The 71,864-nt window shown below is 50.4% G+C and overlaps 1 protein-coding gene across 1 annotated transcript; it reads left to right on the top strand.

Annotated features, from left to right (window-relative positions):
* Window positions 1–39,110: 39,110 nt before the first annotated feature.
* Window positions 39,111–55,394, top strand: LOC116989891 (zinc-binding protein A33-like). The gene is made up of 7 exons (XM_033047446.1): window positions 39,111–39,608; window positions 39,698–39,793; window positions 40,036–40,269; window positions 41,506–41,528; window positions 41,627–41,742; window positions 54,536–54,664; window positions 55,369–55,394. The coding sequence occupies exons 1-7, from the start codon at window positions 39,111–39,113 to the stop codon at window positions 55,392–55,394; spliced, it is 1,122 nt and encodes a 373-aa protein (XP_032903337.1).
* Window positions 55,395–71,864: the final 16,470 nt, after the last annotated feature.

Below are 71,864 nucleotides of genomic sequence, written 5' to 3'. Positions count from 1 at the left end.
TGCAGGCGGGACAGGGAAGATTGGCTGATGCCAGTGTAAAGGGAGTTGCAGTAATCTAGGCGGGAGGAGATGAATGTGTTCAGCTTAGTTCTGCTTCCCACGGAGTCGATAGATGGTGGGGCAGCGGGAGAATACGGAGGAGGTCGGTCTGTTGGAGGGGCACTAGGGGCAACTGTCTTCCCTGTGGTCCCCCCTGAATGGGACCGTCTTCTTCTGGGGTTCAGCGAGGGTACGGGAGATTTGGAAACTGGTATCTGTGAAGGGCGAGGTTTAACCTTGGATCGGGTAGCGGGAATTGGAGGAGCGGACACGGGACTGGCAACGGGGTCAGGCTGGTTCAGCGGGGGCGCTTCACGGACTCCCCAATGATAATCCTCTACCTCCTCCTCGTTGTCACCTCCCAAATCTATACCAGCCACCGATTTACGTAAGTCTTTATCCAGCTCGGCCTTATTTTGTCTCTCTCGCTCCTGGTAATCCTTACTTTCCGTAGCATGCCTACATTCCTGTTTTAATACGGTCCCCGACTTCTCCTGACCCCCCTCGGTATTCCTAGTTTCAAGGCATAACTCTGCCAACTGGCCGTTAAAGACCGTGCCTTTTCTCCGTTACAATGATCGATCCACAACTGAATGGCCTTTTTGTAAAAACATTTTTTAAAAATCCTTTTCCCATATTACACTCTGGGCCCTTGATAACACACCCATATCCTTGGAACCCCCTTCAGGCCATTCATCCTTCCCCAGTTTATGGATGAGTCCTCCCGACATACGCCTGAAAGTCTCCTCCATTTCTGGATGCAAGAAACATAGCTGATGTAATGGCCGGTCCGGGTGACAACTGGTGTCCATACCATTACCCATTTTTATACTTATACTATTACACACTAATATTTCAGGGTTAACCGTGAGTCCTTGGTTCCGCCATATCTCACTCTGTCACTTCAACTCCTGACCTTCGCGTGGAGGATTTCCTCTCTTAACAACCAGTGTAAGGCGGACTTTCTGTGAGATACGGGGGTACCTTGGTCTCGGTTACCGTCTCAATACTTGTTAATCCGATGATTCAATAACAATTACATTCCCATCCTACCCCCCAGTGCACTCCTCTTATATACCGTCTACGGTCCCCCTCGACGAGGTGTTTTATCCGCTCAATCAGACTAGGACAATCTTCGAGACGGCCCTATCCCCGTGCCCACAACCGGAACGTTCGGATGTCGTCCCATCGACTGACGCAAGCCAGCGAGTTACCCTCCTACGCCGGGATACTAGGAAGGACCAAGAGGTGATTTAAATAAATCTACTCACTTGGCGGTACCCCCTTCACATCGATCCCGTCGCCCAGTGGATTCACTCGCCGGCTCGATCAGTCGCTGGTTGACATCCCACTCCTGACACCAAATGTGAGTCTTGTTTTTCTCTTACATCGGTTGTTTCGACAATAATCGACTGGACACTGTTTTATTTTATTAGAAGTAAGTACAATCATATGGCACCAAAGTGCCTAATATATATTTGCATAATACATTTTATGTACAGCTTCTTCTTTTTTTTGTTATATTAAAGAAAGATTAGAATAAGAAAAATAAATGAGATAGTAAAGGATAGAAAAGCGTGAGATATATAGTGTGTGAAGAAAAAGAAGAAAGACGAATGAGTGAAGAAAGTTGAGAAAAAGAAAATAGAAAAAAGAGAATAAAACATTAAAAAACAAAAGTAAGGAGATCATTGTTTATAATCTTACCCAACCCTCGTCCAGTCCTGAAACAGTTAGTGTTTACAATTGTGCTGCACCATATGTTTCCAAAAAGACGACAAATGGAGACCAACTCGTTATGAATTGGGGTTGGTTTAAACGTACGTTTATTCAGCAGGAGTCTTCACACAGGTTAACAACCTAGCAAAGAGTCAAGCTCTCTGCCCTCATACGTAATGCCATATACTTTAATGCTACGGTTTATCACCTTCCACATTCCCCAATCAAGCAACAGACACGTACGCAATGGTCAGGATAACAGGTACGTACATATAAGGAGATGTTATTTAGTGGAACAATACTGGAGCTCAGACAGGTACATTCCTCAGTCTTCCCGGTGAGATGTGCTCATTTTCCAAGGGTTCTTCATAGATGAGGCTCTCACCAGGGTCTCTTCTATACCCCGTAGTCTCTGCTCTCACTCCCCATCCCCTCCACTCGTAACTCCTAGACTCAAATCCTTTTGCTATGAATGCTAACATACCATTCGCCTTCTTCACTGCCTGCTGCACCTGCATTCCTACTTTTAATGACTGGTGTACCATGACACCCAGGTCTCGTTGCATCTCCCCTTTTGCTAATCGGCCACCATTCAGTCTACTTTCCTGTTTTTGCCACAGAAGTGGATAACCTCACATTTATCCACATTATACTGCATCTGCCACGCGTTTGCCTACTCACCCAACATGGGTGAGGTTTCGTTCCAATGGACCATTCCCCGATGATCGATGCCGTCCGTCGCATCAGGGATGGTGCTGCTGGTGGCTGGGAACCACGTGCTACAGCCAGGCTGGGACTGTCCCGCTAACTGCGGCTCCCCGCGGGCGGGGGTGGGGGCGAGCGGTCGGTGTCAACCTCCGGACCGGAGCCCGAATCCTCCCCCTCCTAGGAATTCGCTTCCGTGCCCAATTCTTCTTCCTTGGCCGGGTGAGGTTTTGGTTAAATGGAACAGGCTTCCAGGTCTATATCCTCAGAAGCATCGGGGATGCTGCTGCTGCTGGTGGCCGAGAGCCACGTGCTGCAGCCGGGCTGGGGCGAGGGCGAGCGGTCAGTGGCATCACTGGAGTCCGAATCATCCCCCTCCTTGCGCTTCTTCCTCCACGGCGGGGAAGTTAATACCAAGTGTGGCTCATCCCGGGCACTCGCTCCAGTGTCCTCGTCCGACCTGCAAGATTTAGTATTTTATTTTATTTTATTCTTTATTTCGAACAGAATAAAAGAACAAAAAGCAAGCGTGAGACAGCGTAGAAAAAACAAAACAAGAATCATTATAAATAAATGAAATCGTATATATGTGTCCGACAAGGAGCTGGAAGTAGCCAAATTACATCCCACCCCTTAAGGGCCCGTCCCACGAGCATGCGACTGCGTGCGGCGAGCACGACCTAACCTGAAGCAGGGGGGGCGACCTCCACCCCACCACCCCACCCCACCCCACCACACCCCCCCCCACCCCCCCCCCCACCACACCACCCCACCCCACCACACCCCCCCCCACCACACCCCCCCCCACCACATCACCCCCCCCACCACACCCCACCACACACACCCACCACACCCCCCCACCACACCCCCCCACCACACCCCCCCCCCACCACACCCCCCCCCCACCACACCCCCCCCCCACCACACCACTCCCCACCACAGCCCCCCACCACACCCCCCGTCCACCACACACTCCCCCACCACACCCCCACCCCCCAACCACCCCCCCCACCACACCGCCCCCCCACCACCACCCCCCCACCCACCACAGCACTCCCCCACCACACCCCCACCACACCCCCCACTCCACCACACACACCCCCACCACAACCCCCCCCCCAGCCACCACACCCCCCCCCCCACCACCACACACCCCCCCACCACACACTCCCCCATCACACCCCCCACCCCACCACACACACCCCCACCACCACCCCCCCCACATTCACCCCCACCACACACACCCACCACACCCCCCACATCACCCCCACCACACACACCCACCACACCCCCCCACATCACCCCCACCACACCCCCCCGCCACCACCACAACCCCCCCCCACCACACACACCCCACCACACCCCCCCCCACATCACCCCCCCCCACACACACCCACCCACACCCCCCCCATCACCCCCACCACACCCCCCCACCACACACTCCCCCACCACACCCCCCCACCCCACCACACACACCCCCACCACACCCCCCCACCCACCCCCCCCACCCCCCCCACACCACCCCCCCACCACATCACCCCCCACACCCCCCCCCCCCCCCACCACTCCCCACCCCACCACATCACCCCCACACCCCCCCCACCCACCCCCCCCCACTAAACCCCCCCCCACCACACGCACCCCCCCACCAACATCACCCCCCACCTCCCCACCGACATCACTCCACCCCCACAACCCCCCCACCACGACCCCCACCCGACACCGCCCCCCACCACACCCCCTCCCACCACATCACCCCCACCACACCCCCCCACCACATCACCCCCGACCACACCCCCCCCACCACACACCCCACCCCACCACATCTCCCCCACCACACACCCCCACCACACACCCCCCCCACCACACACCCCCCCCACCACATCTCCCCTACCACCCCCCCACCACACACCCCCCCCCCACCACATCACCCCCACCACATCACCCCCACCACACCCCCCCCCCCCCACACACCCCCCCCACCACATCTCCCCTACCACACACCCCCACCACACACCCCCCCCCCACCACATCACCCCCACCACATCACCCCCACCACACCCCCCCCCCCCACCACATCACCCCCACCACATCACCCCACCACCCCCCCCCCCCCCTCCATCAACGGCGGGGGCGGTAATATCTGGAATGTCTCCTCCTGGGAACTCGCTCCCGTGCCCAATTCTTCTTCTCGGCCGACCTGCAAGTTTCTAGATTCAATTCTCACAAGTACCCGCTAAAGTACAGTGACATCTCAGTTTCAATTTGAGCAGAGGGGAGAGGGCGGGTGGGGTGGAGGGAGAGGGGAGGGGGGAGAGAGAGCGGGGAGAGAGACACAGTAACATAGAAACAGTCTTCAGGCTCCTGTAAAAGGCGGCTCATGTTGCATGGGGCCGGCTCTCGGGGAGGGACCCGGGCCGTGGGACCCTTGAACAATTCCGACTGAGCGGAGGTAAGCTCGTCCGGAATCACTCCACGCACCCGCCTCTCCTCGGCACCCACCGTCACAGCCACGACACCCCCTTCCCCCTGAGGAGCAGGGTCCTGGCTGAAGGTAACCAAATTCCTGGCTTTCAGGAGGTCACGGTAAAAGCCAGGCAACTCCCGCCTAGCGCGTCGACTCGTGCCCGCTACCGGGAGCTGTGAGCCCTCCTGAAGGTGGACAGTTCCCGGGGCACAGGGGTGGGAGGTGGGGAGGATGGAGATTCTGACACTCCTCTGAGTAGGGGGTGGAAGGGAGGGAGAGGGCTGTCCCGTATGTTTTGTTCACCTTCCCCGCCAGTCCGCAGAATGTGAACGCATTGTGCAGTATCAGTCGGTTCCACTTTGTGTTCGGCTGCTTGTCCCGCTTTAGGCCTGGGCGGTGGGAGGGGGAGGGGGGGGGGGGGGAGTGCGGGGACCACAAGGGGTCAAACAACAGCCAACCAGGGAGGTAAACTGCGCCTCCGTCGGGCCACAGACTGAAGCCCGCGCTGTGCAAGTTCCTGTCGTTGATGAAGGCATTTGATCCTCTTTGGCCTCACGCCCCGACACTCCCTGGAGTGGGGGGGGGGGGGGGGAGGTGCAGAGAGTCGGGGGGGGGGGGGGTAGAGAGTCCCCGGGGCACAGGGGTGCGGGGGGGGGGGGGATTATTGCTGACACTCCCCTGAGTAGTGGCTGGAAGGGAGGGAGAGGGCTGTGTTGGGGTGGGTGGGTGGGTGGGACCCGCCTCAGACAGGCCCCAGGCTCCAGTGGGTTTGATGCCCCCCAGTCAGTGATCGAGACCCCGGCCTCTCCGCTCACTTTAGCTTCAGTGTCAGTGTACGATTCGGCGCTGGGCCAGGGCCGTCTCTTGCCCGACCAGAGCTGCCCGTGAATAGTTATCGCGTCTACATTGGGTGACAGGATCTTGGAGGGGATGGGATGGAACTGCTTGTGGACAGAGTCGTATTTAAACAGCCCCCTGATCATCTGCTCCCTGATCAGCTTGGGCCCGTTCCCCCACAGCCTCTGTATGTATCCCGTGTCGGCGCTCAGTGAATACAGTGCGCGGAACTGGCAGCGATGGTCACGGAATAGGATCAAGCACTGGGCGTGGGCGCAGCGCACCAGTTCCTGTGGGGAGGAGAGGAGAGGGGAGCGGTCACTGGGAGAGAGAGAGTTGGTCAAGCGGTCAGTAACCCCAAACCCAACCCGGCCCAGCACCCAGTGGGGGGGCGATTGTTGCTGACACTCCCTTGAGTAGGGGGTGGAAGGGAGGGAGAGGGCTGTCCCGTATGTTTTGTTCACCTTCCCCGCCAGTCCGCAGAATGTGAACGCATTGTGCAGTATTAGTCGGTTCCACTTTGTGTTCGGCTGCTTGTCCTGCTTTAGGCCTGGGCGGTGGGAGGGGGAGGGGAGGGGGGGGGGGGGGGACCACAAGGGGTCAAACAACAGCCAACCAGGGGGGTAAACTGCGCCTCCGTCGGGCCACAGACTGAAGCCCGCGTTGTGCAAGTTCCTACCGTTGATGAAGGCAATTGATCCTCTTTGGCCTCACGCCCCGACACTCCCTGGAGGCACCACCGGGGGGGATAGAGAGTCCCCGGGGCACAGGGGTGGGGGGGGGGGGGGGGATTGTTGCTGACACTCCCCTGAGTAGGGGGTGGAAGGGAGGGAGAGGGCTGTGTTGGGGGTGTGGGGTGGGTGGGTGGGACCCGCCTCAGACAGGGCCCATTCCCCAGTGGGTTTGATGCCCCCCAGCCAGTGATCGAGACCCCGGCCTCTCCGCTCACTTTAGCTTCAGTGTCAGTGTACGATTCGGCGCTGGGCCAGGGCCGTCTCTTGCCCGACCAGAGCTGCCCGTGAATAGTTATCGCGTCTACATTGGGTGACAGGATCTTGGAGGGGATGGGATGGAACTTCTTTTTGACAGAGATGTATTTATAAAGCCCCTTTATCATATCCTGGCTGATCAGCTTCGGACCGTTCCCCGACAGCCTCTGGATGTCTCCCGTGTCTTGAGGAGCAGCCCCTTCAGATACTCGACAGTATGCCCATTATTGATCGTTGAAGATCCGCAAAATGTCCAATGTAAGGGCAATTGTGAGATCCGCCAAATTTTTTGCAAAGGATTTGTACTTTTCTATCTTCAGGTATTCCATCAGGGTGTCGTTCCAATCGTGCCATTTTCCTCGAGCACCCATTACGAATCCAAAGAATTTGATCGTCGTCCCTTTAGTCACTTCGGCAATCTGTCCCCTCAGATGCTCATATTTCTCGGTCTTCTCCTTCCACGCACGCTCCAGTTCCATATTGTTGCTCTCGTACCTCACTATCACATCGACCACTGCCACTTCCTGCCCTTTGACAAAGATCAAGTCGGGCTTCTATAGTCTTCCATCCTCCGTTCTGAACCTCGGTTCGATGTGTACAGCCCATCCGTGCTTAGCAACCTGCGCCTTCAGTTTGTCCATGATCTTATTATGGCACTTAATCCGTGCGTTTTTGACTGCGAGACATTGTCCGGAGATGTGTGCCAATGTTTAGTTGGCCATTGCACACCTTCTGCACAGTTTGGCCATGTTGGGGCGGCCGTATGAAATGGTGCATCTTGTGGGGTATAAGTTGCACCTCAGTAGCAATCTCTTAATGAATAGAGACTGTTTCATTTTATGATGTCCGTACAGCCATGTGTTGGATGTCGGGTCGTTCTTGTAGTAGTGGATGCCGGGGCCCTGGGCCAAAAGCTTGGTCCATTTTTCGAACCCCCATTTGCGCCATTCCGCATATTTGTTTACGGGTTTGGCGTTTCCTTCAGTTCCGGGTATACTTTCTTCCATTTCCCCAATGGTTGAGAGGCCCGCCTCTTCGTTGTCATTCGATTGAGCGGGTTCGAGAAATTCTTCTATTTCTCTTAGCACTTTGAGGTTTCTCAGTTTGTTTATATGCTCCACATTGTAATTACATCGGAACTGGAACGATGCCGAGATGACTGCATCTTCTGATGTTTCTAGGGACTCGAGCTTCCGGATAATTGCAGATGGAATTTGCACTTCGAGTTTTGGTAGTCCGAGGCCCCCGTCCTTGTTTTTGGAATATAGTATTCCATCTGTTGTGTCAGCAGGAAGATGTAGTATTTCTTTCACTGCCTTCTTAATGATATTGTCCAGTTTTATTACAGTGTTTTGTGATGCTTCCGTGAGGATAAGGTGGTAGTAAATCCTCGGAATCATATGCGTTTTTAGGATTTCGAGTTGCTGTGTCGGCTTGAGTTCTGCCTCTTTCAGACTCGTAATCCACGTGTTCAGTTTTACCGACCAGTTGTCCTCAGTTACTCCTGCCCATGGGTCTATTCGCGCTCCCAGATATTTCTCGAGCCCGCCCGGTTCGATGTGGTTCACCGGTTCACCATTGATTTTCCACTTTTCCCGGGAGTTGTAGGGGAACGTTTTCTTGTATGGTCTACAGTGGAAACCGGCCGTTTTTTTGATATTTATTTGTAGACCTGTGTTCTGGCAGAAATTCTGCAGGATTTTCATATTGGCCGTCATTCCTGCGTAGGAGTCGCTGAGGATTGCTATGTCGTCGGCAAATGCCAGCGAAGAACAGCTGATTCTCCTGTTCTTATGTGTTAGCATGACACCCATCCGTGCCTGTTCCAATGTGCATATCAGGGGGTCCATAGTAATGTTGAATAACAGTGGTGAGAGTGGGTCGCCTTGTTTGACTCCCCTTTTAATGGGTATGGGTTCTGTTGCGGTCTTGTCACCCTCTATCACCGTTGTGTTGCCGGTATAGAGACTCTGCACTAGGTGAATGAACCTGTTCGGTATACCCATCCTCTTGAGTCCAACTGTGAGCATTTTGTGACCGATGGAGTCGAATGCCTTTGCCAGGTCTACAAAGACTACCGCCAATTCCTTCCTGTTGCTCTTTGCCCCCTTCATGATATTTTCTAGGATCGCAATGTTTTCATTGCATCCTGGGGTGGCGCTATAAATCCCTTCTGGCGAGGGTTAAGCGTTACTGCTTCCGACAGTCTCTTCGCGATGATTTTTGTGAAGTGCCGGAGCAACATCGGCCCGATTGTGATGGGCCTCCAGTTGTCGATGTTCTTGAGGAGTTCTGCATCCTCCGTTTTAGGAATTAGCATAGTCCGACTCCTTTTCAGGGCTGTTGGTACGAATGCCAATTTCTGCCATAGAGAGAAGAGGCGAGGTATTAGTGTCACATCCTGACCCATGATGTTTTCAAGGTGTTCCACCTTCATCCCGTCCAGTCCCGCTGCACTTTTCGTATTCATCTCGCTTATCGTCTTTTCGACCTCTTCTAGCTCAATGGCTTCCATTAGCCGGTTTATGTCTGTGGTGCCATTATACGGTGCCATTTTGCTGATATTGGCTTTGTTATTTGGTTGTGATAGTTTTGCATGAAAGCAATTCTCCAGTTCCTTCCTCCTGAGATGGCAGCTTGATGTAGCTGGCGCGCCCATGATTAGACGTGCCAGTCTCCTTCTGTCTTTTTGATACAGGGTCTGAGTGATTTTGTATTTGTGTTTTTTTGCGGCTCATCGTTTTCTTGCACCAGAGTTTGGGTGGTTTGCAACTCTGTGCACTTTTTTTATTGCTGCCCGCCTTTTGACCCTTGTTTTTATGAGGCTTTGGAGAAAACATGTCGATCAAACCTTCCGTGATTTGTTAGACCATCTCGATGCACCGATCTTTGTTGTGTGCATCTCGAAGTAGTTCCTCTGCCTTTGTGATCTGTTCAGCTAGATCTCGATGTTTTGGGGGTCCATGCGTCTTTCTCCTTGGTCGGGCAGTGGTTTTGGTGTGTCCCCGGTCGGACGCGGCCAACTCTTCAGTATCAAAGGTCAAAGGTCAAAGGTCAAAGGTCAAAGGTCAAAAACTTTATTTGTCATATGTGTTTACACACATAGGAACTCTTGTGCGGTTGTTCAGAGAGTCAAGTCAAGTCAAGTTAAAAAGGCACACATAAAGACACATAATCTATATAAACATATACTTCTCTAGAACTAAAAAAAGAAAGTAAGTGCCTAAATACAATACAATACAATACAATACAATACAATTCAATTTATTGTCATTTGGACCCCTTGAGGTCCAAACGAAATGCCGTTTCTGCAGCCATACATTACAAACAAATAGACCCAAGACACAACATATTTTACATAAACATCCATCACATTGCTGTGATGGAAGGCCAAAAAAACTTTTCTCTCCACTGCACTCTCCCCCCCCCCCCCCGATGTCAGAGTCAAAGTCAAAGCCCCCGGCGGGCGATGGCGAATTGTCCCGTGGCCATTAACGCCACGCCGGGTGATGCAAGGTCGCACACCGGGTCTTGGTGTTAGAGCCCCCGGCGCGCGCTCGCAGAGACCCGCGGCCATTCCAAGCCGCGCGGGGCGGTGATGTAGGCCCCGCTCCAGGAGCTCTTCAACCCCGCAACTCGGGCGGGAGAAGTCGCCGTTGCGGGAGCCCTGAAAAGCGGACTCCCTCCAGGGACCCGCGGGCTCCCGGTGCCGCCCGCCAAACCCGCAGTTGCAGCCACCGAATCTCCGGGGGTCGGGCCGCAGCAGCGTCCACCACAGCTCCACCCGCTCTGGACTCGGCCAGCTCCGCGACGGTGAGGTGAGTAGTTGGCACCAGAGTCCCCGGCCTTCCTGTTGGAGGCCGCTCCTCGTTGCAGCCCCAACGACAACGGAGACCCGACAAAGAAAAGGTCGGGTCTCCCGTGCAGGGAGAGATTCAAAAGTTACCCCCAACCCCCCCACACCACCCCACCCCCCCCACACACATACCCCAACAAAAAATAACAAAAAATACATTAAAACATAGACATAAAATAATAAAAACCCAGACGGACTGCAGAGGCCGCTGCAGACGAGAGTCGCGCCGCCTATAGGTAACCCTATATAAAGGGGAAAGTGAGAGCATTGTAACTTGCACAAACCCTATATAAAAAGTGTCCATTGCATTGTAAATTGCACAGGCCCAGGAGACAATATAATATGATATAATATGATATGCTATGAGGTAGGTCAGGACATCAGTTCATTTTGTTTTGGCCAAGAGTCTCACTGTTGCAGGGAAGAAGCTCTTAAAAAAGCGTGTTCTATTTGTGGCGATGCTGTCCGCTCGTCTGTGCCTGAGGTTGTATGTGCCGTTTTTGTGTTTGAGCAGGGAGTGAGCTGGATGTAGTGTGTCTCTGATGATTCTCTCTGCTCTTTTTTGACAGCGCTGTGTATAGATTGTGTCCATGGAGGGGAGTTCCGTTCTGATAATCCTCTCTGCAGTCTTTATGACTCTTTGCAGAGCCTTCCTCTCTGTCTGTGTGGTGTTTCCATACCACACCGTGATGCCTGTGGTGAGGATGCTCTCTACCAGTCCTTTGTAGACCTGGGTGAGAGGGCGACAGTGCAGACCAGCTTTTCTGAGCAGCCTGATGAAGTACAGTCTCTGCTGGGCTTTTTTCACTGTGGCAGCAGTGTTCAAAGTCCAGCTCAGATCTGATGTTACTTGTAATCCCAGGTATCTGTAACTGTCAGCCCTCTCCACCACAGTCCCCTTGATGATAAGGGGCTGCAGGGGGGGGGGGGGGGGGTGGATTTTTCCTGAAGTCCATTATTATTTCTCTTGTCTTGTCTGTGTTGAGGCTTAGGTCGTTCACCTCACCATAGGCAAGAATGTCGTTCACCAGACTCCTGTAGCCCGACTCGTGTCCCCCCCCCCCCCCCCTTGATGAGGCCCAGGATGGTGGTATCATCCGCGTACTTAATAATGATGGTATTTTCTTGGGTGGAAAATCAGCTTCAGGTTCAGGTTCCGTTTCATTACCCGTTTCTTCGGGGATGTTCCTGCTCTGGGCCTCGATTTCAGCCGCCAACCTGATATTCGGATCTCTTCGCTTGTCTGAGATCTGATTGTTGGTCTTTGATGTCATAACTTCACTTATCGCGACGTTGATGTATCGGGCCCCTTGGAATCGTTTTTCCAGGTCTATAAGAGTTTTTATTTCATCATCCGACCAGACGGAGCTTTGCCGGGTTTTTTTCCGGAGGATTAGCTGCTGCTATCCTTTTCTTGTTTCTCATTGCTGGATGTTCGTGCCTCTCATGGTGGGTAATAGCGTGGAATTCTCCTTTTTTGTTACACTTCCCACATACAGTGAGGAAGCTTTTGATTTGGTGCTTCTTATTCAGGTGTGTGCTGAATAATCCGACGGTGTGGTAAATTTCATTGCATTTTGAGCAAAATAGTCCATCCACTGGGCAGTGAATAATTACTGGTTGTGGATTGTTATTGTCCTTCGGTTTCAGTATGGTTACATTTTCGTAATAGGTGCTTTCATCGGTGGTTCGTGTTTCTGTGGGCTTACTGACGGTTGTTGTCTCATTTTCCTTCTCTGTGCCAGAGGTCTTGATTAGCCGGCTGTAGAAGGTTTGAGTTTGGATGGTTTCACTGTGATCCTGGCCTTCCGGGGATGACGTGTTCGCATCCTCTTGGTCTTCCTTTGCTGATTTCCCGATCCTCTTGGCTCTGGCTCGCCGGACCGGGTATCTGCAAGGCACGATTTCAGGTGGTAATCTCGCTTGTCTCAACTCCTCTTCGCTGGTTTGGGTGGAAGAGGATGTTAGCTCAGGTCCCGCAGACGATGACCTGACTCGAGTGCAGCTTTTGCACTTTGCGCAGTGGGCCGCTGGACAGTTCCCGGGGCACAGGTGTGGGGGGGGGGGGGGGGATTGTTGCTGACACTCCCCTGAGTAGAGGGTGGAAGGGAGGGAGAGGGCTGTGTTGGGGGTGTGGGGTGGGTGGGACCCGCCGCAGACAGGCCCCATTCCCCAGTGGGGTTGATGCCCCCCAGCCAGTGATCGAGACCCCGGCCTCTCCGCTCATTTTAGCTTCAGTGTCAGTGTACGATTCGGCGCTGGGCCCAGGACGTCTCTTGCCCGGCCAGAGCTGCCCGTGAATAGTTATCGCGTCTACATTGGGTGACAGGATCTTGGAGGGGATGAAGTGGAACTGCTTGTGGACAGAGTCGTATTTAAACAGCCCCTTGATCATCTGCTGGCTGATCAGCTTGGGCCCGTTCCCCCACAGCCTCTGTATGTATCCCGTGTCGGCGCTCAGTGAATACAGTGCGCGGAACTGGCAGCGATGGTCACAGAACAGGATCAAGCACTGGGCGTGTGCGCAGCGCACCAGCTCCTGTGGGGAGGAGAGGAGAGGGGAGCGGTCACTGGGAGAGAGAAAGTTGGTCAAGCGGTCAGTAACCGCAAACCCAAACAGGCCCAGCACCCAGTGGGGGGGGGGGGCGATTGTTGCTGACACTCCCCTGAGTAGGGGGTGGAAGGGAGGGAGAGGGCTGTCCCGTATGTTTTGTTCACCTTCCCCGCCAGACCGCAGAATGTGAGCGCGTTGTGCAGGCTCATTCGGTTCCACTTTGTGTTCGGCTGCTTGTCCCGCTTTAGGCCTGGGCGGTGGGAGGGGGAGGGGGGGGGGGGTGGGGGGACCACAAGGGGTCAAACAACTGCCAACCAAGGGGGTAAACTGCGCACAGAGTCCCCGGGGCACAGGGGTGGGGGGGGGGGGGGGGCATTGTTGCTGACACTCCCCTGAGTAGGGGGAGGAAGGGAGGGAGAGGGCTGTGTTGAGGATGGGTGTGTGGGGTGGGTGGGACCCGCCTCAGACAGGCCCCAGGCCCCAGGCCCCAGTGGGTTTGATGCCCCCCAGCCAGTGATCGAGACACCGGCCTCTCCGCGCACTTTAGCCTCAGTGTCAGTGTCCGATTCGGCGCTGGGCCCGGGCCGTCTCTTGCCCGACCAGAGCTGCCCGTGAATAGTTATCGCGTCTACATTGGGTGACAGGATCTTGGAGGGGATGGGGTGGAATATCTTCTTTGCAGTAATATTTTAATAGCCCTCTGATCATCTGCTGGCTGATCAGCTTCGGCCCGTTCCCCCACAGCCTCTGGATGTCTCCCGTGTCTTGAGGAGCAGCCCCTTCAGATACTCGAACAGGGGCTGCAAACTCTCACACTCCATGTACACGTGGAACATGGTCTCTTCCTCACTGGAGAAGTGACAAGCAGGGGAAGAGTCCGTGAACCGGCTCAAGTGCCTGTTACAGGCCACGGCTTTGTGCAACACTCTCCACCCCAGGTCCCCGGTGTAAAGGGGGAGGACTCCCTTGTAGAGAGACCTCCACTGGGGACCGCTCCCCTCGTCAGGTGGTAACACGGACCGCCAGGGTGTGTCTGGACGGAAGACGAGGGCGAGGAAGTGGAGGGTGTGCAGGAGCAGACTGTACAGTACGCGCCTCTCCGCGTCACAGAACGGCACGCTGGGCATCTCGGAAAGGCGGCTCATGTTGCATGGGGCCGGCTCTCGGGGAGGGACCCGGGCCGTGGGACCCTTGAACAATTCCAACTGAGCGGGGGTAAGCTCGTCCGGAATCACTCCACGCACCCGCCTCTCCACGACACCCACTGTCACAGCCACGACACCCCCCCCCCCCCCCCTGAGGAGCAGGGCCCTGGCTGAAGGTGACCAAATTCCTGGCTTTCAGGAGGTCACGGTAAAAGCCAGGCAACTCCCGCCTAGCGCGTCGACTAGTGCCCGCTACCGGGAGCCGTGAGCCCTCCTGAAGGCACCATCGGGGGGGGGGGGGGGGGGGGGGGGGGGGTGGACAGTTCCCGGGGCACAGGGGTGGGGGGCGATTGTTGCTGAGACTCCCCTGAGTAGGGGGTGGAAGGGAGGGAGAGGGCTGTCCCGTATGTTTTGTTCACCTTCCCCGCCAGACCGCAGAATGTGAGCGCGTTGTGCAGGCTCATTCGGTTCCACTTTGTGTTCGGCTGCTTGTCCCGCTTTAGGCCTGGGCGGTGGGAGGGGGAAGGGGGGGGGGAGTGGGGGGACCGCAAGGGGTCAAACAACAGCCAACCAGGGGGGTAAACTGCGCCTCCGTCGGGCCACAGACTGAAGCCCGCGCTGTGCAAGTTCCTACCGTTGATGAAGGCAATTGATCCACTTTGGCCTCACGCCCCGACACTCCCTGGAGGCACCATCGGGGGGTAGAGAGTCCCCGGGGCACAGGGGTGGGGGGGGGGGCGATTGGTGCTGACACTCCCCTGAGTAGGGGGTGGAAGGGAGGGAGAGGGCTGTGTTGGGGGGGGGGGGGGGGGGGGTGGGTGGGAGGGTGGGTGGGACCCGCCTCAGACAGGGCCTAGGCCCCAGTGGGTTTGATGCCCCCCAGCCAGTGATCGAGACCCCGGCCTCTCCGCTCACTTTAGCCTTAGTGTCAGTGTACGATTCGGCGCTGGGCCAGGGCCGTCTCTTGCCCGACCAGAGCTGCCCGTGAATAGTTATCGCGTCTACATTGGATGACAGGATCTTGGAGGGGATGGGATGGAACTTCTTTTTGACAGAGTTGTATATATAAAGCCCCTTTATCATATCCTGGCTGATCAGCTTCGGACCGTTCCCCGACAGCCTCTGGATGTCTCCCGTGTCTTGAGGAGCAGCCCCTTCAGATACTCGGCAGTATGCCCATTATTGATCGTTGAAGATCCGCAAAATGTCCAATGTAAGGGCAATTGTGAGATCCGCCAAATTGTTTGCAAAGGATTTGTACTTTTCTATCTTCAGGTATTCCATCAGGGTGTTGTTCCAATCGTGCCATTTTCCTCCAGCACCCATTACGAATCCAAATAATTTGATTGATGTCCCTTTAGTCACTTCGGCAATCTGTCCCCTCAGATGCTCGTATTCCTCGGTCTTCTCCTTCCACGCACACGCTCCAGTTCCATATTGTTGCTCTCGTACCTCACTGGCACATCCACCACTGCCACTTCCTGCCCTTTGACAAAGATCAAGTCGGGCTTCCATAGTCTTCCATCCTCCGTTCTGAACCTCGGTTCGATGTGTACAGCCCATCCGTGCTTAGCAACCTGCGCCTTCAGTTTGTCGATGGTCTTATTATGGCGCTTAATCCGTGCGTTTTTGACTGCGAGACATTGTCCGGAGATGTGTGCCAATGTTTCGTTGGCCATTGCACACCTTCTGCACAGTTTGGCCATGTTGGGGCGGCCGTATGAAATGGTGCATCTTGTGGGGTATAAGTTGCACCTCAGTAGCAGTCTCTTAATGAATAGAGACTGTTTCGTTTTATGATGTCCATACAGCCATGTGTTGGATGTCGGGTCGTTCTTGTAGTAGTGGATGCCGGGGCCCTGGGCCAAAAGCTGGGCCCATTTTTCGAACCCCCATTTGCGCCATTCCGCATATTTGTTTACGGGTTTGGCGTTTCCTTCAGTTCCGGGTATACTTTCTTCCATTTCCCCAATGGTTGAGAGGCCCGCCTCTTCGTTGTCATTCGATTGAGCGGGTTCGAGAAATGCTTCTATTTCTCTTAGCACTTTGAGGTTTCTCAGTTTGTTTATGAGCTCCATTGTTGTTATTACCTCGGAACTGGAACGATGCCGAGATGACTGCATCTTCTGGTTTTTCTAGGGACTCGAGCTTCCGGATAATTGCAGATGGAATTTGCACTTCGAGTTTTGGTAGTCCGAGGCACATTCCGGACAATGTCTCGCAGTCAAAAACGCAGTCCTTGTTTTTGGAATATAGTATTCCATCTGTTGTGTCAGCAGGAAGATGTAGTATTTCTTTCACTGCCTTCTTAATGATATTGTCCAGCTTTATGACAGTGTTTTGTGATGCTTCCGTGAGGATAAGGTGGTAGTAAATCCTCGGAATCATCTGCGTTTTTAGGATTTCGAGTTGCTGTGTCGGCTTGAGTTCTGCCTCTTTCAGACGCGTAATCCACGTGTTCAGTTTTACCGACCAGTTGTCCTCAGTTACTCCTGCCCATGGGTCTATTCGCGCTCCCAGATATTTCTCGAGCTCAATTCAATTCAAGAAGTTTATTGCCATGTCAACAAGTTGATAGGAATGTGTCTTGGTTCGCTCTCAGACAGATACAATACAGTACAATCCAACCACCACATACACCACAATAAATAATACAGACAATACCGTACGAAGGACAATATATACAGGAAGGACAGTACCCAGCAGCGTCATGTTAAGCGTAAGTGCAAGTGCAAAATAAAGTGCAAAGTGATTAGTGCAAATTCAAATATCTGATGGCTTGGAGGTAGGTGCTGTCTCTGAAGCGAGATGTTTTACTTTTAATGCTTCTATATCTCCTTCCTGATGGGAGGAGATTAAAGAGGTAATGTGCCGGGTGAAAGTGGTCTGCTATGATTTTTCTGGCCTTTCTGGTGAGTCTTGTTGAGTAAAGTGATGTCACTGAGGGAAGTCTGCTGCAACCGATGATCTTAGAAGCTCGGCGCACTATTCTCTCCAGCCGAATCTTATCCTGCGAGGTTGTGTGACCATACCAGACAATCATGGAGAATGTGAGTATGCTTTCTATGGTAGACCTATAGAAGTGGGTCATGGCTGGTCGACTGACCCTGAATTTTTTGAGCTGCCGCAGGAAGTAGAGTCGCTGGTGGCACTTCCTGATTATGAGACTGGTGTTGAGCTCCCATGATAGGGATTGATGTGTGGTGGTCCCGAGGAACTTAAAGGAGGTGACCCTCTCAACCACCTCTCCATTGATGAAGAGAGGGAGGAGGGGGGTGGCCTTCTTTCTGAAATCCACAACCAGCTCCTTAGTTTTTGAGATGTTAAGTATGAGGTTGTTGTTCTCATACCACCTTACTAGCCCGGTTCGATGTGGTTCGCCCGGTTCGATGTGGTTCACCGGTTCACCATTGATTTTCCACTTTTCCCGGGTGTTGTAGAGGAACGTTTTCTTGTTTGGTCTACAGTGGAAACCGGCCGTTTTTTTGATATTTATTTGTAGACCTGTGTTCTGGCAGAAATTCTGCAGGATTTTCATATTGGCCGTCATTCCTGCGTAGGAGTCGCTGAGGATTGCTATGTCGTCGGCAAATGCCAGCGAAGAACAGCTGATTCTCCTGTTCTTATGTGTTAGCGTGACACCCATCTGTGCCTGTTCCAATGTGCATATCAGGGGGTCCATAGTAATGTTGAATAACAGTGGTGAGAGTGTGTCGCCTTGTTTGACTCCCCTTTTAATGGGTATGGGCTCTGTTGCGGTCTTGTCACCCTCTATCACCGTTGTGTTGCCGGTATAGAGACTCTGCACTAGGTGAATGAACCTGTTCGGTATACCCATCCTCTTGAGTCCAACTGTGAGCATTTTGTGACCGATGGAGTCGAATGCCTTTGCCAGGTCTACAAAGCCTACCGCCAATTCCTTCTTGTTGCTCTTTGCCCCCTTCATGATATTTTCTAGGATCGCAATGTTTTCATTGCATCCTGGGGTGGCCGCTATACATCCCTTCTGGCGAGGGTTAAGCGTTACTGCTTCCGACAGTCTCTTCGCGATGATTTTTGTGAAGAGCCGGAGCAACATCGGCCCGATTGTGATGGGCCTCCAGTTGTCGATGTTCTTGAGGGGTTCTGCATCCTCCGTTTTAGGAATTAGCACAGTCCGACTCCTTTTCAGGGCTGTTGGTACGAATGCCAATTTCTGCCATAGAGAGAAGAGGCGAGGTATTAGTGTCACATCCTGACCCATGATGTTTTCCAGGTGTTCCACCTTCATCCCGTCCAGTCCCGCTGCACTTTTCGTATTCATCTGGCTTATCGTCTTTTCGACCTCTTCTAGCTCAATGGCTTCCATTAGCCGGTTTATGTCTGTGGTGCCATTATACGATGCCATTTTGCTGATATTGGCTTTGTTATTTGGTTGTGATAGTTTTGCTCGAAAGCAATTCTCCAGTTCCTTCCTCCTGAGAGGGCAGCTTGATGTAGCTGGCGCGCCCATGATTTGACGTGCCAGTCTCCTTCTGTCTTTTTGATACAGGGTCTGAGTGATTTTGTATTTGTGTTTTTTTGCGGCCCATCGTTTTCTTGCACCAGAGTTTGGGTGGTTTGCAACTCTGTGCACTTCTTTATTGCTGCCCGCCTTTTGACCCTTGTTTTTATGAGGCTTTGGAGAAAACTGGTCGATCAAACCTTCCCTGATTTGTTCGACCATCTCGATGCACCGATCTTTGTTGTGTGCATCTCGAAGTAGTTCCTCTGCCTTTGTGATCTGTTCAGCTAGATCTCGATGTTTTGGGGGTCCATGCGTCTTTCTCCTTGGTCGGGCAGTGGTTTTGGTGTGTCCCTGGTCGGACGCGGCCAACTCTTCAGTATCAAAGGTCAAAGGTCAAAGGTCAAAGGTCAAAAACTTTATTTGCCATTTGTGCTTACACACATAGGAACTCTTGTGCGGTTGTTCAGAGAGTCAAGTCAAGTCAAGTTAAAAAGACACACATAAAGACACATAATCTATATAAACATATACTTCTCTAGAACTAAAAAAAGAAAGAAAGTGCCTAAAACCCTATATAAAGGGAAAAGTGAGAGCATTATAACTTGCACAAACCCTAAATAAAAAGTGTCGATTGCATTGTGAATTGCACAGGCCTAGGAGACAATATAATATGATATAATATGATATGCTATGAGGTAGGTCAGGACATCAGTTCATTTTGTTTTGGCCAAGAGTCTCACTGTGGCAGGGAAGAAGCTCTGTAATCTGTTTGTGGCGATGCTGTCCGCTCGTCTGTGCCTGAGGTTGTATGTGCAGTTTTTGTGTTTGAGCAGGGAGTGAGCTGGATGTAGTGTGTCTCTGATGATTCTCTCTGCTCTTTTTTGACAGCGCTGTGTATAGATTGTGTCCATGGAGGCGAGTTCCGTTCTGATAATCCTCTCTGCAGTCTTTATGACTCTTTGCAGAGCCTTCCTCTCTGTCTGTGTGGTGTCCCCATTCCACACCGTGATGCCTGTGGTGAGGATGCTCTCTATCAGTCCTTTGTAGACCTGAGTGAGAGGGCGACAGTGCGGACCAGCTTTTCTGAGCAGCCTGATGAAGTACAGTCTCTGCTGGGCTTTTTTCACTGTGGCAGCAGTGTTCAAAGTCCAGTTCAGATCTGATGTTACTTGTAATCCCAGGTATCTGTAACTGTCAGCCCTCTCCACCACAGTCCCCTTGATGATAAGGGGCTGCAGGGGGGGTGGATTTTTCCTGAAGTCCATTATTATTTCTCTTGCCTTTTCTGTGTTGAGGCTTAGGTCGTTAACCTCACCATAGGCAAGAATGTCGTTCACCAGACTCCTGTAGCCCGACTCGTCCCCCCCCCCCCCCCCCCCCCCCTTGATGAGGCCCAGGATGGTGGTATCATCCGCGTACTTAATAATGATGGTATTTTCCTGGGTGGAAAATCAGCTTCAGGTTCATGTTCCGTTTCATTACCCGTTTCTTTTGGGATGTTCCTGCTCTGGGCCTCGATTTCAGCCGCCAACCTTCTGATATTCGGATTCCTTCGCTTGTCTGAGATCTGTTTGTTGGTCTTTGATGTCATAACTTCACTTATCGCGACGTTGATGTATCGGGCCCCTTGGAATCGTTTTTCCAGGTCGATAAGAGTTTTTATTTCATCATCCGACCAGACGGAGCTTTGCCGGGTTTTTTTCGGAGGATTAGCTGCTGCTATCCTTTTCTTGTTTCTCATTGCTGGATGTTCGTGCCTGTCATGTTGGCTGAGATCCCTTTGTGTGGTGAACCGTTTTACACATCCTTCGCAGGGGAAAACGCCTTCTGTGCTGGGTGGTGGTGGACCCTTACATTTGGCGTAGTGGCATGTAATAGCGTGGAATTCTCCTTTTTTGTTACACTTCCCACATACAGTGAGGAAGCTTTTGATTTGGTGCTTCTTATTCAGGCGTGTGCTGAATAATCCGACGATGTGGTAAATTTCATTGCATTTTGAGCAAAATAGTCCATCCACTGGGTTGTGAATAATTACTGGTTGTGGGTTGTTATTGTCCTTCGGTTTCAGTATGGTTACATTTTCGTAATAGGTGCTTTCATCGGTGGTTCGTGTTTCTGTGGGCTTACTGACGGTTGTTGTCTCATTTTCCTTCTCTGTGCCAGAGGTCTTGATTAGCCGGCTGTAGAAGGTTTGAGTTTGGATGGTTTCACTGTGATCCTGGCCTTTCAGGGATGACGTGTTCGCATCCTCTTGGTCAACCTTTGCTGATTTCCCGATCCTCTTGGCTCTGGCTCGCCGGACCGGGTATCTGCAAGGCACGATTTCAGGTGGTAATCTCGCTTGTCTCAACTCCTCTTCGCTGGTTTGGGTGGAAGAGGATGTTAGCTCAGGTCCCGCAGACGATGACCTGGCTCGAGTGCAGCTTTTACACTTTGCGCAGTGGGCCGCTGGACAGTTCCCGGGGCACAGGGGGTGGGGAGCGATTGTTGCTAACACTCCCCTGAGTAGGGGGTGGAAGGGAGGGAGAGGGCTGTCCCGTATGTTTTGTTCACCTTCCCCGCCAGACCGCAGAATGTGAGCGCGTTGTGCAGGCTCATTCGGTTCCACTTTGTGTTCGGCTGCTTGTCCCGCTTTAGGCCTGGGCGGTGGGAGGGGGAGGGGGAGGGGGGACCACAAGGGGTCAAACAACAGCCAACCAGGGGGGTAAACTGCGCCTCCGTCAGGCCACAGACTGAAGCCCGCGCTGTGCAAGTTCCTGCCGTTGATGAAGGCATTTGAGCCTCTTTGGCCTCACGCCCCGACACTCCCTGGAGGCACCATCGGGGGGGTAGTGAGTCCCCGGGCACAGGGGTGGGGGGGGGGGGGGGAGGAGATTGTTGCTGATACTCCCCTGAGTAGGGGGTGGAAGGAAGGGAGATGGCTGTGTTGGGAATGGGGGTGTTGGGTGGGTGGGACCTGCCTCAGACAGGTCCCAGGCCCCAGTGGGTTTGATGCCTCCCAGCCAGTGATCGAGACCCCGGCCTCTCCGCTCACTTTAGCCTCAGTGTCGGTGTCCGATTCGGCGCTGGGTCCGGGCCGTCTCTTGCCCACCAGAGCTGCCCGTGAATAAGTGAGCGCATCCACATTGGGAGACAGGATCTTGGAGGGGATGGGATGGAATATCTTCTTTGCAGAGTCATATTTTAATAGCCCTCTGATCATCTGCTGGCTGATCAGCTTGGGCCCGTTCCCCCACAGCCTCTGGATGTCTCCCGTGTCTTGAGGAGCAGCCCCTTCAGATACTCGAACAGGGGCTGCAACCTCTCACACACCATGTACACGTGGAACATGGTCTCTTCCTCACTGGAGAAGTGACAAGCAGGGGAAGAGTCCGTGAACCGGCTCAAGTGCCTGTTACAGGCCACGGCTTTGTGCAACACTCTCCACCCCAGGTCCCCGATCTAAAGGGGGAGGACTCCCTTGTAGAGAGACCTCCACTGGGGACCGCTCCCCTCGTCAGGTGGTAACACGGACCGCCAGGGTGTGTCTGGACGGAAGACGAGGGCGAGGAAGTGGAGAGTGCAGGAGCAGCCTGTACAGTACGCGCCTCTCCACGTCACAGAACGGCACGCTGGGCATCTCGGAAAGGCGGCTCATGTTGCATGGGGCCGGCTCTCGGGGAGGGACCCGGGCCGTGGGACCCTGAACAATTCCGACAGAGCGGGGGTAAGCTCGTCCGTAATCACTCCACGCACCCGCCTCTCCTCGACACCCACTGTCACAGCCATGACACCCCTCCCCCCCCCCCCCTGAGGAGCAGGGCCCTGGCTGAAGGTGACCACATTCCTGGCTTTCAGGAGGTCACGGTAAAAGCCGGGCAACTCCCGCCTAGCGCGTCGACTCGTGCCCGCTACCGGGAGCCGTGAGCCGTCCTGAAGGCACCATCGGGGGGTGGACAGTTCCCGGGGCACAGGGGTGGGGGGGGGGCGATTGTTGCTGACACTCCCCTGAGTAGGGGGTGGAAGGGAGGGAGAGGGCTGTGTTGGGGATGGGGGTGTGGGGTGGGTGCGACCCGCCTCAGACAGGCCCCAGGCCCCAGTGGGTTTGATGCCCCCCAGTCAGTGATCGAGGCCCCGGCCTCTCCGCTCACTTTAGCTTCAGTGTCAGTGTACGATTCGGCGCTGGGCCCGGGACGTCTCTTGCCCGACCAGAGCTGCCCGTGGATGGTGAGCGCGTCCACGTTGGGCGACAGGATCTTGTAGTGGATGAGGTGGAACTGCTTGCGGACAGAGTCGTATTTAAACAGCCCCCCGATCATCTGCTCCCTGATCATCTTGGGCCCGTTCCCCCACAGCCTCTGTATGTATCCCGTGTCGGCGCTCAGTGAATACAGTGCGCGGAACTGGCAGCAATGGTCATGGAATAGGATCAAGCACTGGGCGTGTGCGCAGCGCACCAGCTCCTGTGGGGAGGAGAGGAGAGGGGAGCGGTCACTGGGAGAGAGAGAGTTGGTCGAGCGGTCAGTAACCCCAAACCCAACCCGGCCCAGCACCCAGTGGGGGGGGGGGGGCGTTTGTTGCTGACACTACCCCGAGTAGGGGGTGGAAGGGAGGGAGAGGGCTGTGTTGGGGGTGGGTGTGGGTGGGACACGCCTCAGACAGGACCCAAGCCCCAGTGGGTTTGACGACCCCCAGCCAGTGATCGAGACCCCGGCCTCTCCACTCACTTAGCCCCAGTGCCAGTGTCCAGTCGAAGTTCGTAGACGGACGACCTGGCCCAGCAGTAGAGGCTCGAGTGGTCTGCTGGAACTGTCGTATGATCGTTTCTGGATGTCATGTTTCTCTTGGAGACGTCTCTGGATAGTGGCAGGCTTCAACACCCGAGGGACCAGCTGCTGTTGTGCGGTGGGGACCGGAGACCTCGTCAATCTCGACATCAGGCGCTGTGCTGGCGATCCCAGGGTACCGACCCTGGCAATGTTTCTGAGATTCAGGAGATCGAGATAGACGTCTGACTTTGAAATGTGCGCTCCCTCCAGCAAGTGCTTGGCGCTTCTGACAGCGCGTTCAGCGAGTCCATTACTCTGTGGATATTCGGGACTGCTCGTGATGTGCTGGAAGTTCCATCGGTCTGTGAAAAGCTGGAACATGTGGCTGGTGAACTGCCGACCGTTGTCGGTTCTCAGGCAGACGGGAATGCCATAGGCGGAGAAGTGTCCCTTCAGCTTCTTGATGACCATCTCAGACGTGAGGGCGGTCAGTTGGTCCAATTCAAACCAGTTGGAAAATGAATCGACCAGAACGAAGTAGTGCTTTCCGCACCATTGGAAAATGTCTGTCGCCAGCGACGATCAGGGCAGTGCTGGTGGCGGTTGTTGCAGAAGGGGCTGCCGCTGCTGATGAGGCGCAAGGTTGTTGCAAGTGGGGCAGGAGGCTATGCGGTCCCGAATGCACTCGGCCATCCCCGGACAGACCACGAGCGCGTGCCCGTGTGGAATCGGCCCCTGGGTGACCGCTGTGTGCCTCTTTGAAGTATTCGTCTCGCAGCGATGATCACCACCTTGTGACCCTTAACCACAACACCATCCTGTACCACCAGTTCATCGTGCACCAGGCTGTACCTCAGTGGGCGTGTCTGATCGTTTGTCTGGCCAACCTGTTTTGATGATGAAGGAGAGGGTTTGAAGCGTATCGTCAGTGGCAGTGTACGCGGCGAGGGTCCGCAGTTGCTTACTGGAGACGGGGTCAACACTGAGGACCGTGATATCCTCCTGTTCATGGGGTTGTTGTTCGCAAGATGCCCGAGGTGCACGAGAGAGAGTGTCAGCTGCTGCAGTGTGGAGCTTAGTTCACTGAGGTACACAAAATTGCTGGGGAAACTCAGCGGGTGCAGCAGCATCTATGGAGCGAAGGAAATAGGCGACGTTTCGGGCCGAAACCCTTCTTCAGACTGATGGGGGGTGGGGGGGGGGGGGGGAGAGAAAGAAGGAAACGGGGAGGAGGAGGAGGAGCCCGAGGGCGGGCGGATGGGAGGGTGGGAGGAGACAGCTAGAGGGTTAAGGAAGGGGAGGAGACAGCAAGGGCTAGCAAAATTGGGAGAATTCAATGTTAATGCCATACGGACGCAAGGTCCCCAGACGGAATATGAGGTGCTGTTCCTCCAATTTCCGGTGTTGCTCACTCTGGCAATGGAGGAGACCCAGGACAGAGAGGTCGGATTGAGAATGGGAGGGGGAGTTGAAGTGCTGAGCCACCGGGAGTTCAGGTATGTTATTGCGGACTGAGCGGAGGTGTTCGGCGAAACGATCGCCCAACCTACGCCTGGTCTCCCCGATGTAAGCTTAGTTCACTGAGGTTCGGTATGAACTTTCCAAGATAGTTTACCACGCCCGGAAAACGTTGCAAGCCTTTCAAGTCTGTGGGGGCAAGCATCTCTGTGCTGGCAACAGCTTTCTTCGGATCGGGTTTGAGGCCATCAGGAGTAAAGATGTCGCCGCCGTAGGAAACCGTTGGAACACGGAACTTGCACTTGTCAGGATTCAGGAGAGGAAGGGGGGCTTTGAGGAGCATAAAAAGATTGAAATCTGCGTGAAGATGGCTCACCGATCAGGCTTGTTGCCAGACCATAAACCAACACTGCCGGAAGGTCATGTTCGGAGAACACAGAAGCCTCACTTAAACAGATATTTAACTCGGTGGTCGATTGAATCAGTGAAGCCCATTTGGAAGAAAGGCCTCAAGTGGTGTAAGGTACGCATGCCCGTGGGAGATCCAATAATGAAGAACAACGTTGCCTATGGGACAAAGCCCTGTTTCATGAAGCACTGATGTGGAGGCTGACTAACCCAAGCCTCTTGCTGCTGGGCGTTGCAGCATCTGCACTCTCTTGTGTCTTTGCTTTCCGTGAACTTTTACTGAGAAACAGACACAAGCAAGCATATTGAAACAACATTTATTTGGACCCAGAGGTTTTGTTCCTGAGGAGACTGAAGAAGGTCCATCTGTCTCCTCAGATCCTGGTGGACTTCTACCGCTGCACCATCGAGAGCATCCTTACCAACTGTAGAGGAAAGCACTGCAGAGGGTGGTGAAAATTGCCCAACGCATCACCGGTTCCTCGCTCCCCTCCATTGAGTCTGTCCAAAGCAAGCGTTGTCTGCGGAGGGCGCTCAGCATCGCCAAGGACTGCTCTCACCCCAACCATGGACTGTTTACCCTCCTACCATCCGGGAGGCGCTACAGGTCTCTCCGTTGCCGGACCAGCAGGTCCAGGAACAGCTTCTTCCCTGCGGCTGTTACACTGCTCAACAATGTACCTCGGTGACTGCCAAACCCCCCCCCCCCCCCCCAGGACACTCCTCCCACAGGAAAAACACTATGACTGTATACATGTAAATAGATTTATTTATTGAAATCATATTCTATGTCGCTCTTCCAGGGAGATGCTAACTGCATTTCCTTGTCTCTGTACTGTAGATTGACAATGACAATTAAAGTTGTATCTGAATCTGAATCTGAATCTTGTTGTTATTAAAGTGCACAGTTTACCGGGGACGGGGATATAATCTGGAATTTGATTAAAGCAAAGAAGAGTGCACCAAAAAAACAAAAAGGGTTGGGTCCGCAAGCGTGCACAGCTTCGTCCAGCGTCAAATCTGCCCGTCTCAGAAGGTCTGATCTGAGCTTTATATCGCTCATGCCATTCACCAAAATGTCCCTCGTTAGCTGATCCATCGGCATGAGCTCAAACCTCCCACACTGGGCTAGATACATCAATTCAGAAATAAACGAGTCTACCCATTCACCAGGGAGCTGACGATGAGAGAAGAACCTTGCCCTATCCAAAATGGGATTTGAGGACAGGATCACAGATCTGGCTCAGTTTACGTAGCAGGACATTGGGGTCGTCAGGAGATTCAGTTGGGGTTACTACCTGACCGTTAGCATCGCGGACTGCTGGAATGTTCTTGATCGATGAAGGGCATCTGGACCCGTAAGGTTGAGCAGGAGGGAAGCCTTGACAACATCTGGTTCATTTCGGTGTGCAATGTTCATGTAGTACTGGTAGTCGAGTTCAAACGTAGCCCAGCGTTCGCTGATATCCGCATCAAAGCCAAGAGGGTCAGGCTTTCGACAAGAGGAGGCCATCGTAAAGTAAAACAAAAGTCACCAAATGATAAAAAATAAAAAACGAGGGTCAGACCACTTCTGACGCATGTAAACACGAGCCAAAGTCATTGTGTGATTTAAACACATCTTTAATCAGCACTTAGCAGCACTTAGTACAACCGGTTATCAATACAGTGTTCAAGAAGGAACTGCAGGTGCTGGAAAATCGAAGGTACACAAAAATGCTGGAGAAACTCAGCGGGTGCAGCAGCATCTATGGAGCGAAGGAAATAACCATATAACAATTACAGCACGGAAACAGGCCATCTCGGCCCTACAAGTCCATGCCGAACAACTTTTTAACCTTAGTCCCACCTGCCTGCACTCATACCATAACCCTCCATTCCCTTCTCATCCATATGCCTATCCAATTTATCTTTAAATTATACCAACGAACCTGCCTCCACCACTTCCACTGGAAGCTCATTCCACACCGCTACCACTCTCTGAGTAAAGAAGTTCCCCCTCATGTTACCCCTAAACTTCTGTCCCTTAATTCTGAAGTCATGTCCTCTTGTTTGAATCTTCCCTATTCTCAAAGGGAAAAGCTGGTCCACATCAACTCTGTCTATCGCTCTCATCATTTTAAAGACCTCTATCAAGTCCCCCCTTAACCTTCTGCGCTCCAGAGAATAAAAACCTAACTTATTCAACCTTTCTCTGTAACTTAGTTGTTGAAACCCAGGCAACATTCTAGTAAATCTCCTCTGTACTCTCTCTATTTTGTTGACATCCTTCCTATAATTGGGCAATCAAAATTGCACACCATACTCCAGATTTGGTCTCACCAATGCCTTGTACAATTTTAACATTACATCCCAGCTTCTATACACAATGCTCTGATTTATAAAGGCTAGCATACCAAAAGCTTTCTTTACCACCCTATCTATATGAGGTTCTACCTTCAAGGAACTATGCACGGTTATTCCCAGATCCCCCTGTTCAACTGTATTCTTCAATTCCCTACCATTTACCATGTATGTCCTATTTTGATTTGTCCTGCCAAGGTGTAGCACCTCACATTTATCAGCATTAAACTCCATCTGCCATCTTTCAGCCCATTCTTCCAAAAGGCCTAAATCACTCTGTAGACTTTGGAAAATCCTCTTCATTATCCACAACACCCCCTATCTTGGTATCATCTGCATACTTACTAATCCAATTTACCACACCTTCATCCAGATCATTGATGTACATGACAAACAACAGTGGACCCAACACAGATCCCTGAGGCACCCCACTAGTCACCTGCCTCCAACCCGACAAACAACCATCCACCATTACCCTCTGGCTTCTCCCATTCAGCCACTGTTGAATCCATCTTGCTACTCCTGCATTTATACCCAACAGTTGAACCTTCTTAACCAACCTTCCATGAGGAACCTTGTCAAAGGCCTTACTAAAGTCCATATAGACAACATCCACTGCTTTATCCTCGTCAATTTCCCTAGTAACCTCTTCAAACAATTCAAGAAGATTAGTCAAACATGACCTTCCAGACACAAATCCATGTTGACTGTTCCGAATCAGACCCTGTTTATCCAGATGCTTATATATATTATCTCTAAGTATCTTTTCCATTAATTTGCCCACCACTGAAGTCAAACTAACAGGTCTATAATTGCTAGGTTTACTTTTAGAACCCTTTTTAAACAATGGAACAACATGCGCAGTACGCCAATCCTCGGGGACTATTCCCGTTTCTAATGACATTTGAAATATTTCTGTCATAGCCCCGGCTATTTCTACACTAACTTCCCTCAATGTCCTATGGAATATCCTGTCAGGACCTGGAGACTTATTCACTTTTATATTTTTCAAAAGTGTCAGTACTTCTTTTACTTTGAAACTCATAGTATCCATAGCTGCTCTACTAATTTCCCTTACCTCATATAATTCAATATCCTTCTCCTTGGTGAATACCGTGGAGGTAACATTTCAGGCCGAAACCCTTCTTCAGACTGTCTACCTTCGATTTTCCAGCATCTGCAGTTCCTTCTTGAACAGGTTATCAATACATCCTGGCGGCTCGAACTGAAGTGCCGGAATGGGGCGTTAGTATTAGTGTTATAGAGGGGTGGAGTTAGTGGTGCTGGCCTGTGTGTGATTGGCTCACATGCACCATCAATCTACAGTCAGTCTCCCTACCTGCTTCCACTACCTGCAACCTCCGGCAACCACCTGCAACCTCCAGGAACCGCACGGAAACCTTGGATGAGGCGCAAAGTTTCCGTTCAGGTTTCCTAAGTGGGACAGGGGCATTATCCAGTAACCCGAACCTCTTCCCCCCCCCCCCCCCCTTGTAGGGAGTGAGCCGGGGAGGGGGGGAAGGAAAAGAGAGAGAGGGGGGAGATGGAAGAGAGGGGGAGGGTGTGGGGAGGTGGGAGATGGTGAGAGGGGAGGGAGATAGGTCAGGGTGGGGAGAGGCGAGAGTAGGGAGTGGGTCGGCCAGGGGGAGGGGAGTGAAGGGAAGAGAGAGAGGGAGGCTGGAGGGAGAGAGGAAGGGGAGGGGGAGGAGGGGAGGAGGACTCACCTTGATGACCTGGTCCCGTATGGATCGTTCACCTTTCCCGCCAGACAGCAGAATGTGAGCGCGTTGTACAGGCTCATTCGATTCCATTTTGTGTTCGGCTGCTTGTCCCGCTTTAGGCCTGGGCGGTGGGAGGGGGGGGGGGGACACAAGGGGTCAAACAACAGCCAAACCCCCACCCCCTCCTCCGACCCTTCCCCTCACCACCCACCCCCACCCCCACACGAAGAGACCAACATTAACCCCACTCCCCTAGCCCCTTCCCCCCCGAAGAGGCCAACAGATCTCCCCACTATTTAACATTAACCCCACTCCCCTATCCATCCCCCTCCCCCACCTACCCCCCTCCGGTACCTGCCAACACTGCGGGCGGCGGCGTTGTCATCGGGTCGCAGTCTGTCCGCGGTGGCTCCGAGTGCTCGCGTCTAGACGGTGGGGAGACGGCGGGCGGTCAGGACTGGAGGGGGGAGCGGAACCGGACGCGGTGCTCGCTTCCCCCCCCCATTCCCCCCTCACGTCCTCATCTCCCCTCCCTGCCCCCACCAGGGTGACTCTAAAAACATTCATTTTCTCGCCAACCCCGCTCCGCATATTCCCACCCCCCCACTCCAACCACCCTCCACCCCATCCCCAACTCCCCCCCACCCCCCCTCCCTTCACCCTATCCCCCACACCCCACCCACCCCAACCCCCTCCCCCACCCCCCACTCCAACCATCCTACACCCCATCCCCCGCTCCCCCCCATCCCCCACCCTCCACCCCATCCCCCACTCCCCACCCACCCCAACCCCCCCCCCCCACCAAATCCCAGGGTCCCCGCACCCCACCCTGGCATCACTAGCCCTCCCGGACCACCACCCCAACCCCACCACCACCACTGCGTATCCCTCCCCCACCCTCGCGTACCACTAACCCCCCCCCCCCCCACCTCCAAACTGCCCCAGACCTCCCCCCCCCCTCCGCGCCGCAGGAGGAAGCTGGTAGGAAGAGGAGGTAAAACATTATCTTGACTGAAACACTGCATGTTTGTGTAGAACAGCTCAAAAAAATTGTTGAGGCTCAGTTGATAACCAGCTGCTAAATATTTGCAGGGTTAGTGATGAAGAGAAAACACTCTCAGTGACAGACGCTGCCTTGCCCATTGAAAAATTCGATCACCACTTTTTGATGAACATGCTGTGGAGAGAAACATCTGCCATTAAGCGAGGTAAAACATGTCCATTAAGCGAGGTAAAACAAGTCCATTAAGCGAGGTAAAACTTGTCCAGTTTCCTCTCTGCTTGTTTATAATGTATTTTAGTCATCAGTGAAGTTCATATATTGGTTCACAATGAGATCAGTGTGTTCTTGGTTGTACAAACCCATCAAATCCACCCGTGAATCCCCTCTCTTTCAGCGACCCTACAACCACAAGTCTCCACACATTCTGTCCAACACCCGATCATTCAACCTCTGCTTCCTGCCATGGCCCAAGCCTCCCCTCCCTCTCTCTCACCCTCCACTCAAAGAAACAGGGGCCATGGTGATTCCTCCCCCACATCTCTTCCTCCTCTCTAACAACCTCAAATTACCAAATTACCATTGGGGGTCCTTGTTCATCAGTCAATGAAAGTAAGCATGCAGGTACAGCAGGCAGTGAAGAAAGCGAATGGCATGTTGGCCTTCATAACAAGAGGAGTTGAGTATAGGAGCAAAGAGGTCCTTCTGCAGTTGTACAGAGCCCTAGAGAGACCACACCTGGAGTATTGTGTGCAGTTTTGGTCTCCAAATTTGAGGAAGGACATTCTTGCTATTGAGGGAGCCCAGCGTAGGTTCACCAGGTTAATTCCCGGGATGGCGGGACTGTCATATGTTGATAGAATGGAGCGGCTGGGCTTGTACACTCTGGAGTTTAGAAGGATGAGAGGGTATCTCATTGAAACATATACGATTATTAAGGGGTTGGACACACTATATAACCATATAACCATATAACAATTACAGCACGGAAACATGCCATCTCGACCCTTCTAGTCCGTGCCGAACACATAATCTCCCCTAGTCCCATATACCTGCGCTCAGACCATAACCCTCCATTCCTTTCCCATCCATATAACTATCCAATTTATTTTTAAATGATAAAAACGAACCTGCCTCCACCACCTTCACTGGAAGCTCATTCCACACAGCTACCACTCTCTGAGTAAAGAAGTTCCCCCTCATGTTACCCCTAAACTTCAGTCCCTTAATTCTCAAGTCATGTCCCCTTGTTTGAATCTTCCCTACTCTCAGTGGGAAAAGCTTTTCCACGTCAACTCTGTCTATCCCTCTCATCATTTTAAAAACCTCTATCAAGTCCCCCCTTAACCTTCTGCGCTCCAAAGTATAAAGCCCTAACGTGTTCAACCTTTCTCTGTAACTTAGTTGCTGAAACCCAGGCAACATTCTAGTAAATCTCCTCTGTACTCTCTCTATTTTGTTGACATCCTTCCTATAATTAGGCGACCAAAATTGTACACCATACTCCAGAATTGGCCTCACCAATGCCTTGTACAATTTTAACATTACATCCCAACTTCTATACACTAGAGGCAGGAAGAGCCGTTGGAGAGGTCGCAGAGGGAGGAGCTACACGCGACGTTCCAAGTTCCACTTCAAAAACAAGTGGGTTTGAGGAAGCCGCTGATTGGGAGCCAGATCCCTGCTGATTGTACTGTATTGTAACTGTTTGTTTTGTATTGTATCCTAGGTAAGTAAGTAAGTAAGTAAGTAAGTAAACTTTATTTATATAGCACATTTTAAGTCAATTTGCATTGACCCCAAAGTGCTTCACATAATTTAAATAATAAGTTCCATTGCAAACCATAGAAAAAGGTTTTAAAAAAATGAATAAAAATGGACACAACATATTACAGAGTTCAACACAAACATCCCCCCACAGCAGAATCAAAACATTTCCACTGTGGGGGAAAGGCACCAGAAAGTTAAGTCCTCTTCCTCTGTGAAACACCCGAGGTCGGGGCCCATTTGTGGCCGTGCAGCCAGTCCGATGATTTTCAGGGCCCTCTTGCCGTAAAGATGAAACATCGGCGTCGGGTGAAACATTCCTCAGCGGCTTGGAAAAGTCTGGAGCAGCTGTCCCCTCCCCGGAGACCGGAGTGGAGCAAGGGGAGTATGAGGGCCAGGGCAGTTTACTGTTCTGGATGTCAGATGTGGGAAGTCATGGAGTCTGATAGCCCTCCAGACGTCCACATCTGTGCCAGGTGTATCGAGATGGGGCTCCTAAGGGACCGTATTAGGAACCTGGAGCAGCAGCTCGATGACCTCCGTCTGGTCAGGGAGAGCGAGGAAGTCATTGATAGGAGTTACAGGGAGGTGGTCACTCCAAGACCACAGGAGGCAGGCAAGTGGATCACGGTTGGGAGAGGTAAGGGGCACAGGCAGGGACTAGAGAGTACCCCGGTGGCTGTACACCTTGACAATAAGTACTCCTGTTTGAGCACTGTTGGGGGGGACAGCCTACCTGGGGGTAGCGACAGCGGCCGGGCCTCCGGTACAGAGACCGGTCCTGTTGCTCAGAAGGGTAAGGAAAAGAAGAGGAGAGCAATACTAATAGGGGACTCTATAGTTAGGGGGTCAGGCAGGCGATTCTGTGGACGCAGTCGGGAGACCCGGATGGTAGTTTGCCTCCCTGGTGCCAGGGTCTGTGATGTGTCTCAACGTGTCCAAGATATCCTGAAAGGGGAGGGAGAGGAGCCCGAGGTCGTGGTACATATAGGTACCAATGACATAGGTAAAAAAAAGGGAAGAGGTCCTGAAAGGAGAATTTAGGGAGTTAGGAGGGGAGTTAAAGAGTAGGACAGCAAAGGTAACAATCTCGGGATTACTGCCTGTGCCACGCGACAGTGAGAGTATGAATGGAACAAGGTGGAGGATAAATGCGTGGCTGAAGGACTGGTGCAGAGGGCAGGGATTCAAATTTCTGGATCATTGGGACCTCTTTTGTGGAAGGTGCGACCTGTACAAAAAGGATGGGTTGCTCTTGAACCTGAGGGGGACCGATATCCTGGCGGGGAGATCTGCAAAGGCTACTGGGGAGACTTTAAACTAGAATGGTTGGGGGGAGGGACTCAAATAGAGAAAGCTATTAGACAGTGTGTGAGGCAGGAGGCAGAGAAGGAAAGCATTCAGACCCAACATGTAGGGGGGAAAGAAGAAAACAATAATAAACAGAGAATAAGATGTGGTGGGGTTCTTAAATGGGTGAGCAGAGAAACAGAGGGGTGTAAAATGCGGGCGGAAGCAATAGGTAGCAAGGTGAAAAGTAAAAGTGGCAGGCAGACAAATCCAGGGCAAAAATCAAAAAGGGCCACTTTTCAACATAATTGTATAAGGGGTAAGCGCGTTGTAAAAACAAGCCTGAAGGCTTTCTATCTCAATGCAAGGAGCATTCGTAATAAGGTGGATGAGTTGAACGTGCAGATAGCTATTAATGATTATGATATAGTCGGGATCACGGAGACATGGCTCCAGGGTGACCAAGGCTGGGAGCTGAACATCCAGGGATATTCAATATTCAGGAGGGACAGAGAGAAAGGAAAAGGTGGTGGAGTAGCGTTGCTGGTTAGAGAGGAGATTAACGCAGTGGAAAGGAAGGACATTAGCTTGGAGGATGTGGAATCGGTATGGGTAGAACTGCGAAACACTAAGGGCCAGAAAACGCTGGTGGGTGTTGTGTACAGGCCACCTAGCAGTAGTAGTGAAGTTGGGGATGGCATCAAACAGGAAATTAGAAATGCGTGCGACAAAGGCAAAACCGTTATAATGGGTGACTTCAATCTACATATAGATTGGGTGAATCAAATTGGCAGGGGTGCTGAGGAAGAGGATTTCTTGGAATGTATGCGGGATAGTTATCTAAACCAACATGTAGAGGAACCAACGAGAGAGCAGGCTATTCTAGACTGGGTATTGAGTAATGAGGAAGGGTTAGTTAGCAGTCTTGTTGTGCGTGCCCCCTTCGGCAAGAGTGACCATAATATGGTTGAGTTCTTCATTAGGATGGAGAGTGACATTGTTAATTCAGAAACAACCGTTCTGAACTTAAAGAAAGGTAACTTTGAGGGTATGAGACGTGAATTGGCCAAGATTGACTGGCAATTAGTTCTAAAAGGGTTGACGGTGGATATGCAATGGAAGGTATTTAAAGACTGCATGGATGAACTACAAAAATTGTTCATCCCAGTTTGGCAAAAGAATAAATCAAGGAAGGTAGTGCATCCGTGGATAACAAGGGAAATCAGGGATGGTATCAAAGCAAAAGATGATGCGTACAAATTAGCCAGAAAAAGCAGCATACCAGAGGACTGGGGGAAATTCAGAGACCAGCAGAGGAGGACAAAGGGCTTAATTAGGAAAGGGAAAATAGATTATGAAAGAAAACTGGCAGGGAACATAAAAACTGACTGCAAAAGTTTTTATAGATATGTGAAGAGAAAGAGATTAGTTAAAACAAATGTAGGTCCCTTGCAGTCAGAAACAGGTGAGTTGATCATGGGGAACAAGGATATGGCGGACCAATTGAATAACTACTTTGGTTCCGTCTTCATTAAGGAAGACATAAATAATCTGCCGGAAATAGCAGGGGACCGCGGGTCAAAGGAGATAGAGGAACTGAGTGAAATCCAGGTTAGTCGGGAAGTGGTGTTGGGTAAATTGAATGGATTAAAGGCCGATAAATCACCAGGGCCAGATAGGCTGCATCCCAGAGTACTTAAGGAAGTAGCTCCAGAAATAGTGGATGCATTAGTGATAATTTTTCAAAACTCTTTAGATTCTGGAGTAGTTCCTGAGGATTGGAGGGTAGCAAACGTAACCCCACTTTTTAAGAAGGGAGGGAGAGAGAAAACGGGGAATTACAGACCAGTTAGTCTAACATCGGTAGTGGGGAAACTGCTAGAGTCAGTTATTAAAGATGGGATAGCAGCACATTTGGAAAGTGGTGAAATCATTGGACAAAGTCAGCATGGATTTACGAAAGGTAAATCATGTCTGACGAATGTTATAGAATTTTTCGAGGATGTAACTAGTAGAGTGGATAGGGGAGAACCAGTGGATGTGTTGTATCTGGACTTTCAGAAGGCTTTCGACAAGGTCCCACATAAGAGATTAGTATACAAACTTAAACACACGGTATTGGGGGTTCAGTATTGATGTGGATAGAGAACTGGCTGGCAAACAGGAAGCAAAGAGTAGGAGTAAACGGGTCATTTTCACAATGGCAGGCAGTGACTAGTGGGGTACCGCAAGGCTCAGTGCTGGGACCCCGGCTATTTACAATTTATATTAATGATCTGGATGAGGGAATTGAAGGCTACATCTCCAAGTTTGCGGATGACACTAAGCTGGGGGGCAGTGTTAGCTGTGAGGAGGATGCTAGGAGACTGCAAGGTGACTTGGATAGGCTGGGTGAGTGGGCAAATGTTTGGCAGATGCAGTATAATGTGCATAAATGTGAGGTTATCCACTTTGGTGGCAAAACAGGAAAGCTGACTATTATCTAAATGGTGGCCGATTAGGACAAGGGGAGATGCAGCGAGACCTGGGTGTCATGGTACACCAGTCATTGAAAGTAGGCATGCAGGAGCAGCAGGTAGTGAAGAAAGCGAATGGTATGTTAGCTTTCATAGCAAAAGGATTTGAGTATAGGAGCAGGGAGGTTCTACTGCAGTTGTACAGGGTCTTGGTGAGACCACACATGGAGTATTGCGTACAGTTTTGGTCTCCAAATCTGAGGAAGGACATTATAGCCATAGAGGGAGTGCAGAGAAGGTTCACCAGAGTGATTCCTGGGATGTCAGGACTTTCATATGAAGAAAGACTGGATAGACTTGGCTTATACTCGCTAGTATTTAGGAGATTGAGAGGGGATCTTATAGAAACGTACAAAACTCTTATGGGGTTGGACAGGCTAGATGCAGGAAGATTGTTCCCGATGTTGGGGAAGTCCAGGACAAGGGGTCACAGCTTAAGGATAAGGGGGAAATCCTTTAGGACCGAGATGAGAAGAAACTTTTTCACACAGAGTGGTGAATCTCTGGAACTCTCTGCCACAGAGGGTAGTTGAGGCCAGTTCATTGGCTATATTTAAGAGGGAGTTAGATGTGGCCCTTGTGGCTAAAGGGATCAGGGGGTATGGAGAGAAGGCAGGTACGGGATACTGAGTTGGATGATCAGCCATGATCATATTGAATTGCGGTGCAGGCTCGATGGGCCGAATGGCCTATTCCTGCACCTATTTTCTATGTATCTATGAAACATGTTCCCGATGTTGGGGGAGTCCATAACCAGGGGCCACACACAGTTTAAGAATAAGGGGTAAGCCATTTAGAACGAAGACGAGGAAACACTGTTTCTCACAGAGAGTTGTGAGGGAGAGAGTGTCCTGAAACAAACCCCAGTGAGCGCGGAAATAAAACCAGGGGGAATGTAAATGTGGGAAGAGTGAAATAAACAGTGAACTGTGTCTCTCTGGGTCACTCATTTCTCCGTTCCTCCTGTTTCTCCCTCTGTCTGCTCCTTGTCTGGATCCGAGATTCCTTGTCTCCTTTTCTCTCTCTAGATTTACGAGGATGTTGCCACAACTAGAGCCACTGAGCTATAGGGAGAGGTTGAGTAGGTTGAGTCTCTATTCCTTGGAGCGCAGGAGGAAGAGGGGTGATCTTATAGATGTGTATAATATCATGAGAGGAATAGATCGGGTAGATGCACAGAGTCTCTTGCCCACAGTAGGTGAATCGAGGACCAGAGGACAAAGGTTTAAGGTGAAGGGGGAAGTATTTAATGAGAATTTTCACACAGAGGGTGACGGGTGTATGGAACAAGCTGCCGGAGGAGGTAGTTGAGGCAGAGACTATCCCAATGATTAGACTGGTACATAGATAGACAATAGGTGCAGGGGTAGGCCATTCGGCCCTTCGAGCCATTCAATGTCACCATGACTGATCATCCACAATCAGTACCCAGTTCCTGCCTTCTCCTCATATCCCCTGACTCCGCTATCTTTAAGAGCCCTATCTCACTCTCTCTTGAAAGCATCCAGAGAACCGGCCTCCACCGCCCTCTGAGGCAGAGAATTCCACAGACTCACAACTCTCTGTGTGAAAAAGTGTTGCCTCATCTCCGTCCTAAATGGCTTACCCCTTATTCTTAAACTGTGTGTGGGAGTAGGATTGAGAATTACAGTGAGAGACAACGAGAAGTTCAGGGTGGTCGCATGGATTAAACGCAGGTGGTCGCCCAACCAGCGTTTGATTTCGACAATGAAATCAATCTTGAAGTTAAAAATGTGTAGGAAGGATGGGGGGGGGGGGGGGGGGGGGGGGGAGGTGGAGGTTCAGAGAGAAGGGGAACTCGACCAGGTCCGTCACCCATTCCTTCTTTCCAGAGACGACTGCCAGTCCCGCTGAGTTACTCCAGCATTTCGTGTCGATCTTAAAGTTAAAAACACAGCTCTGTTAACAAACAGTACAGAGTGCAAGTGCTGTCACCTCATCCTGCAGGCGGGACTGACATACTGTGTGATGAGAGAATGGAGCGGCTGGGCTTGTGTTCACTGAAATTTAGAAGGATGAGAGGATGAACTTCTCGAACAATATAACATTTTTAAGGTACTGGACAAGCTAGATGCAGGAAACATGTTGCCGATGTTGGGGGAGTCCAGAACCAGGGGTCACAATTTAATTATAAGGGGGAGGCCATTTACAACGGAGACGTGGAGAAACTTCTTCACCCAGAGAGTTGTGAATCTGTGGAATTCTCTGCCACATAGGACAATGGAGGCCAATTCACTGGATGTTTTCAAGAGAGTTAGATATAGCTCTCAGGGCTAACGGAATCAAAGGATATGAGAGAAAAAGCAGGAACGGTGTACTGATTTTAGATGATCAGCCGTGACCATATTGAATGGCGTTGCCGTCTCGAGGGGCCGAATGGCCTACTCCTGTACGTATTATCTATGTGTCTATGACCCGCTGAGTTACTTCAGCACGTTGTGTCAGTCTATAGTCACAGAATGATACAGTGTGGAAACAGGCCATTCGGCCCAACTTGCCCACACCGGCCAACATGTCCCAGCTACACCATTCCCACCTGCCTGCGCTTGGTCCATATCCTCCCAAACCTGTCCAATCAATTTAACTGTATATTTTTTTAAACGATGGGATAGTCCCAGCCTCAACTACCTGCTGTGGCGTCTGTCTGAAGAAGGGTCTCGACCGCAAACATCACCCATCCCCTTCTCTCCAGAGATGCTGCCTGTCCCGCTGATTTACTCCAGCTGTTTGTGCCTACCTTCGGTTCAAAACAGCATCAGCAGTTCCTTCCTACACACTCCTCCTCGGGCAGCCTGTTCCATACCTCCAACATCCTTTGTGTGGAAAAGTTACCCCTCGGATTCTAAGCAACCTTTTCCCCTTCACTTTGAACCTATGTCTGGTCCTCGATTCCCACACTATGGGCAAGAGACTGCATCCACCCAAATTCTGCGCTTTCGTCTATATTCAGGCCGGTTTAATGTCTAAATGACTCCTCCCTCGTGTGTGATTAGTTGGGAGTAGCCAGGACACTGAACACTGAACATTTGCATCCCAATAACATGCATTCTCCCGAGACGGCAGCGAGCGCAGTGGAAAACATTTTGAACCAGGAAGTGGAGGAATTAACAGAGAGGGGCGGACTTAACATGGCTGCGAAAGAGCAGGTCGAGGGTTGGACCGAGGAGGTAGTTTGTCCCATCTGTCTGGATTTCTTCACCGATCCGGTGTCACTGGAGTGCGGGCACAACTTCTGCCGCTCCTGTATCACACAGAGTTGGGACAGGGAGGGGAGAAACTCCTGCCCGGAATGTAGAGAGGAATTTACCGACCGCACCCTCAAGGTGAATCGGGCCTTGGCGAGACTGTCTGAGAAAGCTCGAACACTGAGCCTGAATCAGACAGAGAAGGAAAGTAAACTTCAGTGTGAGGAACATCAGGAAGAACTGAAGCTATTTTGTGAAACGGACAAGAAGCTGATCTGCCTGGTTTGTCGAGATGCGCGGGAACACAGAGATCACCGCTTCATGCCGGTTAAAGAAGCTGTTGAAACCTACAAGGTAAATGCAAACTGAATTTAATCACATCATTTTAATCCCTTCTTTATTGTTCAACAATTTAATTCTCTGATTTTCAATCACAATCACAGGATCAGGTGAAATCTTCCATCCAGTCTCTCACAAAAAAGCAATCACGGATCCAGCGAATGGAGCAGCAACAGAAACAGAAGATTTCTGGAGTTCTGGTGAGGCTTTTAAATTTCGATTTCCTGAGCTTGTGTAGATTTGATCCGTGTGATGCGTGTAATAATAGGGCAGCGCAGTGACACAAGTAGTGCTGCTGTCTCCTAGTTCTGGTGAGCGGGTTCGACAAACTATTGAATTGCTAACGCTAGTATAACAATGCACAGGGCAAATGTCACGGTCAAAGTCGTGAGGAAACACAATCAGTGACATTATATGTTGTTCTTCACCTTTCATTTCACAGGAACAGTCACACAACCTTCAGTCCGAGCTCACATCCCAATTTGCTGAACAGCACCAGATTCTCATTGAGAAAGAGCAGCGCGCACTGGCAGATATCCGGGAGGACGAGAAGAAGATTCTAAATACAATGGAGACAAATCTTGGAAAGATTCAAGACAATTTAAGTTCCATTCAGGAGAAACTCTTAAAGTTGCAGCAACAGCTGGATCAAAAAGACAGTCTGGTGTTTCTGAAGGTGAGGGGTTACACTACAGTTTGGTGAAGTGAAAGTGCACAGTCACAAAATGGTGGGTGACATTTCTGAAATAAATCCTGCATTTGCCAGTAATTCAGAACTGGGTAAATGTTCCCTCTGTTCTAGAGCTGTGCTGCTGTTGTTCCCAAACTAAATGGCCTTCTGCATAATCTGTGGGATCTCTGTACTGCCTGGAGTCTCCTTGGGATGAGTGACTGTGATCTTGTCACTGAGTTAGTGGCTGTTTGATATTCCGCAGAAAATATCACGTGGACAGTTTGTTGTATGTTCCTCTTTAGTGGGAAATAATTTTGTGGCGTTAAACCGATCTGTTGAAGTCAGCTTTGGTGAGACCACACATGGAGTATTGCGTACAGTTTTGGTCTCCAAGTCTGAGGAAAGACATTCTTGCCATAGAGGGAGTACAGAGAAGGTTCACCAGACTGATTCATGGGATGTCAGGACTTTCATATGATGAAAGACTGGATAGACTCGGCTTGTACTCGCTGGAATTTAGAAGATTGAGGGGGGATCTTAAAGAAACTTACAAAATTCTTAAGGGTTCGGACAGGCTAGATGCAGGAAGATTGTTCCTGATGTTGGGGAAGTCCAGAACAAGGGGTCACAGTTTAAGGATAAAGGGGAAATCCTTTAGGACCGAGATGAGAAAAACATTTTTCACACAGAGAGTGGTGAATCTCTGGAACTCTCTGCCACAGAAGGTAGTGAGGCCAGTTCATTGCTATATTTAAGAGGGAGTTAGATGTGGCCCTTGTGGCTAAAGGGATCAGGGGGTATGGAGAGAAGGCAGGTACAGGATACTGAGTTGGATGATCAGCCATGATCATATTGAATGGCGGTGCAGGCTCGAAGGGCCGAATGGCCTCTACTCCTGCACCTATTTTCTATGTTTCTATGTTTCTATCACTTAATCAACCCCTGTGATTTATCCCCCGTAACATGCTTTAAGGTCGCCAGCACTTAAGGGGACCTGTTCTATCCTAAATTATCCGTTTGCTCTTAAAGGGACCTAGTCTCCCCCTAGTTATTATTTTGCTGTTAATACACTTGTAGAATCTCGACGGCAATATCCAATTTCTGTCTCTGTGACAATGACAATAAATGAAGGGCAATGGAACATTTCTGGGGCTTGTTGTAATTTGTGTGAAACTTCTGCTGTTGGGATGTGGATGTCCCGTCTCAGTCTACTCAAGATTTGTGTTTTATTTCTTGCAGGAGGAAGCTGGTAGGAAGAGGAGGTAAGACATGCTCTTGACTGAAACACTGCATGTTTGTGTAGAACAGGTCAAAAAAATTGTTGAGGCTCAGTTGATAACCAGCTGCTAAATATTTGCAGGGTTAGTGATGAAGAGAAAACATTCTCAGTGACAGACGCTGCCTTGCCGATTGAAAAATTCGATCACCACTTTTTGATGAACGTGCTGTGGAGAGAAACATCTGCCATTAAGCGAGGTAAAACATGTCCATTAAGCGAGGTAAAACATGTCCAGTTTCCTCTCTTCTTGTGTATAATGTATTTTAGTAATCAGTGAAATTCATATGTTGGTTCACAATGAGATCAGTGTGTTCTCAGTTCTACACACCCATCAAATCCACCCGTGAATCCCCTCTCTTTCAGCGACCCCACAACCACAAGTCCCCACACGTTCTGTCTACACCAGATCATTCAACCTCTGCTTCCTTCGATGGCCCAAGCCTCCCCTCCCTCTCTCTCACTCTCCACTCAAAGAAACAGGGGCAGGTCATCTGGCCCCTCGTGTTTCCCCCCATTCACTATGATCATGGTGACTCCACCCCACACCTCTACTTCCTCTTTAACAACCTCAAATTACCAAATTACCATTGGGGGTCCTTGTTCATCAGTCTATGAAAGTAAGCATGGAGGTACAGCAGGCAGTGAAGAAAGTGAATGGCATGTTGGCCTTTATAACAAGAGGAGTTGAGTATAGGAGCAAAGAGGTCCTTCTGCAGTTGTACAGGGCCCTAGTGAGACCACACCTGGAGCATTGTGTGCAGCTTCGGTCCCCTAATTTGAGGAAGGACATTCTTGCTATTGAGGGAGTGCAGCGTAGGTTCACCAGGTTAATTCCCGGGATAGCGGGACTGTCATATGCTGAGAGAATGGAGCGGCTGGGCTTGTACATTCTGGAGTTTAGAAGGATGAGAGGGTATCTCATTGAAACATATAAGATTATTAAGAGTTTGGACGCACTAGAGGCAGGAAACATGTACCCGATGTTGGGGGAGTCCAGAACCAGGGGCCACACACAGTTTAAGAATAAGGGGTAAGCCATTTAGAACGGAGCCGAGGAAACACTTTTTCTCACAGAGAGTTGTGAGTTTGTGGAATTCTCTGCCTCAGTGGGCGGTGGAGGCCGGTTCTCTGGATACTTTAAAGAGAGAGCTAGATAGGGCTCTTAAAGAGAGTGGAGTCAGGGTTTATGGGGAGAAGGCAGGAACGGGGTACTGATTGGGGATGATCAGCCATGATCACATTGAATGGCGGTGCTTGTTCGAAGGGCCGAATGGCCTACTCCTGCACCTGTTGTCTATTGTCTATTGTCACTCACTTCAAGATCCTCTTGCTCCAATCTGCCTCCACATGTGAATAGGCCGCTTCATTCCTCCATCCCCACCGCAATCCTCCTCACTCTCAGCACTCGTCATCCCCGTATACTCGCCCCCCCCCCCCCCCCCCCCCCCCCCCCCCCCCTCGCCTCACGAAATTCCCCTCTCCATCCCTGGATAAAAACACATTAGAGATGTCTATTGTCCACCCGATGTGGTTGTGGGTGAAACCCCGGGCGAGGTTTCAGTTGTCCGCCCGCCTGTGCCCGAGTCTCCCCCCGACCCCCGGGGACCCTCTGATTCTCTGCTTCCTCCCCCAGACTCCGTAACCCTGGATGTGGAAACAGCGCATGCGCAGCTCGAGGTGTCTGAGGATCGGAAGAGGGTGAGAAATATCGGGACCCGGAGGAGTCTCCCTGACACCGGGAAGAGGTTTACAGCCAGGACGTGTGTGCTGGGATCGGAGGGATTCACATCGGGGAGACATTACTGGGAGGTGGAGGTGGCGGGGAGTCTGGACTGGTGTCTGGGAGTCGCCGCAGAGTCTGTGGAGAGGAAGAGAGGGGTCACACTGAGCCCGGAGACTGGAGTCTGGAGCATCAGGCGGCTGGGTAACGGGTTTGTTGCACAAACCTCCCCTCCATCCCCTCTCCCCGCCCGTCGCATCCCCGGGAGGGTGGGAGTTTATCTTAGTTACGAGTCCAGGACAGTTTCATTTTACGACGCGGACACCAAGTCCCATCTCCACACCTTCACTGGGAATAAATTCACGGAGAAACTTTATCCTTACTTCTGGATTTGGGATATAGACCAGTGGCTGAGAATCTGCTCCGGTTCCGCTCCGGGTGTGTAAAAGGGTCTGGTCCCGGGACCGGTTTCAGGAGCGGGGCTCAGGGGCTGTGGGGCAGAAACCCGGTGGACAACAGGTCGGCGCTGAACGAACGGCTCCCATTTAATCCCCAAATTCCGCGTCGTAAAACCCCAGTGAGCGCGGAAATAAAACCAGGGGGAATGTAAATGTGGGAAGAGTGAAATAAACAGTGAACTGTGTCTCTCTGGGTCTCTCATTTCTCCGTTCCTCCTGTTTCTCTCTCTGTCTGCTCCTTGTCTGGATCCGAGATTCCTTGTCTCTTTTTCTCTCTCTAGATTTACGAGGATGTTGCCACAACTAGAGTCACTGAGCTATAGGGAGAGGTTGAGTAGGCTGGGTCTCTATTCCTTGGAGCGCAGGAGGATGAGGGGTGATCTTATAGATGTGTATAATATCATGAGAGGAATAGATCGGGTAGATGCACAGAGTCTCTTGCCCACAGTAGGTGAATCGAGGACCAGAGGACAAAGGTTTCAGGTGAAGGGGGAAGGATTTAATAAGAATTTTCACACAGAGGGCGACGAGTGTATGGAACAAGCTGCCTGAGGAGGTAGTTGAAGCAGAGACTATCCCAATGATTAGACTGGTACATAGATAGACAATAGATAATAGGTGCAGGGGTATGCCATTCGGCCCTTCGAGCCAGCACCACTACAATCAGTACCCCGTTCCTGCCTTCTCCCCATATCCCCTGACTCCACTATCAATAAGAACCCTATCTCACTCTCTCTTGAAAGCATCCAGAAAACCGGCCTCCATCGCCCTCTGAGGCAGAGAATTCCACAGACTCACAACTCTCTGTGTGAAAAAGTGTTTCCTCATCTCCGTCCGAAATGGCTTACCCCTTATTCTTAAACTGTGTGTGGCCCCTGGTTCTGGACTCCCCCAACATCGGGAACATGTTTCCTGCCTCTGGAGTGTCCAAACTCTGAATAAGCTTATACGTTTCAATAATATATCCTCTCACCCTTCTAAACTCCAGAGTATACAAGCCCAGTTTACCATTCTCTCAGCATACGACAGTCTCGCCATCCCGAGAATTAACCTTGTGAACCTACGCTGCGCTCCCTCAATAGCAAGAATGTCCTTCTTCAAATGAGGGGACCAAAACTGCACACAATACTCCAGGTGTGGTCTCACTATGGCAAGTTTGCAGGGATATGAACTAGGTGGGACTACTGTAGCTGGGACATGTTGGCCAGTGTGGGCAAGTTGAGCCGAATGGTTTGTTTCCACGTTGCATCCACACTTCATGTCTCTACGATTCGCAGCCCCCAGAACAGGAAAGTCTGAGCAGGATCTCTGCACCAGTACGGCGAGGTTCAGGACAATGAAAATCTCGCTTGCACTAGATTCACGGGCAACAGAGACACAAAGCCATACACGAGAACATCAATGATATTTCACTTATACAAATGTTTGTGCAGGAACAAAACACTAGTGTAAAACACAACTAGAAACTTAATCTATCGCGGTGCAAGAGGGGTCCCGTGGTGTTTTGTAGCTGAGATGGAGGAAAGGTTGAGGGGAGACACGAAATGCTGGAGTAACTCAGCGGGACAGGCAGCATCTATGGAGAGAAGGAATGGGTGACGTTTCGGGTCGAGACCCTTCTCCAGACTGATGTCAGGGGCGGAACAAAGAGAGAATGTACGCGGAGACCGTAAGGCGAGTGGGAGAACTGGCCGGGAGCGGAAAAGACTGGAAAAAGTTGTGACCACTGCCCAGTCCATCATTGGCTCTGACCTTCCCACCATCGAGGGGATCGATCGCAGTCGCTGCCTCAAAAAGGCTGGCAGTGTCATAGAAACATAGAAAATAGGTGCAGGATTAGAGGCCATTCGGCCCTTCGAGCCTGCACCGCCATTCAATATGATCATGGCTGATCATCCAACTCCTGTACCTGCCTTCTCTCCATACCCCTTAATCCCTTTAGCCACAAGGGCCACATCTAACTCATTCTTAAATATAGCCAATGAACTGTGGCCTCAACTACCTTCTGTGGCAGAGAATTCCAGAGATTCACCACTCTCTATGTGAAAAATGTTTTCCTCATCTCGGTGCTAAAAGACTTCCCCCTTATCCTTAAACTGTGACCCCTTGTTCTGGACTTCCCCAACACCAGGAACAATCTTATTGCATCTAGCCAGTCCAACCCCTTAAGAATTTTGTAAGTTTCTATACGATCCCCCCTCAATCTTTTAAATTCTAGCGAGTACAAGCCGAGTCTAACCAGTCTTTCTTCATATGAAAGTCCTGACATCCCAGGAATCAGCCTGGTGAACATTCTCTGTACTCCCTCTATGGCAAGAATGTATTTCCTCAGATTAGGGGACCAAAACTGTACGCAATTCATAAAATCATAAAAGACCCACGCCATCATGGCCACGCACTCATTTCACCACTGCCATCAGATAGAAGGTGCAGGAGCCTGAAAACTAACGTCCAGGTTCAGGAATAGCTGCTTCCCCACAGCCATCAGGCTATTAAACACAACATCAAACAAACTCTGAACTGTAACAGCCTATTGCACTGTATCTGTTTATTTATTGTGTATATATATGGTCTATGGTATATAGACACACTGAACTGTAATCTCCTGTTCTGTATTATGTTTACATATTCTGTTGTGCTGCAGCAAGCAAGAATGTCATTGTCCTCCCCGCTCTCTCTCTCTCCCCGCTCTCTAATCCTCGCCTATCTGCAGGTCCTTGCTAGTCTGTAGACCACCCCCTTGCCCTCGCTCAGGACCCGCTCGGCGACAGACAGACAGACAGACAGACAGACAGACAGACAGACAGACAGACAGACAGACAGACAGACAGACAGACAGACAGACAGACAGACAGACAGACAGAGACAGACAGACAGACAGACAGACAGACAGACAGACAGACAGACAGACAGAGACAGACAGACAGACAGACAGACAGACAGACAGACAGACAGACAGACAGACAGACAGACAGACAGACAGACAGACAGACAGACAGACAGACAGACAGACAGACTCGGCCACAAGGCGCTGGGCTCTGGTCTGTTGCTGCGCTAAGCTGCGGCTGCCCGCTCCGCCTTCACTTTGGTCTCCGGCGTGAGAGCGAGGGAGCGAGCGGACCCCGCGGCCGCCCGACCCACCCAGTCCCAGCGCTGCGTCTCCCCCGTGCCCGCGCACCACCATCCGCTTCAATGGGAGCCGACCAGCCGCGCTCGCTCCCGCGACCAGCCCTGTGCTCACCCGGGTCCTAGCGCCCGCCGCCTACCTCCAACCGCTCAAGAAGCTCCACACGTCTCTTAAGTCTCACCGACAACTTAAAAAAACAAGATTTAAAATCGTTCTCAGCGCAGAAGGAGAAGAGGAGGGAAGAGACTGCAGCCCTAAGACTTTTGCCTCCATCACAGTGAGGAGATGTTGGGTGGACTCACTGTGGTGGATGTTAATATGTGTTTATTGTTGTTTTTTATTGTATTGTATTATATTATATGTATGACTGCTTAAATTTCGTTCAGACTTCGGTCTGGATGACAATAAAAGGCTATTCTATTCTATTCTATTCTATTCTATTTAGTGGACCTGCCACTAAACTTTTATTTTTTGAGAAACTAAGGAAAACGTCACTCATTGCTTCTCTCCACAGATGCTGCCTGTCCCGCTGAGTTACTCCAGCATTTTGTGTCTATCTTTGGTTTAAAACCGCATCTGCAGTTCCTTCCCATACAACATTATGACATATCCCCTATCTTTACACAGTTATAGAGGACCAATAAGTCGGAGTGGGAGTAGGATTGAGAATTACAGTGAGAGGCAACGAGAAGTTCAGGGTGGTCGCATGGAGTAGACGCAGGTGGTCGCCCAACCAGCGTTTGATTTCGACAATGAAATCAATCTTGACGTTAATAATGTGTTGGAAGGCTTATGATGGGGGGGGAGGTTCAGATAGAAGGGGGACTCGACCAGGTCCGTCACTCATTTCTTCTTTCCAGAGACGACTGCCAGTCCCGGTCAGTTACTCCAGCATTTCGTGTCAATCTTGAAGTTAAAGACACATTTCTGTTAACAAACAGTACAGAATGCAAGTGCTGTCACCTCATCCTGCAGGCGGGACTGACATACTGTGTATTGAGAGAATGGAGCGGCTGGGCTTGTATTCACTGGAATTTAGAAGGATGAGAGGGTGATCTTCTCGAAACATATAATATTCTTAAGGTATTGGACAGGCTAGATGCAGGAAACATGTTGCCGATGTTGGGGGAGTCCATAACCAGGGGTCACAATTTAAGTATAAGGGGGAGGCCATTTACAACGGAGACGTGGAGAAATTTCTTCACCCAGAGAGTTGTGAATCTGTGGAATTCTCTGCCACAGAGGACAGTGGAGGCCAATTCACTGTATGTTTTCAAGAGAGTTAGATGTAGCTCTCAGGGCTAATGGAAACAAGGGACATGAGAGAAAAAGCAGGAACGGTGTACTAATTTTAGATGATCAGCCGTGACCATATTGAATGGCGGTGCCGTCTCGAGGGGCCGAATGGCCTACTCCTGCACGTATTGTCTATGTTTCTATGACCCGCGGAGTTACTTCAGCACGTTGTGTCAGTCTAGAGTCACAGAATGATACAGTGTGGAAACAGGCCATTCGGCCCAACTTGCCCACACCGGCCAACATGTCCCAGCTACACCATTCCCACCTGCCTGCGCTTGGTCCATATCCTCCCAAACCTGTCCTATCAATTTAAGTGGTTTTTTTTAAACGATGGGATAGTCCCAGCTTCAACTACCTGCTGTGGCGTCTATCTGAAGAAGGATCTCGACCGCAAACATCACCCATTCCCTTCTCTCCAGAGACGCTGCCTGTCCCGCTGAGTTACTCCAGCTGTTTGTGCCTACCTTCGGTTCAAACCAGCATCAGCAGTTCCTTCCTACACATACCTCCTCTGGCAGCCTGTTCCATACACCCAACATCCTTTGTGTGGAAAAGTTACCCCTCGGATTCTTAGCAACTTTTCCCCTTCAGTTTCAACCTATGTCCTCTGGTCCTCGATTCCCACACTCTGGGCAAGAGACTGCATCCACACAAATTCTGCGCTTTCGTCTATATTCAGGCCGGTTTAATGTGTAACTGACTCCTCCCTCGTGTGTGATTAGTTGGGAGTGGCCAGGACACTGAACACTGAACACTTGCAGCCCAATAACATTCATCCCCCCGAGACGGCAGCGCGCGCAGTGGAAAACATTTTGAACCAGGAAGTGGAGGACTTAACAGAGAGGGGCGTCTTAACATGGCTGCGAAAGACAGGTTTGAGAGTTTAACCGAGGAGGTAGTTTGTCCCATCTGCCTGGATTTATTCACCGATCCGGTGACACTGGAGTGCGGGCACAACTTCTGCCGCTCCTGTATCACACAGAGTTGGGGCAGGGAGGCGAGAAACTCCTGCCCGGAATGTAGAGAGGAATTTACAGACCGCACCCTCAAAGTAAATCGGGCCTTGGTTAGACTGTCTGAGAAAGCTCGAACACTGAGCCTGAATCAGACAGAGAAGGAAAGTAAACTTCAGTGCGAGGAACATCAGGAAGAACTGAAGCTGTTTTGTGAAACGGACAAGAAGCTGATCTGCCTGGTTTGTCGAGATGCGCGGGAACACAAGTCTCACAGATTCACGCCGGTTAAAGAAGCTGTTGAAACCTACAAGGTAAATGCAAACTGAATTTAATCACATCATTTTAATTCCATCTTTATTGTTCAACAATTTAATTCTCTGATTTTCAAATCACAATCCCAGGATCAGGTGAAATCTTCCATCCAGTCTCTCACAAAAAAGGAATCAGGGATCCAGCGAATGGAGCAGCAACAGAAACAGAAGATTTCTGGAGTTCTGGTGAGGCTTTTAAATTTCGATTTCCTGATCTTGTGTAGATTTGATCCGTGTGATGCGTGTAATAATAGGGCAGCGCAGTGACACAAGTAGTGCTGCTGTCTCCTAGTTCTGGTGAGCGGGTTCGACAAACTATTGAATTGCTAACGCCAGTATAACAATGCACAGGGCAAATGTCACGGTCAAAGTCGTGAGGAAACACAATCAGTGACATTATATGTTGTTCTTCACCTTTCATTTCACAGGAACAGTCACACAGCCTTCAGTCCGAGATCACATCCCAGTTTGCTGAACTGCACCAGATTCTCACTGAGAAAGAGCAGCGCACACTGGCAGATATCCGGGAGGAAGAGAAGAAGATTCTAAATACAATGGAGACAAATCTTGGAAAGATTCAAGACAATTTAAGTTCCATTCAGGAGAAACTCTTAAAGTTGCAGCAACAGCTGGATCAAAAAGACAGTCTGGTGTTTCTGAAGGTGAGGGGTTACACTACAGTTTGGTGAAGTGAAAGTGCACAGTCACAAAATGGTGGGGTGACATTTCTGAAATAAATGCTGCATTTGCCAGTAATTCAGAACTGGGTAAATGTTACCCCTGTTCTAGAGCTGTGCTGCTGCTGTTCCCAAACTAAAGGTCCTCCTGCATAATCTGTGGGATCTCTGCACTGCCTGCAGTCTCCTTGGTATGAGTTACTGTGATCTTGTCAATGAGTTAGTGGCTGTTTGATATTCCCCCCAAAAGATCACGTGGAAAGTTTGTTGTATGTTCCTCTTTAGTGGGAAATAATTTTGTGGCGTTAAACCGATCTGTTGAAGGCAGCTTTGGTGAGACCACACCTGGAGTATTGCGTACAGTTTTGGTCTCCAAATCTGAGGAAAGACATTCTTGCCATAGAGGGAGTACAGAGAAGGTTCACCAGACTGATTCCTGTGATGGCAGGACTTTCATATGAAGAAAGACAGGATAGACTCGGTAGAATTTAGAAGATTGAGGGGGGATCGTATAGAAACTTACAAAACTCTTAAGGGGTTTGACAGGCTAGATGCAGGAAGATTGTTCCTGATGTTGGGGAAGTCCAGGACAAGGGGTCACAGTTTAAGGATAAAGGGGAAATCCTTTAGGACCGAGATGAGAAAAACATTTTCCACACAGAGAGTGGTGAATCTCTGGAACTCTCTGCCACAGAAGGTAGTTGAGGCCAGTTCATTGGCTATATTTAAGAGGGATTTAAATGTGGCCCTTGTGGCTAAAGGGATCAGGGGGTATGGAGAGAAGGCAGGTACAGGATACTGAGTTGGATGATCAGCCATGATCGTATTGAATGGTGGTGCAGGCTCGAAGGGCCGAATGGCCTACTCCTGCACCTATTTTCTATGTTTCTATGTTTCTATACGCTTAATCAACCCCTGTGATTTATCCCCCTTAACATGCTTTAATGTCGCCAGCACTTAAGGGGACCTGTTCTATCCTAAATTGTCATTTTACTCTTAAAGGGACCTAGTCTCCCCTTAGTTATTATTTTGCTGTTAATACACTTGTAGAATCTCGACGGCAATATCCAATTTCTGTCTCTGTGACAATGACAATAAATGTTGGGCAATGGAACATTTCTGGGGCTTGTTGTAATTTGTGTGAAAATCCTGCTGTCGGGATGTGGATGTCCCGTCTCAGTCTACTCAAGATTTGTGTTTTATTTCTTGCAGGAGGAAGCTGGAAGGAAGAGAAGGTAATACATGCTCTTGACTGAAACACTGCATGTTTGTGTAGAACAGCTCAAAAAAATTGTTGAGGCTCAGTTGATAACCAGCTGCTAAATATTTGCAGGGTTAGTGATGAAGAGAAAACACTCTCAGTGACAGACGCTGCCTTGCCGATTGAAAAATACGAACACCACTTTTTGATGAACATGTGGAGAGAAACATCTCCCATTAAGCGAGGTAAAACATGTCCAGTTTCATCTCTTCTTGTTTATAATGTATTTTAGTAACACACATGCAAACATTGCCGAGAGATATTGTATTCGACTCCAACACCTCCTAAGGCAGCTATTTCTCTACCACCCAGTGCCTGAAAACATTGCCGTTCAAGAACATTGTAGACTTTACCTTCACAACTTAAACCGATGCCCTCGAACTTTACAAAATTGTTTGTGACTTTGACAACCTTCCCCGCTATCCACAATGTCTGAGTCTTCCACAGACTTACTAATCACACCTCATGCATTCACATCCAAGCCATGAACATATAACATAAGCAGCAAAGGTTGCAGCACCGATCTCTGCTGCACTCCACCAGTCACAGACCTCCAAGCAGTAAAATCATCCTTCTACCGCTACCTTCTACCTGCGCAACATAGAAACATAGAAACATAGAACATAGAAACATAGAAATTAGGTGCAGGAGTAGGCCATTCGGCCCTTCGAGCCTGCACCGCCATTCAATATGATCATGGCTGATCATCCAACTCAGTATCCCGTACCTGCCTTCTCTCCATACCCTCTGATCCCCTTAGCCACAAGGGCCACATCTAACTCCCTCTTAAATATAGCCAATGAACTGGCCTCGACTACCCTCTGTGGCAGGGAGTTCCAGATATTCACCACTCTCTGTGTGAAAAAAGTTCTTCTCATCTCGGTTTTAAAGGATTTCCCCCTTAACCTTAAGCTGTGACCCCTTGTCCTGGACTTCCCCAACATCGGGAGCAATCTTCCTGCATCTAGCCTGTCCAACCCCTTAAGAATTTTGTAAGTTTCTATAAGATCCCCTCTCAATCTCCTAAATTCTAGAGAGTATAAACCAAGTCTATCCAGTCTTTCTTCATAAGACAGTCCTGACATCCCAGGAATCAGTCTGGTGAACCTTCTCTGCACTCCCTCTATGGCAATAATGTCCTTCCTCAGATTTGGAGACCAAAACTGTACGCAATACTCCAGGTGTGGTCTCACCAAGACCCTGTACAACAGCAGTAGAACCTCCCTGCTCCTATACTCAAATCCTTTTGCTATGAAAGCTAACATACCATTCGCTTTCTTCACTGCCTGCTGCACCTGCATGCCCACTTTCAATGACTGGTGTACCATGACACCCAGGTCTCGCTGCATCTCCCCTTTTCCTAGTCGGCCACCATTTAGATAATAGTCTGCTTTCCTGTTTTTGCCACCAAAATGGATAACCTCACATTTATCCACATTATACTGCATCTGCCAAACATTTGCCCACTCACCCAGCCTATCCAAGTCACCTTGCAGTCTCCTAGCATCCTCCTCACAGCTAACACTGCCCCCCAGCTTAATGTCATCCGCAAACTTGGAGATATTGCCTTCAATTCCCTCATCCAGATCATTAATATATATTGTAAATAGCTGGGGTCCCAGCACTGAGCCTTACGGTACCCCACTAGTCACTGCCTGCCATTGTGAAAAGGACCCGTTTACTCCTACTCTTTGCTTCCTGTTTGCCAGCCAGTTCTCTATCCACATCAATACTGAACTCCCAATGCCGTGTGCTTTAAGTTTGTAAACTAATCTCTTATGTGGGACCTTGTCGAAAGCCTTCTGGAAGTCCAGATACACCACATCCACTGGTTCTCCCCTATCCACGCTACTAGTTACATCCTCGAAAAATTCTATAAGATTCGTCAGACATGATTTACCTTTTGTAAATCCATGCTGACTTTGTCAAGTCCCTCAGTGAAGTTCATATATTGGTTCACAATGAGATCAGTGTGTTCTTGGTTGTACACCCCCATCAAATTCACCCGTGAATCCCCTCTCTTTCAGCGACCCTACAACCACAAGTATCCACCCATTCTGTCTAACACCCGATCATTCAACCTCTGCTTCCTGCCATGGCCCAAGCCACCTCTCTCTCTCACCCTCCATTCAAAGAAACAGGGGCAGGTCATCTGGCCCCTCATGTCTCCCCCCCCCCCCCCCCCCCATTCACAATGATCATGGTGATTCCTCCCCACGCCTCTATCTCCTCTTTACCAACCTCAAATTTCCAAATTACCATTAGAGATCCTTGTTCATCAGTATATGAAAGTAAGCAAAAAGGTACACAAAATGCTGGAGAAACTCAGCGGGTGCAGCAGCATCTATGGAGCGAAGGAAATAGGCGACGTTTCGGGCCGAAACCCTTCTTCAGACTGATGTCCTTCGCTCCATAGATGCTGCTGCACTCGCTGAGTTTCTCCAGCATTTTGTGTACCTTTGTGTACCTTCGATCTTCCAGCATCTGCAGTTCCTTCTTGAAAACAATGAAAGTAAGCATGCAGGTACAGCAGGCAGTGAAGAAAGCGAATGGCATGTTGGCCTTTATAACAAGAGGAGTTGAGTATAGGAGCAAAGAGGTCCTTCTGCAGTTGTATAAGGCCCTAGTGAGACCACACCTGGAGGCCGATTTTCTGGATGCTTTCAAGAGAGAGCTAGATAGGGCTCTTAAAGAGAGTCAGGGTTTATGGGGAAAAGGCAGGAACGGGGTACTGATTGGGGATGATCAGCCATGATCACATTGAATGGCGGTGCTGGCTCGAAGGGCCGAATGGCTTCCTCATGTACCTGTTGTTTATTGTCTATTGTCACTCACTTCAAGATCCTCTTGCTCCGATCTGCCTCCGCATGTGAATAGGCCGCTTCATTCCTCCATCCCCACCGCAATCCTCCTCACTCTCAGCACTCGTCCTCGCCCTACACCTACCCTTACCCCCCCCCCCCCACCCCCCCCCACCCCCACCCCCCCCCCCCCCCCCCCCCCCCCCTCGCCTCACGAAATTCCTCTCTCCATCCCTGGATAAAAACACATTAGAGATGTCTATTGTCCACCCGATGTGGTTGTGGGTGAAACCCCAGGCAAGGTTCCAGTTGTCCACCCGCCTGTGCCCGAGTCTCCCCCCGACCCCGGGGACTCTCTGATTCTCTGCTTCTCCCCGCAGTCTCCGTCACCCTGGATGTGGAAACAGCGCATGCGCAGCTCGAGGTGTCTGAGGATCGGAAGAGGGTGAGACGGACCGAGACCTGGAGGAGTCTCCTGTACACCACGATCATGCCTCCAAGCTTTCAGTGTCTGTGTGTGCTGGGATCGGAGGGATTCACATCGGGGAGACATTACTGGGAGGTGGAGGTGGCGGGGAGTCCGGACTGGTGTCTGGGAGTCGCCGCAGAGTCTGTGAAGAGGAAGAGACTGGTCACACTGACCCCGGAGACTGGAGTCTGGAGCATCTGGCGGTGCGGTGACGAGTTTGTTGCAGTCACCTCCCCTCCATCCCCTCTCCCCGCCCGTCCCATCCCCTGGAGGGTGGGAGTTTATCTCAGTTACGAGTCCGGGACAGTTTCATTTTACGACGCGGAAACCAAGTCCCATCTCCACACCTTCACTGGGAATAAATTCCCGGAGAAACTTTATCCTTTCTTCGGGCCTCGGGATGGAAACTGGCTGAGAATCTGCTCCGGTTCCGCTCCGGGTGTGTAAAAGGGTCGGGTCCCGGGACCGGCGTCAGGAGCGGGGCTCAGCGGCTGTGGGGCAGAAACCCGGTGGACAACAGGTCGGCGCTGAACGAACGGCTCCCATTTAATCCCCAAATTCCGCGTCGTGAAACAAACCCCAGTGAGCGCGGAAATAAAACCAGGGGGAATGTAAATGTGGGAAGAGTGAAATAAACAGTGAACTGTGTCTCTCTGTGTCTCTCATTTCTCCGTTCCTCCTGTTTCTCTCTCTGTCTGCTCCTTGTCTGGATCCGAGATCCCTTGTCTCCATTTCTCTCTCTAGATTTACGAGGATGTTGCCACAACTAGAGCCACTGAGCTATCGGGAGAGGTTGAGTAGGTTGGGTCTCTATTCCTTGGAGCGCAGGAGGATGAGGGGTGATCTTATAGGTGTGTATGATATCATGAGAGGAATAGATCGGGTAGATGCACAGAGTCTCTTGCCCACAGTAGGTGAATCGAGGACCAGAGGACAAAGGTTTAAGGTGAAGGGGGAAGGATTTAATAAGAATTTTCACACAGAGGGCGACGGGTGTATGGAACAAGCTGCCGGAGGAGGTAGTTGAGGCAGAGACTATCCCAATGATTAGACTGGTACATAGATAGACAATAGACAAAAGGCGCAGCGGTATGCCATTCGGCCCTTCGAACCAGCACCACTACAATCAGTTCCCCGTTCCTGCCTTCTCCCCATATCCCCTGACTCCACTATCAATAAGAGCTCTATCTCACTCTCTCTTGAAAGTATCCAGAAAACCGGCCTCCATCGCCCTCTGAGGCAGAGAATTCCACAGAATCACAACTCTGTGTGAAAAAGTGTTTCCTCATCTCCGTCCGAAATGGCTTACCCCTTATTCTTAAACTGTGTGTGGCCCCTGGTCCTGGACTCCCCCAACATCGGGAACATGTTTCCTGCCTCTAGCGTGTCCAAACTCTGAATAAGCTTATACGTTTCAATAATAATCCCTCTCATCCTAAACCCCTGAGTGTACAAGCCCAGCTGCTCCATTCTCTCAGCATATGACAGTCCCGCCATCCCGGGAATTAACCTTGTAAACCTACGCTGGGGTTCCTCAATAGCAAGAATGTCCTTCTTCAAAACTGGAGACCAAAACTGCATGCTTACTTTCATAGACTGATGAACAAGGACACACAGATCCCGTTGTACTTCCCCTTTTCCCAACTTGACACCATTTAAATAGTAATCTGCCTTCCAGTTTTTGCTACCAAAGTGGATATCCTCATTTACCCCAGAGATGGGAGAGCTGCCTCACCCTCTGAGTTACTCCAGCATTTAAAAAAAAATTAAATTTATTTTTTATTGGAAATAAAATCACAGCACATCTGACGTATGGCAGTACATTTCCCTCCATTTTGTTTTTCATGTAATAATAACAAAATAAGCCTAACCCACCCTCCCTAAACAACCCTTGGCAGCTTATTTTTTCACAATACAAATATATCACAAAATCAAATAGAAACATAGAAAATAGGTGCAGGAGCAGGCCATTTGGCCCTTCGAGCCAGCACCGCCATTCAATGTGATCATGGCTGATCGTCCCCAATCAATAACCCGTGCCTGCCTTCTCCCCATATCCCTCGTCTCCACTAGCCCCAAGAGCTCTATCTAATTCTCTCTTAAATCCATCCAGTGACTTGGCCTCCACTGCCCTCTGTGGCAGAGAATTCCACAAATTCACAATTTTCTGGGTGAAAAAGTTTTTTCTCACCTCAGTCTTACATAGAAACATAGAAATTAGGTGCAGGAGTCTTAAATGGCCTCCCCTTTATTCTAAGACTGTGTGTGGCCCCTGGTTCTGGACTCGCCCAACATTGGGAACATTTTTCCTGCTTCTAGCTTGACCAGTCCTTTTATAATTTTATATGTTTCTATAAGACCCACCCCCTCATCCTTCTAAACTCCAGTGAATACAAGCCTAGTCTTTTCAATCTTTCCTCATATGACAGTGTACATCAAGTGCCCTCAGTCAATAGGTAGGTGCTTTTGATGGTGTGGGGGGGGGGGGGGGGGGGGGGTCGGGGCGTGGCTGTGGCCGTGATGGACCGGGCTGAGTCCACCACTCTCCGCAGCCTTGCATAGAGAAGATGTTGCAGGTGTTGGCCTCACCTGAAACCTAACTGCACACCTCCACCAACGAACACACGTCGGCAATGAAATGCTGAAAATGTCTGAAGAAGGGTTTCGGCACGAAACATTGCCTGGTGGCGGTGTTGGACCGCATCTGAAGGAGGGCGCAGTGGTGGAGTTGCTGCCACAGAGTCCCGAGTTCGATCCCGGGGACGGGCGCTGTCTGCACGGGGTTAGCATGTTTTTTTGGAAACATAGAAAATAGGGACAGGAGTAGGCCATTCGGCCCTTCGAGCCTGCACCGCCATTGAATATGATCATGGCTGATCATCCAACTCAGTATCCCATCCCTGCCTTCTCTCCATACCCCCTGAACCCTTTAGCCACAAGGGCCACATCTAACTCCCTCTTAAATATAGCCAATGAACTGTGTGGCCTCAACTACCTTCTGTGGCAGAGAATTCCACAGATTCACCGCTCTCTGTGTAAAAAAATGATTTTCTCATCTCAGTCCCAAAAGAATTCCCCCTTATCCTTAAACTGTGTGTGGCCCCTTGTTCTGGTCTTCCCCAACATCGGGAACAATCTTCCTGCATCTAGCCTGTCCAACCCCTTAAGAGGTCCCATGACCGCGTGGGTTTTCTCCGGTACCTACCACACTCCAAAGACGTACAGGTTTGTAGGGTGATTGGTTTTGGTGTAAGATTGTGAATTGTCTCCAATGTGCAGGAGAGTGCCAGTGTCCGGGGATCGCTGGTCGGCGCGGACTCGGTGGGCAAACGGGGTCTGTTTCCGCGCTATATCTCCAAGCACCAAACCAAACTCGAACAGCCATGAACCACTTCCTCTCCCAGCTTCCTTCCTCTCACCCCCCACCCCCCTCAACCTCTGCCCCTGGGCTCAATTCAGGATTATAGAAACATAGAAAATAGGTGCAGGAGTAGACCATTCGGCACTTCGAGCCTGCACCATTCGCCATTCAATATGATCATGGATGATCATCCAACTCAGTATCCTGTACCTGCCTTCTCTCCATACCCCCTGATCCCTTTAGCCACAAGGGCCACATCTAACTCCCTCTTAAATATAGCCAATGAACTGTGTGGCCTCAACTACCTTATGTGGCAGAGAATTCCACAGATTCACCACTCTCTGCGTGAAAAAATGTTTTTCTCGCTATACGACCAACCTCAAGAGGAATCAGTTAGGAGGAAACATAGATACTTAAGATACTTTTATTAATAGTCTGACAATAATTATATAAATAGAATAAATAACAATATAATCGCAACAATTAATAAATATATTCCAGTAATAATTTAAATCAATATGATACATCAAGATACAGATTTTGATATCTATAGACATCTTTAAAACAGATGAGACTTTTTCCGGTATAAATTCTATATATACTCTGGCAATTGCCACAGTTAACATGTGACTCTGGGGTTTTTTTTTCAATTCAATTCAACTTTAATGTCATTGCACAAATACTGAGTATGGGTACAACGAAATGCAGTTTTGCGTCAGTCCGTAGTAGTAGTGCATATAGAAATTAAAAAAAAAGAAGATACAGGTTAATCAAAAATACAGAATAATTAAACAATGGGGACGGAGGGACCGGAGAAATCTATCGGCGGGACTCCGAGTTCAGCAATGCGACGGTATAATTGTAGAAGCTGTTCCTCATCCTACTGGTACGAGACCTGAGGCTCCTGTACCGCCTCCCTGATGGGAGGAGGGCAAACAGTCCATGGTTGGGGTGGGAGGGGTCTTTAATGATCTTCCCAGCCCGTCTCAGACACCGTTTTTGGTGGAGGGCATCCATGGCAGGGAGCGGGGCACCGATGATGTGCTGCGCGGTTTTCACCACCCGTTGTAGTGCCTTCCTGTCCGCAACAGTGCAGCTGCTGTACCATACCGTGAAGCAGGTGGTCAGGATGCTCTCGATGGTACAGCGGTAGACGTTGGTCAGGATCTGGGGGGACAGATGAGCTTTCTTGAGGCTCCTCAGGAAGTAAAGGCGCTGCTGTGCCTTTTTGATCAGCTTGGAGGTGTTGAGGGACCAGGACAAATCCTCCGAGATATGTACCCCGAGGAATTTGTAGCTGGAGACGCGCTCCACCTCATTCCCGTTTATATGGATGGGGGTATGACTGCCTCCTCTGACCTTCCTGAAGTCGACAATAATTTCCTTCGTCTTCTTGGAGTTGAGGACGAGGTTATTATTGGCACACCAGGTTGTCAGGTGCTGGACCTCCTCTCTGTAGGCTGACTCGTCGTTGTCACTGATCAGTCCTACCACCGTGGTGTCGTCAGCAAACTTAATGATGGCGTTGGATCCGTACTTAGGGATGCAGTCGTGGGTGAAGAGGGAGTAGAGGAGAGGGCTGAGCACACAGCCCTGTGGCACGCCGGTGTTCAGTGTTATAGTGGATGAGGTGAGGTTGTTGACCCTAACAGACTGTGGTCTGTTGGTGAGGAAATCCAGTGTCCAGTTGCAGAGGGAGGTGGAGATGCCAAGTCCGCTGAGTTTGGTGATCAAGCTGGCGGGGATGACAGTGTTAAAGGCAGAGCTGAACTCAATGAACAGCAACCTGATGTAGGTGTTATTGCTGTCCAGGTGGGTCAGGGCAGAGTGTAGGGCCGCCGATATGGCGTCCTCTGTAGACCTGTTGGTCCGGTAGGCAAACTGATGGGGGTCCAGTGTGGCGGGGAGGCTGGCTTTGAGGTGAGCCAAGATCAGCCGCTCAAAGCACTTAGCAATGACATGGGTGAATGCCACTGGGCGGAAATCGTTGAGACTCCCTGTAGCTGATTGTTTGGGCACTGGCACAATGGTTGATGCCATGAGGCAAGTGGGGACAACACCCTGGGCCAGTGAGAGATTGAAAATGTCGGTGAAGACTGGGGATAGTTGTCCAGCACACAGGACCGGCTTTAAGCCGATTTGACCGATTGCCCCCAATTGGGCCCCGCGCCTAATGGGGGCCCCGCACTAATGTTCCGTATTTCATACGGAGATACGAATTCTCTTTTAAATAAAGATTTTTTTTTTAAATTCGCCATGCGGATTTTTTTTTAAACGAACACGTATAACAACCGCTGCACGGCCATCAGACACAAACGATTTGTTAACTAGTACTGTTAGCACTTCTTAACATGAAGTAGTTAACAAGTTGTTATATTAATCTGCACCATCCACATTCCTCAGTAAATGTTATTGTGTTTTGAATGAGTATTAATGGCGCCATGTGTCATTTGAATAAAATTCACGCGGCGTCAATAATACTTGTTTAAAACACAATTACATTTACTGAGGAATATAGATCGATGACACATTGAGAATTTCATTAAACTCACCATCATGAGTGAGGGCCCCGGACCGCGAGAAGGGGCTTCTTCCTGGTGTGCAGGTTGGTCATTCACCTACCGACCCACGTTGTGTCTCTCTGTGTTTTGCTCTCCCCCTCCCTCCCTCTCTCTCCCGCTCCCCATCTCTCTCTCTCTCTAGCCCTCCCACTCCCACTCTATCACCCTGTTGCCTCGGCATTCCCGGAATCATTGACGTTTAGCGGTAGACAAAAATGCTGGAGAAACCTAGCGGGTGAGGCAGCCGCCTTGACCGGTGAGTTCCTCCAGCACTCTGTGTTTTTTGTTTGGCTCTGAAGTTGAAGGTGGCTCAGCGGGACGGGCAGCGGCTCTGGGGAGAGGGTTGCCTTTCTGGTCGAGACCCTTCTTCAGCCAATCACAAGTACTCTCACCGACGAGAGTTCAATTCAGTCTGAAGAAGGGTCTTCTCTCCAGAGTCGCTGCGCTGCCTGTCCTGCTGAGTTACTCCAGCTTTATGTCTATCTTCAATTTCAGAGAAATACAATTTCTTACGGGGGGCTTTTAACGTCTCTAAACCCCTCTGGGACCCTCTGAACACCTCTAAACCCCGTCTATTCCCCCCTGTTTCCCTCTACAACACTTCTAAACCCATCTGAAGCCATCTGAAGCCCTCTAAACATCTCTAAACTGTTTAAACCCCTCTAAACTAGGAGGCTACAAGGTGACTTGTATAGGCTGGGTGAGTGGGCAAATGCATGGCAGATGCAGTATAATGTGAATAAATGTGAGGTTACCCACTTTGGTGGCAAAAACAGGAAAGTAGACTATTATCTGAATGGTGACTCATTTTTTATGTGTCGTACTTTAAGTTCCTTGTATATTGTGTAAAGACTGTTTTCTTCAAGTGAGTATCATTGCTCTTTGGATATATCGTGTTTTGTCACGTATTTAAGGATATATTGTGCTGTAATAACATAATTTTACAAAACATTAGTGTATAGAAAAAAACGAAACAGAAAGAGTGGGCTAATTAGCCATATAAATGACATATGACAGTGTGAATATTGTGCGTCTCCGAAGTCGAAATAATGGTTGGTGAGTGATCAGCTGGTTCAGAATATACCGATTATTTATCGTGTTCCATGGATATTTATATATATTTAGTGCATGATAATGATATGACAGTGTTAGAGAGTGTTTGGAATATCATAGAGAAAGACTACATAAGAACAGTACGAAATTAGCCATGGAAATGGAAATATGTCTAGCCTACGATCAGCTGTCATGAATGTAAACAATGCATCAAAAATGGCTTGTGGGTGGAATAGCTGATTCTGAATATAATGATTATTTTTCGTGTTCCATGGATACTTATATAGGGTAGTTTTTACTTTTGGGGAACGCACCGCATTACCGTCGGCAAATCATTCCGCCCGGGTAAGTAGATCCGCGACATGTGGCCTAAATTAATGTTATATTATGAAAAGTGCAATCGCAGGTTAGGTTTGGTTTGGTTTGGTTTGTAAGGATTTAAGAATTGGTGTAATATGCTCAAATTTTTTGGTCTTTGTTAGAACTCTAGAAACAGCGTTCTGAACAAGCTGTAGCTGCCTGACAGTTTTTTTTGGAAGACCTGCAAGGAGACTGTTACAATAATCTAGCCTACTATTAATAAAGGCATGTACAAGTTTTTCTAAATCTTGAACTGACATGAGTCCTCTTAATCTTGCTATGTTTTTGAGGTGATAGTAGGCCGATTTTGTTACTGATTTGATGTGACTGTCGAAATTTAAATCTGAATCCATAATGACCCCAAGATTTCTGGCTTTGTTTGAAGTTTTCAGGGACAGAGAGTGAAGGTGTTGGGTTACTTTAAGCCTTTCTTTTTTAGCACCAAAAACAATTATCTCCGTTTTGTCCTTATTTAGTTGGAGAAAATTTTGGCACATCCAGTCTTTGACTTGCTCAATGCACTGGCACAACAGATCTATGGGGCGATAGTCATTTGGTGATAGCGCTACATAGATTTGAGTGTCATCGGCATAGCAGTGGTGGTCAATATTATTATTTCGCATGATTTGCCCTAGTGGGAGCATGTAGATGTTGAATAAAGAGGGCCCTAAGATCGAACCTTGCAGGACTCCACACGTCACGTTGGTTGGTTCTGATACAAAGTCGCCAATGGAAACAAAATAGTTCCTATCTTGTAAATATGACCTGAACCAACTTAAGACTGTGCCTGAGAGCCCCACCCATTTTTCCAACCTGTCCAAAAGTATTGAGTGATCAACAGTGTCGAATGCAGCACTGAGGTCTAATGGCATTAATATTGAAACTTTGCCAGAGTCTGTGTTAAGACGGATGTCGTTTACAACTTTAATAAGAGCGGTCTCGGTGCTATGAAGAGGTCGAAATCCTGACTGGAAGTTGTCGTAGCAGCCAGTTGAAGCCAGGAATTGATTAAGTTGCTGGAGGACAACTTTCTCAATGATTTTACTTATGAAAGATAGGTTTGAAATTGGTCTATAGTTGTTAATAATAGAGGCATCTAGGCTCCGCGTTTTTAAAAGAGGTTTAATAACTGCAGTTTTCAAGGCTTTTGGGAAATTGCCTGATTGAAGAGAGCTGTTAACTATTTGCAGTATGTCTATTGCTAGGCAGTCAAAAACATTCTTAAAGAAGTTGGTAGGTAAAGCATCAAGGCAGCAGGTGGATGGCCTTAGTTGTGTCACCGTTTCCACAAGAGTTTTAGAGTCTATGACATTAAAGCATGTCATCATTGCCACGTTACCTTTGCCTAAACAGGGTGGTGATCCAACATTTTTGTTTGTAGCGGTGATATTGATGGCACGTCTGATGCCTTCAATTTTATCTGTATAGAATAATGCAAACTCATTGCATTTCTGCGTGGAATGGAGTTCAGGTGGTAATTGTGTTGGGGGGTTGGTCAGTCTGTCAACAGTTGCAAATAGGGTTTTTTCCTTATTAGTGTTGTTGTTAATGATATTGGAGAAAAATGTTTCTCTAGCACTTTTTAAGTCTAAATTGTAGGCACGGAGGCTCTCTTTATAGATGTCATGGTGAATATGAAGTTTTGTTTTCCGCCAGATGCGCTCAGCTTTCCGGCATTCTCTTTTCTGGGCTGTTACAAAAGCAGCTTTTCTCCAGGGTGCCTTTTGCTTACCAGAAATCGTTTTAACCGTAACAGGTGCAATGACATCTATAACTTTCACAATTTTGGAGTTAAAGTTATCTACAAGATCATCAGCAGAACATGGGTTTAGAGGTGGTAAGAAGGAGATGGCATTTTTAAAGAGTACATTAGAATGTTCATTTATATACCGTTTTTTTGACAGTATTTGATTTTGTCTTTATGTCGGGAATAAAAGATATATTAAAGAAAACACAGAAGTGGTCAGACAATGAAGGATCAATCACGAAAATATCAGAAACAATGAGACCCTTTGTGATAATCAAGTCCAGGGTGTGCCCATTACAATGAGTAGCCTCTTTCACATGTTGAGACAGGTCAAATGTGTCTAAAATAGTAAAACATTCTTTTGCACCCTTGTCATTCAAATCATCAGTATGAAAATTAAAATCACCAGTTATAACTAGACATTCAAAGTCAGTGGAGATGCTAGACAATAATTCTGTAAAGTCATCGAAAAAATTAGCATAATATTTAGGAGGCCTGTAAATAATTAATAGGAGAACTCTGGGGGAACATTTCAATACAGCACAAAGGTATTCGAATGATGGAAAATCACCAAGTGACATCTGTTTCCCCTGAAATACATTTTTAAATATAGCAGCAACCCCTCCACCTCTTTTTCCAGATCTACATACATCAAAAAAGTAATAGTTTGGAGGAGCTGTCTCGATCAGAATGGTTGCACTGTTATTTTGTTCTAGCCATGTTTCAGTTAAAAACATAAAATCCAGTTTAGAGGTGGTAATAAAATCGTTGACTAAAAATGATTTGTTATTAAGAGACCTAACATTAAGCAGACCCATCCTGATGGTATTATTGATAGGCTTTATGGTTGGTTTAGGTTTGGAGGTAATAGGTATTAGGTTTGTTGGGTTAGCAGTGTGTCTAAGTTTACCTTTGTTTACTCTCTGAGTAGTCACAACAGGAATGCAGAAGGTGCCATAGTTTGACGTAGGCGACCTTGGGTTCAGCTGATTATGCGGAACTTCCTTCGTAATGTGTCTACGGCTGAACCCTTTCTTGTCTCAGTAATATTCAGGACTGCTATCAATACAGGAGGGGGGCTGTGGCGCCCTCCGCTTGGTTGTTATCTCCCTGCGGCCGTGACGTGGCAATGGTACTGATATGGGGCGTGGGCTGAGCATCATAGACAGAGATGCAAGTTTAATGCCACCTTTTTCCTGTTTCTTCAATTCATATGGAAAATCATAATGGGAGGAAACAGTGGAGCTGGTGTTGTTATGGCTATGGGTGAGATGAGGGTGGAGGTCATCGTCGATGGGCGAGTGCAGAGGGGGGGGGGGGGGGGGGCCGTTCCTCTCCAAGCCAGCATCAGCAGTGGGGGATGGTAGGGAGGGTAAGGGCGCGTCGATGGGGATGGGTGGGTGGTGGGTGGCTGTTGTCTCTCCTCAACGTCTGTGGTCTGACTGCGGCCTGTGTGTCAGACAGTGGCAGGGTAGATGTGTGTGGGGGGGGGGGGGGGGCTGTTGCCTCGCTTCTCTACCTGTGGTATGACTGCGGCCTGTGTGTCAGACCGCGGCAGGGTAGATTTGTGGGAGAGCGAGAAGAGAAGATTGTCCCTTAACAGTCTTGAGCCAAACCTGTTTGGGTGTACACCATCTGCTCTGAAAAGATATTTGCGCCCCCACAACAAGTTAAAGTTGTCAATAAAGCTCCTTCCTCTTTCATTGCAGACTCTGGAAAGCCATGTATTCAGTGCAAGTAGCCGACTGAATGTGTTTATTCCCCTGTCAACTACTGGTATGGGACCACTGATGAATGACTTAATGTCTAATTTGTCCAGTGTATCTAATAGTTCAGTAAAATCCCTCTTTAAAAGTTCTGACTGTTCTTTTCGAATATCATTAAATCCTGCATGCACAATTACCTGTGGGATTTTTGGGTTTTCCAGTATAATTGTGGCTAGTTTCTGGTTGACATCACTAACCGTCACATCTGGGAAGCAGCATGTTTTGATCTTCTTACTGGTTATATCCTTTATGGCTGAATCTCCAACAATCAGAGTGTCTGGTTCATCCGCTTTCTGTGTGATGGGCCCTTGTTGTCTCTGTCTGCGCCGTCTGTCCGGACGCGCCCCGGGGCTTGAGGTGACGGACCCATGTGCAGCTCGCCTCCCTGGCGACGTGTTCATGGTCCGTCTCTGTCCGCGCCGTCTGTCCGGACGCATCTCGGGACTGGCGGCAGCTTGCCTGCCTGGCGACGTGTTCCGTCTCCGTTTCTCATCACGTTTCTGCGGGCTGTCGTCCGTGGACTCTCGTAGTGGCAGGAACCTGTTTTTCAGCGGCAGAGTTAGCTTCGGGGACGGGCTTGGGCTTAGCGCCGACTTGGTGCCAGTAAGTGGCAGCTGGAACTGTCTCTTTCTTGTCCAGTTTCGGGAAGGATATAATGTAGCTTTCATCGTCATCATTTAGTTGTGTGTTAGTCGGAGCTAGCTCAGCGAACTCACCCATCGGCACTGTATCCTGGAGGACGTGTTCATGGTCCGTCTCTGTCGTTGACTCTTGCAGTATTTTTAGTCCTTTGTATTTTCCAGTCTCAGTGCCTTCATGCACGTCAGGACCTTCAGAAGCGCCCAGCGCTTGCTTCATAACGAAATCCATGATTTTAGTTTTACTAAACGCAAATTGTTCACTAAATTGTTCACTAAACAAAACTCTGAGCTCACAAGGACTTGTATCCAAGTCCTTGTCCTTGTCCTTCACAAAAACTAAACAAAACTAAATAAAACACTAAACAAAACACACTAAAACGCTAAAACACTAAAACAAAACTCGGAGCTACAAGGACTTGCTACCTCTCAGTTCGGCAGACCGCACCCTTATTCTGGTAGTACTGGTAGTCGAGTTCAAACGTAGCCCAGCGTTCGCTGATATCCGCATCAAAGACAAGAGGATCAGGCTTTCGACAAGAGAATAGAATAGAATAGAATAGTTTCTTTATTGTCATTGTAACATGAACCATGTACAACGAAATTGTAAAATGTCAGCCAGTCAGTGCACCATTCAAACATTTCTAAAAGCTAACGATACATACAAGGTAAAATATTTAAAAAAGATAAACAACTAAAATAAATATCATAAAAATAGCACGCATAAACACCCAGCCCTACATCCTTCTGTCGATTTCACAGTCTCTTAGTATGTATCGCCCCTGCGTTCCTTGGCGGCTACATTTAGTGCCTTTATAGCAGTGGGGTAAAACTGTTTTAAAGTCTGTTTGTCCTTGTCCTTGTAGATCTGTACCGTCTGCCTGACGGTAACAGTTCAAACAGGGAGTGTCCGGGGTGGGAAATGTCCTTTATAATGTTGATTAAATAAGAGGAGGCCATCGTAAAGTAAAGCAAAACTCACCAAATGATAAAAAATAAAAAACGAGGGTCAGACCACTTCTGACGCATGTTAACACGAGCCAACGTCATTGTGTGATTTAAACACATCTTTAATCAGCACTTAGCAGCACTTAGTACAACAGGTTATCAATACAGTGTTCAAGAAGGAACTGCAGGTGCTGGAAAATCGAAGGTACACAAAAATGCTAGAGAAACTCAGCGGGTGCAGCAGCATCTATGGAGCGAAGGAAATAGGCAACATTTCGGGCCGAAACCCTTCTTCAGACTGTACCTTCGATTTTCCAGCATCTGCAGTTGCTTCTTGAACAGGTTATCAATACATCCTGGCTGCTCGAACTGAAGTGCCGGAATGGGGCGTTAGTATTAGTGTTATAGAGGGGTGGAGTTAGTGATGCTGGCCTGTGTGTGATTGGCTCACATGCACCATCAATCTACAGTCAGTCTCCCTACCTGCTTCCACAAGGGGTCAAACAACAGCCAAACCCCCACCCCCTCCTCCGACCCTTCCCCTCAACACCCCCCCCCCACACGAAGAGGCCAACAGATCTCCCCCCCTATTTAACATTAACCCCACTCCCCTACCCCCCCCCCCCCCTATTGGCAGCGAAACTGGCAGCGATGGTCACGGAACAGAATCAAATACTGGGCGTGTGTGTAGCGCACCAGCTCCTGTGGGGAGGAGAGGAGAGGAGAGGGGAACGGTCACTGGGAGAGAGAGTTGGTCAAGCGGCCAGTAACCCCAACCCCAACCCGGCACAACACCCAGTGCCCAAAAATTAAAATTTAAGGAGTAAGCCATTTAGAACGTAGACGAGGAAACACTTTTTCTCACAGAGAGTGGTGAGTCTGTGGAATTCTTGGCCCCAGAGAGCAGTGGAGGCAGGTTCTCTGGATGCTTTCAAGAGAGAGCTATATACGGCTCTTAAAAATAGCGGAGTTAGGGGATATGGGGAGAAGGCAGGAACTGATTGTGAGTGATTAGCCGAATGGCCTACTCCTGCACCTATTGTCTATTGAATGGCAGTGCAGGCTCGAAGGGCCAAATCAATGGGGGGGTGGAGGCGGGTGTAGGGTGGAGAGTGGAGAGGAGGGTGTAGGGGGAGGGGGGGAGGAGGGTGTAGGGTGGAGAGTGGAGAGGAGGGTGTAGGGGGGTGGGGGGAGTGGAGGAGGGTTGTAGAGTGGAGAGGAGGGTGTAGGGGGGTGGGGGGAGGAGGGGGTGGATGTGGGGGGGGAGGGGGCGTGTAAGGCCGTGATGTACACAGCGTGATGGCTGTTCGGCCAGTGACCACACTGATAACAAGACTGGCTCGGGGCCATGTTGACACAGGGATAGCTGTCATCCATTAACAAGGAGCTGCGACTGACGGACTCACTCAGCCCAGCAGCTCAGACCATGGCCCCGGTTCCCATGTCCGCCCGTCTGCTGCTTCTCCTGCTCCCCGTGGCCGCCGCCACCGCCGCGCTGGGTGAGTTTGGCCGCGCTGTCCCATTGACCACGGTGGGGGTGTGGGTGGCTCTGGCCAATATATATACACACGCACACACACACACTCATATGCACACACACACACACACACACACACACACACACACACACACACACACACACACACACACAGCGCTGGAGTAACGCGGTGGGTCAGGCAGCATCCTTGGAGGCGAAGAATCAGGACCTGTCTGTCCGTGTGTGTGTGTGTGAGAGAGAGAGAGAGAGAGAGAGAGAGAGTGTGTGTGTGTGTGTGTGTGTGTGTGTGAGAGTGTGTATGTGTGTGTGAGAGAGTGTGTGTGTGTGTGTGTGTGTGTGTGTGTGTGTGTGTGTGAGAGAGAGTGAGAGCGTGTGTGTGTGTGTGTGTGTGTGTGTGTGTGTGTGTGGGTGTGTGTGTGTGTGTGTGTGTTGGTGTTTGTGTGTGTGTGTGTGTGTGTGTGTGAGAGAGTGTGTGTGAGAGAGAGCGTGTGTGTGGGTGTGTGTGTATTTGTGTGAGAGAGAGAGTGTGTGTGTGAGAGAGAGAGAGAGTGTGTGTGTGTGTGTGTGTGTGTGTGTGTGTGTGTGTGTGTGAGAGAGAGAGCGTGTGTGAGTGTGAGAGAGAGAGTGTGTGTGAGAGAGTGGGTGAGAGAGAGAGAGAGAGAGAGAGAGAGAGAGTGTGTGTGTGTGTGTGTGTGTGTGTGTGTGTGTGTGTGTGTGTGTGTGTGTGTGTGTGTGTGTGTCGTTACGTTTTCTCTGATAATGGGGACAGTTCTGTGCGATGAATCTGACCCCCCCCCCCCCCACCCACTTCTCACCCCCCCCCCTTCCCCCTCCCGCTGTCAACACAGGAGAGCCTGCCGCTGGAGCGGGCTGTGACCCCGGCGTGGGCATCAGCGGCGGCACCGTGAGCCTGTCCCAGGGCGGGACGGTCGGCAGCGTCCTCAGCTACGAGTGTCCACCCGGTCACTATCCCTATCCCACCGGCGGCCGCAGCTGCCTGAGCACCGGGAACTGGAGCCCGATGACAGACTCTCGCCGGCAACTCGTCAGCAACGCTATCTGTCGAGGTGAAGGCTCCTCAATGCCGCTGTCTCCCCCTCCTCTCCCCCGCACTATCCCCCACTACCCCCCTCTCTCTCTCCCCCCTCTACCCCCTCTCTCTCCCCCCTCTCCCTCCCCCCCCACTTTCCCCCTCTACCCCCCGCTACCCCCCTCACTCCCCCTCTCTCCGTCCCCTCTCTCTCTCCCCCTCTACCCCCCCCACCTACTACCCCCCTCCCCCGGACAGGTGAAGGGCCGACAGGTGAAGGGCCGGACAGGTGAAGGGCCGACAGGTGAAGGGCCGGACAGGTGAAGGGCCGACAGGTGAAGGGCCGACAGGTGAAGGGGAACAGCTGAAGGGCCTGACAGGTGAAGGGCCGACAGGTGAAGGGCCGACAGGTGAAGGGCCGGACAGGTGAAGGGCCGGACAGGTGAAGGGCGACAGGTGAAGGAGAACAGGTGAAGGGCCGACAGGTGAAGGGCCGGACAGGTGAAGGGCCGGACAGGTGAAGGGCGACAGGTGAAGGGGAACAGGTGAAGGGCCGACAGGTGAAGGGGTGGACAGGTGAAGGGGTGGACAGGTGAAGGGGTGGACAGGTGAAGGGGAACAGGTGAAGGGGAACAGGTGAAGGGGTGGACAGGTGAAGGGCCGACAGGTGAAGGGGTGGACAGGTGAAGGGGAACAGGTGAAGGGGTGGACAGGTGAAGGGGTGGACAGGTGAAGGGCCGACAGGTGAAGGGCCGACAGGTGAAGGGGTGGACAGGTGAAGGGGTGGACAGGTGAAGGGGTGGACAGGTGAAGGGGTGGACAGGTGAAGGGGTGGACAGGTGAAGGGGAACAGGTGAAGGGCCGACATGTGAAGGGCCGGACAGGTGAAGGGCCTGACAGGTGAAGGGCCGGACAGGTGAAGGGGAACAGGTAGACGACTGCCAGGGACGAGTTTTAATGGAATTCACCTACGACACGTGGCGACAACCTATGTCGACCTACAACAGCAAAAATTGTCGCTGAAATTTTTTCAACGTGTTGAAAATTTTGAGGCAGTCGCCCAAAAAATCACCTGAGTGGGACAGACCCAGATTTAGCTCTTGTGGGCAACGGAATCAAGGGATATGGGGAGAAGGCAGGAACGGGGTACTGATTGTGGATGGTCAACCATGATTATATTGAATGGCGGTGCTGGCTGGAAGGAAGGGCCGAATGGCTGAATGTTTCTACCCTGCCGTTGCAGAGTTCCGCTGCTCGCCCCCCAGCCTGGAGCAGGGTACCGTCTCCCCGCGCCGAGCGCGCCACGGGCCCGGGGACACGGTCAGCTTCGTCTGCCACGACGGCTATCGCTTGCTGGGACCGGCCACTCGCACCTGTATGTCCAACGGGCGCTGGAACGGGAGCACGACTGTCTGCGATGATGGAGGTCGGTCGCCGATGGTCGCCGAGAGGGGGGGGGAGGGGTAGGAGGGGGGGTTGGATGGGGAGAGAGAGGGGAGGGGAGGGGAGCGAGGGTTGGAGATGGGGAGGGGGGAGAAGGGGAATGGAATAGAGGGGGGTGGGGAAGGTCGAAGGGCAGAGAGAGAGATGGGAGGGGGAGTTGGTTGGCGAGAGGAGGAGGGGAGGGGGGTTGGATTGGGAGAGAGGGTGAGGGAGGGCGAGGGGAGGGGGGGTTGGATAGGGATTGAGGGGGGCAGGGGGGAAGGGGAGCGGTAGGAACGGGAAGAGGGAGGAGAAGAGGTGGAGGGGGGTGGCAAGGGGAGGGAGGGGGAGATGGAGGCAGGTTCTCTGGATACTTTCAAGAGAGAGCTAGATAGGGCTCTTAAAGATAGTGGAGTCAGGGGATATGGGGAGAAGGCAGGAACGGGGTACTGATTGTGGATGATCAGCCATGATCACAGTGAATGGTGGTGCTGGCTGGAAGGGCCGAATGGCCTCCTCCTGCACCTATTGTCTGTTGTCTGTACATCAATAGGATGGAGGTTGGTTTAAGTGAGCGTCTGGGCTCACAGACCGAGTTGTGTTTCTGCCCTGTTCCAGCGGACACCTGCCCCAACCCGGGTACCCCGCCGGGCAGTGTGAAAACCGGACACAATTACGGCGTGGGAGACAAGGTCCGTTACCGGTGTCTGGGCCAGTTGGCGCTGATCGGTTCGGCGCTCAGGGTCTGCCAGGATACGGGGGAGTGGACGGGTTCCGAGCCCAGCTGCCAGCGTAAGTCACGGAGGGAGGGGTGGGTGGGTGGGTGGTATGGTCAGGGGGGGGGGGGGGAGGGGGA

Source organism: Amblyraja radiata, chromosome 30 (assembly GCF_010909765.2).
Source record: "Amblyraja radiata isolate CabotCenter1 chromosome 30, sAmbRad1.1.pri, whole genome shotgun sequence".
NCBI classification, from domain to species: Eukaryota; Metazoa; Chordata; class Chondrichthyes; order Rajiformes; family Rajidae; genus Amblyraja; species Amblyraja radiata.
The sequence above is the reverse complement of the archived record's forward strand: the minus strand, read 5'-3'. Positions and strand labels throughout refer to the sequence as shown.

What these genes read in the sequence shown, in the direction of transcription:
- LOC116989891 (XM_033047446.1), top strand. Translation starts at nt 39,111, where the DNA reads ATGCATTCTCCCGAGACGGCAGCGAGCGCAGTGGAAAACATTTTGAAC. An exon ending in AAGCTGTTGAAACCTACAAG is followed by an intron (nt 39,609 to 39,697) that starts GTAAATGCAAAC and finishes TCACAATCACAG; the next exon opens with GATCAGGTGAAATCTTCCAT. An exon ending in GAAGCTGGTAGGAAGAGGAG is followed by an intron (nt 41,529 to 41,626) that starts GTAAGACATGCT and finishes AAATATTTGCAG; the next exon opens with GGTTAGTGATGAAGAGAAAA.